The sequence below is a fragment of the Dermochelys coriacea genome, chromosome 7 (genome assembly GCF_009764565.3).
Source record: "Dermochelys coriacea isolate rDerCor1 chromosome 7, rDerCor1.pri.v4, whole genome shotgun sequence".
NCBI lineage: Eukaryota > Metazoa > Chordata > Testudines > Dermochelyidae > Dermochelys > Dermochelys coriacea.
In genome coordinates, this window is record NC_050074.1 from 24065008 (window position 1) to 24125955 (window position 60948).

The 60948-nt window shown below is 43.6% G+C and overlaps 2 protein-coding genes across 4 annotated transcripts in view; one reads left to right on the forward strand and one right to left on the reverse strand.

The window, feature by feature from the left end:
* Positions 1 to 2786, reverse strand: part of RPN1 (ribophorin I) — a 13907-nt gene extending 11121 nt beyond the window's left edge. Inside the window, exon 1 of the mRNA XM_038410273.2 lies at positions 2375 to 2786. Within this exon, the coding sequence (XP_038266201.2) occupies positions 2375 to 2731 (357 nt within the window). The 5' untranslated portion in view covers positions 2732 to 2786. The remainder of the gene's footprint in view (positions 1 to 2374) is intronic.
* Positions 2787 to 28388: 25602 nt separating this feature from the next.
* RAB7A (RAB7A, member RAS oncogene family) lies at positions 28389 to 60391 on the forward strand. 3 transcript variants are annotated; one of them, XM_043518518.1, is made up of 8 exons: positions 28524 to 28663; positions 39981 to 40060; positions 49220 to 49254; positions 52281 to 52341; positions 54079 to 54205; positions 57029 to 57247; positions 58585 to 58713; positions 59079 to 60391. In XM_043518518.1, the coding sequence occupies exons 4-8, from the start codon at positions 52289 to 52291 to the stop codon at positions 59172 to 59174; spliced, it is 624 nt and encodes a 207-aa protein (XP_043374453.1). In that variant the 5' UTR covers positions 28524 to 28663; positions 39981 to 40060; positions 49220 to 49254; positions 52281 to 52288; the 3' UTR covers positions 59175 to 60391. The 3 variants fall into 3 exon arrangements, with proteins under 3 accessions (XP_038267127.1, XP_043374452.1, XP_043374453.1); XM_043518517.1 differs by lacking the exon at positions 49220 to 49254 and having other exon boundaries at positions 28522 to 28663; XM_038411199.2 differs by lacking the exons at positions 39981 to 40060; positions 49220 to 49254 and having other exon boundaries at positions 28389 to 28663.
* Positions 60392 to 60948: the final 557 nt, after the last annotated feature.

Sequence of the window (60948 nt, forward strand, 5' to 3'; positions counted from 1 at the left end):
GAATAGAAACTGGAGGCTCCTGTTGAACTTTTTGAAGCTTCTTCCAGCGTCCTAGGCCAATTCCCAAGCTGTCAAAGGCATGGAATGGAGTCTGTCAATGGCTGACGCTCTTCCTCCAGCAGGTCCTTTTACAGAGCTTCTCTCACTGGAGCTCCTAGGGGAGTGGCCACCAAGTGAAAAAGCAAAGACTGGCACAACAGTCTCATTCTATTGTCATCAGAAAGCAGCACCTGCACAGCTACTCTCTCAAACCTCTTGAGGAAAAGAGTGCTGGATTGATAGCCCTAGAATTGGAGACTCAAGTCTTCTGAGCATCCATAGGACAAACACAGCCTGCAAGACAAAAACTTCCCCCATGCATCTCTGGGTCCTGCTCCAACATGTATCCAGACTGCTCTGGAAAGACCACATTTAGATGTGGTAAATGAGACACACAGATTAGCATCATTCTCCATATCTCATTCCCTTTTGAGACACTCTAAGCAAGGTTACCCAGCCTCCTTGTTTCACAGTCATAACAACAGCCTTTTAGTAGCCTAATTATTTGTAGAGCACCAGCAGCATGATAGAACTTTATAGACATCTGGTGGTGAAAACCCTCAGTTATTACCAAACTGAGCTGGCTTTGAACAGGGGACCTAGAAGTGAAAGTCTCTGTATCCTACCACCAAGCTACTTGAGTGCTATCAAAAGCAGCACACAGAATATGCATGCAAAAGCCTTTGTTTCAGTACATTAACACAATGTGGACCAAAGTCTGCTCTGTTACACAGCGTTAGCCTGGAGTAACCCTTCTGAAGTTGATCCAGATTTATGCTGGCATAGGATAATGATTTATTCTAGTACTGCAGTGGTGCCTAAAGTGTGTTAAGCTCTACTCACAGAAGCAGTCACTGTCCAAGTGTGTACAACTCAAGAACCTGAAAGCAAAATTTAGATCAAAGCAGAACTTGATCCTTTTGTGTTTCAGTGGAGTTCTACTGATAATCTCTACTATTACTTTAAATCCCAACTGTATTTTTAAAGCATTAGGCTATTACTCTAATGCTTTGCCCTTTTATAATATACACCAGGAAATTTCAAAGGCTTAAGACTTACATTACAAGCTCTGAGGTAGGGCAGTATTATTTATCCTTTATGGTAGGGGAAAATGAGGCAGAGTGGTGAAGTGACTTTGCAGGGGGTGATACAGTAAGTCAGTCACAGAGCTGGAATCAAAGCCCCAAAATCCTAGCTCCCAGCTCCTTGAACTAACAGCTGCTTTTCAGAATCACTCACCACTAAATACTGTAAGTGGTTCAAGTGCTTGAAGAAAATTATAAGTGGATGAAAGGGCTAGGCAGCCATCTGACAGTTGCCCATTCAGACTCAGGGCCCAGCTTGTATTTATATCTTTCACTCTCCCATTTAAATGGATCTCCTTCTAAACTTAAAGCCACACCAAGCTGAATCCAAAGAACGGCAAGGATATGAATGTTAACTGTCAAATCACTAACCAACCTACCCCGGGCATAACAAAACCACCCTCTGCCCACGCCAAAAATAAAAACTTAAATCTACGCTCTAAGAGCAGGCGGGGTCCCTACTACTAAAGGCATCCAGAAAGTGCAGAGAAATAATCAGGTTTAAGTAGCTGGATGAAAAGGAGGACTTGTGGCACCTTAGAGACTAACACATTTTATTAGAGCAGAAGCTTTCCTGAGCGACAGCCCACTTCATCGGATGCATTTGGTGTCGCTCACGAAAGCTTCTGCTCTAATAAATGGGTTAGTCTCTAAGGTGCCACAAGTCCTCCTGTTCTTTTTGCGAATACAGCCTAACCCGGCTGCTCCTCTGAAAGAAGCTGGAGGGATCTCATGCAGGTGGCCTGCAGCAGCTAGCATTCCGCCTCAGGGAACACTCCCGTGGAGGTTTCTCCTAAGACACCCCTCGGATTTCTCCGTCGCCCCCACGGTGTGGTTAGGGGTTGCATTGCAACGCCGGCGGCATTTTTGCTTACGTGTCAGTATCTGCCCGGCAGGGAAGCGGCTGCCGCTGCACCGTCCGCTCAGAGTCAAAAGCCGGAGAAAAATCCGCGGCCACCAGAGGGGAAAGAAAGAAGCGCGCGGCGGGGGCTGGCCGGGCGCTGCCCAGGCTTGGCAGGACGCCCCGCGAGGCCGCTTGCCCGCCCCGGAGGTTTCCAAGCCGGCCGTGAGCGAGCCAGCCCCGAACCGCTCACGCACGAGGGGGCCGCAGGGGCACCGGCGCGCGCAGCGCAGAGGCCGCGCCGCGGCACGGGCCAGGCCGAGGGTCGCTGGGGGGAGGGGGCCCCCGCGGAGGAGCGGGCGAGGCGCAGCCATGGCGCGCGGGGGCGGGGGCGGGGGCGCGCACTCACCTGCACCCCGAGGTAGGCCAGGTGGCTCTCCAGGCCGGGGTCCAGCGCCAGCAGGAAGGAGCTGGCGCCCCCGGAGCCCCCCACCGGGTTAGCCAGGCTCAGCTCGGCCGTCACCTTGGCCAGGTGGGTGCTGAGATCCACCGTCCGCTTCACCTCCTCATTGAGCAGCTCGGGGGCCGCCAGGGCGCAGCCCAGGCAGAGAAGCAGGCGGCAGGCGAGGCCCTCCATGGCCGGCCAGGCAGCGGATGAAACCGGACGGACGCGCGCAGTCAGCGGCGGGGGCGCCCATCCATCGGGGAGGGCACAAGATGGCGGCTCCCAGGCCGAGGGAGGGACAAGATGGCGGCGCCCACTCATGGACCAGGGCACAAGATGGCGGCGCGCACGACAGCCCGGACCCCGTCGGGCTTCGCGACCAAGGGGGCTACGCCGATGCCTAACTAAAAACGCTGTGACCAAAGGCAGCGCGGAGCATGGCCAGTTTTCCTGTAGGATCAGAACCCTACGTTAGTGAGAGCTCAGACCTCACTGCAGAGAGCAGAGATTGTCCATATATTGTGCAGGGGGTGGATACTGAGTCTGTTCTTCACCGCTCCCAGCTTCCTCCGGGAACCTGGACAGATCTGGGCAGAGCCTGGCCATGACGCTTCCAGTGGTGCCAACCCTGAGAAACCACAGAACAGGCGCCAGTATCATGAGAGTTCATTCAAACAATACATGTGGGTATTTCCCGATTTACCGTCTAGTTTCTGAGCCACCTTTAGGGTGCACTGGGGTCAAGCTTTTCAACCATGAGGGCTAGAGACTTTTTAAAAATTGAAAGATGTGCCTCTCATCATCATGACTCCAAGAGCTGGGGCTTTAAGAAAACCACCAAACATCATAAGAAGTATGCTAAAATCATAGGAACTGGCAACACTGATGTCAATATCACTAACCCGGAGCTGCAAATTAATTAGTTGGGCCCCAAAATAAGATTGGCTTAAAAATAATGAGATTTTTAAAATATCTTTTTGTTTTCCGGTTTCTGAGCTATTTTGGATGCCATTGGGTCATGTTTTCAAGCTCTTTGCTCTGTAATCATGGGAGCTAGAAACTTGGAAGGACAAGGAAAAGAGAGCTGAGATTCTCATGTAATGACAGGATTCCAGGAGCTGGGGCTTTATGAAAAGCACCAAATAATGCAGGCCTTGTAATAATATTGTGAAAGTTGACAAAAAGCTAAAATAGAGTACCTAATCACAGACTGATGAGCCCAGCTGGAGAGCTGAGACAACTCAAGGGCCTTTGCCAGATTTTGGCAGGAAACCGTCCACAGAGATTTGACCCTAAATCAGCCATGAAGCCGTAAGCATTGTGTTTTAGGGCTGAAGCGGGGAAATGGGCTGTTATGTTTTCCAGGAGTCAATGAAGATGTGTTTTGGGGCTGGTGCAGGAAATTGGGTGTTGTGTTCTGTGGCTATCAGGGAGGGCAGGGAATGGAGAGTAGTCTGGAAGGTGTTTTTTGAGGGCTCTGAGCACTGTTCCCTCTAAGCTGTGTGCAGGCACACAGATCCTAAACCCCGCACGCACGGCGAAACACAGCACGCACAAAAATTTGCACAGAAGCACAACAATTTGCACAGAAGAAATTTTTTGTGCACACAAAAAAATTAAATTATAAATCAAAAATTATAGGGAACATTGGCTCTGAGTAGGGGTTTTAGTTGTTGGGTGTGGATATGATTATGATGCTCTTTACTTGGGGTTCTGGTGCTTGTTTCATTGTGTCTTCCATTCTGAATTTATGAGCTGTACCTGTTGAGAATTGCCTTGTTTGTTTGGCATGTGACATTTTGTTTATCCAGGAGAAAGAGAATACCAAAGGAAAGTTTAAACTGAATCAAAATATGATGTTCTTTAAAGGGAGAAAAATCGCCTAGTGCTAGTGCTTAAAAAAGAAGCCAATAACTTAATCAATGGTGAAATAAAGCTGAAGTTTGAAAGATCCAACACAGTCAAAGACTTAGTAATCACAGCTAACCTAACCCAGGCAAAGAGAAGTTCTAACAGTAAAATTTTTACTGCTTTAACAGATGACAGTGCACTGGGGTGACTGGCACCTTATATAATAAGCACCTAAAATAGGTAATGGCAAGAGACTAGCATTTTTTTACTGTGATTGCAGGATTGGGGCCTTAGACTGCAATTTCTTTGGAGCAACAATCATCTTTTTGTTCTGTTGGTACAGCACTAACACAGTGGTGCCCCTACATGCTACCATAATACAAATAATAAATCCTAATTTCTCTGAGCTGAGACTGCAAAATATGAGAAGGGTGTTAGCTAAAGATAGTCCTAAACTGAAACGTTTAGATCTGGAGGCAACTCTCCCAAAGTTTGGGGGAGATTAGATCAGATTCAGGATTCCAGGTGAGGCCCTTTCTAGTACAGAATAGGAGGGTGAGCCATTTTTAATTCTCCGCCCCCTCCATGCTTTTGATCCCTTAACAATGTTTTTTCTTACCAAACATGCTACCTCAATATTTTTACTTTACTTTGATATTAATGCTGTTGAAACTTGTAAGATTGACAGCCTTGGATACTGAATACATTGAACACCAGAACAAGTATAGGATTGGCCAGCTTCCCTCACCCAGCCCAGCCAATGTGCCTCAGACATGCAGCACCTTTGTCACTGTGTCTCGTAACGTTTCTGGACAATACCAGCAACAAAAACGTGACATAATTTGGTTTGGTCTCATGTGCAGTCTCAGGCTCCCCTCTTGTGCTCTGGGGAGCAGGCAAGATAAGGAAATACACCAGGTTCCCTAAACAATTCAGATGAGTTTTGCTTACCATGCCCCTGTTTTCCAGAGCCATCCAAGAGCAGTAATTTTGTAAATGGGAACATCCTTCCTGCTTTGGGAAAGTGAGAACAGAGTAGGAGGATCATGGGGCGCAGAAATGTGATGTATGGGATACAAAACAAAGTTGCTGTTGGGTCTAATTTAAGGCCTGTCAGCCTGGCTGATGTTCTAGGGAGTTGCGGCTGATTTATGATGATATTATATGCATGCAGTTTATTTTCCTCTGAAAATTAATCTGCTCAAGATTCTCATTTCACCTCTCTGGCCCGCAGCCCGAATCTCTGTTTTTTGCCTCCATTTCAACTGAAATAAATCCGCTCTTTACTGTGGCTTCAGTGACGCCAGCTCCAGTCACTATCCCACCTGGCTTCCAAGGAACGATTCATCCTTCCAGCATAGGACCTTCACTGCTACAAAAGCAAATGAACATTTCTGTGTATACTAGAGATGGATGGGCCCAAAAAAACCCCATCTTTAATCTTTGGATCCAGAGCCAAAGTGATCTCTCTTGAATGGGCACAATCCAAACCCCAGATCTACTCTACTGAATTTGGAGATTCAAATTCTGAATCCAAATTTGAACTACCCCAAAGTCTGGTGTGTTCAGAATCAGATGTTACGTACTATAGCTTCAAGGTGCTACTCGGATCGGACTCCATTGTTCGGATCCAGGCCTTTGGCCCATCTCTAATTTAAATCCCTAAGTCACTCTTTAATATTAGTATTAATGCTGCCTCTGGTGCAAATTAAAAAGATTAAATCCTGCCGATATGGACCTAATTCATTCTTAGTGTGACTGTGTTGTTGTCAGAGTTCTTGCATCAAGGATCAGTTTGGCCCTGTTGGCCCAATTCACTATTGCCCTGCACTTTGTGTAGTCATTTACACCTTTGCAGCATGGACTTAAAATGACACTCTTCTGGCATTGAAACCTCTTGCACATATGTAAATTAATACACAAGATGCAGGGCATCAGAGAATGGGGTTTACTCACTGTGTCTGTAAGTAGTTTAAATACTGCACTTGCACAGGAAGGGAGAGGCTGTTTTTTTAAAAATAAAAAACATTAGAGGTCACTTGCCAAATAGTGCATCAGATAAGTTTTCCTTGCTAGAGCATGTTTGCATAATTGCAGATTTCTCAGCCTTACTATCCCTGACCAGACACTGCCCTGCTTCCTCCTCCTCCTTTCTTGTACTATGGGAGTCACCTTAAAATCATCTGTTTTGGGTTAAAATTTATTAAATAAAGCCAAGGAGCAAAGAAAAGAGTCCCAGCAGATATGCTGATAATATGCACTGAGTGGGAGGTTAGTTGCTTGTTAAAAGTGCTTTGAAAATCAGAGGGCTGGTGACAAAGCATTACAGAAAGGCCAAGCTCAGACCTGCATCGTCAGTGCTGCCCTCTCTCTGAGTGATGTTAGATTAATAAGGGGGTTTTGGCTGTACTTCTGAGTGACCCTAGGACCCAAGTCTCCCCCCAAGGGACTTGAATGGAAGCAGGATTAATCCCTGAGAATAAATCTCCTTCATGTTACCATAGCAAAAATTCTAATTTTATTCATGGACTAGAGACAGCAGCTGTACCCTGCTGTCACTAGGGAGCCTTTCAGAAGCCTGTGTACTACAAGTGGCCTGTGGCCAGAATTATAAATTCTGCATGCAGCCAGAAGAGTGCCAGAGTTTAGCAAACAACTTCAGAGTCCACATATCAGAATCGGGGTCAAGACGCTGTCTCATTTTGGATGTCACATCCTAATCCCCTTTGAGCCCCTGACTGGCCTTTCTTTGGCCAGAGAAATGCCCAGTGGCAAGGCATCACTACACTTTAAATGCTGAATATTGAGCACTCTGTCCTTCTCATCTCCAGGTGTGTGCGTAGCCTGGATCATTCTGGATTTTCCACCTGTCCTGGAATGATGTCAGTTCATTGTTTTTAAACTTTTGTTTCATTCAAAATAGGAGTTGGATTTTGTAAAAACAATGCAACGCATAAGAAGTGTCTTGTCCAAAAACCCCAACGCTGATGACAATGTAGTGATGATGCTAATACTCTGCCCTTCTCTGACACCTTTTAGCCAAGGGTCTCAAACTGCTTTGCAGTAACTATACTTGACTACAGCACAGAAGATCCAATAGGTCCACGTGCTATTGAAATAAAGGCAACCCTAGGGTAGAATAAGGCACTTGTTTAACAGTCACACAAGAGTGCTACAAAGGTATTGGACAGGAAGTGAAGAAGAATCCTGTATCCAGATGAAACTGCAGAGGGAATTTTGATCAGCCCATAGTAATTACCTGAGATGGAAAATGATTAGGATGCATAATAATACAGATACTCCTTAGCACTTCTAGATCAGTAACATTTTACAGCTGCACAAACAAATTCTCACAGTGCTCTTCTGCAGTAGGTAGGATCCCTTATTTTACAGAATCTGTTTTGAAGAGATGCAGCGACTTGCCCAAGGTGATGCAGGAAGTGAGTGACAGCCAGGATTAGACCCTTGGATACCCAGCGTTATAACAGTTAATGCTAACAAAGTAGCAGCAGGCAGATAAAGCCTCCTCTTTCAGGATTTCAGTCAGACTGTAAGGGATTAGGATGAGACCTTGTGGGGGTCAGAAACCCTTCATCTGCCTATGGTGGGATTTCTTGCAACTTCCTCTGAAGACTGATGCTACCCACTGTCAGAGACAGGTTACTGGATTAGATGGGCCATGGGTGTGATTGGGCATGGCAGTTCCTATATATTCATGTAGCTTCTCTATAGTTAACACCCATATTTTGGTGCAAAATGACATGAGAGCTTAGTGACCATCATAAGACTTGACATTTTTAAGCTTCAAAAGTCAGTACAAGCATTAGCTCATTGATCCTCCCAAAGCCCCTGAGAGAGAGAGAGAGTTTAGAGAATAAGTGGCCTGGCTTCTCTTTCATATCATATTTGCATAGATGATGACCAATCTAGCAACACAGTGGTCCCTCACACCAGGCTGGGGCATCAGTTCCTTACCAAGATGGAAGAGCACCACCTGCTGTGTTATCCATATTACTTCACAGTGCTCCTGGGCTATCCTTGGAAATCTCCCATCTAAGTGATAAAATTTCTTAGATTGTGGCATGTGATCAATAATCCTGGGTGCTGGGGCACAGGTGCTGTGATATACTGAGAAAAAAATGAATTGATGGACTTAGCATGATCATGAGTCTCATTTTATTCCTGTTGGCGACAAATAATCCTGCTGGTGATGAAATTGGACTAAGTACTACCCCATCCAGAATATTAAAGAACCAAAATCGTACTGTACCTCCAGTGTAACTGTGCCCTTTACCCTTTTAGGAGAGATGACTCAGAAACTGGAGGACTGTGTTAAAATCCACAAATATTAAACATACAGGACCAAATTTGTCCCTTGTGTAAGCCCACTGACTGCAGTGAAGTTACACAAGAAATACCTGTGGCTCATTGCATAATGTTTTGTTCTTTCAACAGTCTAGGTAAGGAGGACACAATAAATAGTAGCACAGTATACTGGATCAGTGGTGATCAACATTTTAAAACTGGACCCAATCCTACACCTAAGTAGTCATTGGGAGTGTTGCTATTGGTTTGCTACTTGTGAATGGCACTTTGAAATATTTTTTACTCTGTGATGTTGGCAATGCCAATAAGTGTGTTGCTCTCTGAGCTAATAATGTAGTCTGCTTTAGACTTTAGTTTACTGTATGTACAGTGTTATATTGCAAAGCAGCCTTTGGGATCTGTCAGTAGCAGTTAGCAATAAACACCTCCTTGCTTCTAGCCCATATTAAGGCCTTCTGAGGTTTTGAAATATCCACCAATGAGAATGTAGGTAAGACTTGGTCAACCAATGGCAAAGTTTGTTTGGTAACTTACTGAAAATCAACAGGAAGACAAGACCTTTGAAAAGCTGCTGAAAACCACAGTCTCTGAGTTTCAATATTTTCACAGCCCTAGTTTTCAGCCAGTCAGCAAATCCAGTTGTCAAGTCTTAGCCAATCAAAACATCATGTAGGTTTTTGGTTTGGCTTAGTCACTGATTTTCATGAGAAATGCACAGGAGTGGCAGGCGTGGAGTGTGATTGTTGAGGATTTCATTTACAGTGCTTTCTTCTGTATCCTGAAAATTCACGCTGAAATCACACAAGGATATTGTTAAAGGGACATCATCAACTTGAGCTGTAGTCAGTTTCAAAACAAAACAAAAAAGGTAAAGTTGATTCAGGTACCTATCCCCGAGTCTCCCTGACAATTTTTGTAGCTTTAAAAGCACATTTTCCTGGAGTGTTTAAAAATGTTTTTCCCTCCCCTGTTGCTATGTGAAAGATCCAAACTGAAGGGGGGAAAAATTATTTTTCTGTAATCTTTTTCTGGCACAGTATTAGGCACAAACAATATTTTACCATTTAACAATGGTAGGTAAAAACTTACAGCAAGAAGCGTGGGTTTTATGTTGACAATATCCTTTTAACTCACTGTATAGACTAGAGCTCAGGGAACTGCTATTTATGCAGTGGAAAGAGCTCTAGACAGACATTGCCTGGGATGCAAAAAGAAAAGGAGTACTTGTGGCACCTTAGAGACTAACAAATTTATTAGAGCATAAGCTTTCGTGAGCTACAGCTCACTTCATCGGATGCATCCGATGAAGTGAGCTGTAGCTCACGAAAGCTTATGCTCTAATAAATTTGTTAGTCTCTAAGGTGCCACAAGTACTCCTTTTCTTTTTGCGAATACAGACTAACACGGCTGCTACTCTGAAATTGCCTGGGATGTTGCTGTTGGAAGCATTAGGAGGGTGGTGAAGCACTGGAATGGGTTACCTGGGGAGGTGATGGAATCTCCATCTTTAGAAGTTTTTAAGGCCCGGCTTGACAAAGCCCTGGCTGGGATGATTTAATTGGTGTTGGTCCTGCTTTGAGCAGGGGATTTGACTAAATGACCTCCTGAGGTCTCTTCCAACCCTAATATTCTATGATTATGTATATAATACAGTTAAAACATTGGCACCAATCCTGCAATTTGATCTGCATAGCATTGTGCATGCAAGGAGCCCCACTTCAGTTAAAGCTAGGAGGGATCCAACTGTAGAATCAGGCCAAAGTTTATTTTTTCTGGGTAGAGGGGACCGAATAGAGTTCTGATTGTGTCAGGGGACTACAACAGGCTGCAGAGCTGAGGGGTGAAGAAGGGAGCATGGTGGGACCACTTTTTGGCTGGGCCAAACCAGAGTAGTGTGGCAAGACTGTGCACTAGGTTGCAACACCACTCACTCAGATTTGGAGGGGAAAGGTGTAGGGGCTCATGGGCTCTGTGTGTGTGTCAGACTGCTACTATGTGTGTGTTGAGGGGTCTGAGAGGGGAAGAGGAATGTCAGGTGTGTGGGGGTCAAATCTTTGGCCACCTCATTCTTTTGTAGTGTGAATAGCCTAGCTGCAGGAAGGAGGCTGTGATTATTACTGGCGCTTTCACACCTGAAAATACTCTGCAAACAATCACTGTCATATCACATTCCATTTTACAGAAGGGGAAACTGAAGCAGAGAGAGATGCAGAGCAGGGGCATAGCCACCTATATCCTAGCCAGAGGGTATGTCAGAGAGATACTCCTGCTAGCTCACTAAAAATAGAATGTGGCCCTGGCAGTGCCTGTGGCTAGCCACCCTGAATGCATGCCCAGCAAGGACACTAGGTACATGCTTCCGTGGCTACAATTCTGATTTTAGGCACCAGCTTGAGCAGAAGTAGCATGGGTATGTCTACACAAGCTGGGGATCACACCCTTGCAGCTCAAATGCAAACATACCCAAGTGCATGTCTACACTGCACCTGGGAGTGTGCTTCTCAAGCTTAGGGAGACAGACACATCCCTGAGCTAGCCTGCCTGAGAGTAGCATAGGCAGCAGTTCGAGGTAGCCACCTGACTACCTACCAGGGGGTCTGAGTGGGTTTGTACTCAGGAGGAGGTTGCCCAAGCTGCCATCTGGGCTACTCCAGGCTATACTGCACTGCTGTTTTTATAGCACTAGCTGGAGCAGAGCTAGTGTGTCTGTTTATTCCCACGGGGAAGCAGAAGCACACTTCCAGCTACAGTGTAGACTTACCCCAGGGCTCTGGTCCCGTCCGAGTGCCAGACTCCCCCCTTAGCAGATGTCCCTGCCCTGCTCTGGAGTATGGCTGGAGGGGAAGATGTGGAGCAAAGACAGGAAGGAGAGTCTGTCCAACTTCTGGGACTGAACGGATCCTACAACTAGCTCCTGAGTGAGTCCTGACCATGAGTTTGGGGGTGGGAGAAAAGGGCAACATCCGCTTAACCACAATGTGCAGGGTGCAGCCTGGCCAGGGTGTCAGTCTGCATGTCCCCAGACTTGCCCCGGGAACAGAGCAGGGATTTACCCTGGGACAGACGCTTCCCAGCCGTTTCCAGAAACAGTAATGCCACCCAGAACATGTCCCTTCCCCAGGTCCACCCCTTCTCCTCCCCACTTTCCACCAAGATGCACCACCTCCTGCAGGAGTTGTTCGATCTCCCCCACATCCACAGATAGGTCATTGCCCTTTCACCATACTTTGGGCCCACCCACATTTCCAACCCTCTCTGGCCCAGCTGCAGAGCCTTGCCCAAAACACACAAGACTCAGAGCATGCCTGGCTCCCGAGTGCTCAGCCTGCCCAGCACAGACCCATGTCCCCTGCCCATGGGGTCCACATGTGTCACTCACAGATCTCTCTGCCATGTGCCTCTGCCCCCTGGGCTGTAGGGCTGCTAGTTGCGGAGCGCCACCACCAGCGGCAGCAGGACTCCCTTGCAGTCAGGCCGGCAGCTGCTGCCTGGCTCAGCCCCTAGCCCAGGAGGGCAGAGAGAAGCTGTGACACCAGATAATGGACCCTGGCATATGCCAGCCTCTTGGGCCCCCTCCCTGCCAGGAATTCAGTGGCCCCAGGCTGGTTCCCCTGCCCTAGGCAAGGACACTTGGGCTGCCCATGGTGCTTCACACTCCCCCCCTCCCCCAGCTATGCTAAGCCGTGACTAACCCCTGCTCCTGTGGAATATCTAGCCCTGAGGGCCAGGGCACCAGCCCCATCTCCACTGGAGGCCAGGCTCCAATTTGCCAGGGGACCAAACTCAAACTCTGGGTCCAAGTTGGCCCGGCAAAGTCATCTCTGTGATGAGCCCAGCCTGAGAACCTCTGCACTCCAGGCTGGGGCTGGCTTTATAGCCAGTTCCTGTGATCTGAGTTCAGAGACAAGTTTCGGTTTGGGCTCCTCAGAAGCTCAAATCCTCACTCAAGCTGCAAGTGAAAATGTGTCAGGAATGCATTGCTAAATCACTACATGGGTAGCCCTGGACTGGGCTAGCTGAAGGGCTGCAGGTCAGGGTTGAGGGGCATCCACAGAACTGAATGCAAGACTGGCATAGCAGGGAGTGCTGCAGGTCTGCCTCAGGTGCATTGGCTAAGCTGGGGTCTAGGAGTGGAATAATCAGAGGTGATGCACATCAGGATTGTGCTGAAAGTTTGCTCAGTACCAGGCCAGTCCACTGCTATTTAGTCCTTCGCTTTTATAAATTCATGCAAAAAAGAGAAATTATTAATTATGGTTCACTTCTAATATCTGGCTTCAATCTTATCCTCTTTTTGTCAGATCTATAAATATCAGGTGCTGAAGATGGACAAGGTGGGTGTGGTAATATCTTCATAGAATCTTAGGACTGGAAGGGACTTGAGATGTCATCTAGTCCAGTCCCCTGCACATGTGGCAGGACTAATTATTAGACCATCCCTGGCAGGTGTTTGTCTAACCTACTCTTAAAAATCTCCAGTGATGGAGATTTCAAAACCTCCCTAGTCAATTTATTCCAGTGATTACTACCTTAACGGTTAGGAAGATTTTCCTAATGTCCAACTTAAACTACCCTTGCTGCAATTTAAGCCCAATGCTTCTTGTCCTATTAAGAAGAAAAATTTTTCTCCCTCCTCCTTGTAACAACCTTTTATGTACTTGAAAACCGTTATGTCCCCCCTTAGTCTTCTCTTCTCCAGACTAAAGAAACCCATTTTTTTCAATCTTCCCTCATAGGTCATGTTTTCTAGACCTTAACTCATTTTTGTTGCTCTTCTCTTTGTTGCTCTTTCTCCAGTTTTCCACATCTTTCCTGAAATGTGGTGCCCAGAACTAGATACAATATTCCAGTTGAAGCCTAATCAGCGCAGGGTAGAGTGGAAGAATTACTTCTCATGTCTTGCTTACTACACTCCTGCTAATACATCCCAGAATGATGTTCAGTTTTTTTCATCAGTGTTACACTGATGACTCATATTTAGCTTGTGATCCAATGTGACCCCCAGAATCCCTTTCCGCAGTACTCTTTCCTATGTGTGTATGTGTGCAACTGATTGTTCCTTCCTAAGTGGAGTATTTTTCATTTGTCCTTATTGAATGTCATCCTATTTACTTCTGACCATTTCTCCAGTTTGTCCAGATCGTTTTGAATTTTAATCCTGTACTCCAAACCACTTGTAACCCCTCCTAGCTTGGTATCGTCTGCAAACTTTATAAGTGTACTCTTTTTGCCATTATCTAAATCATTGATGCAGATATTGAACAGAACCGGATCCAGAACTGATCCCTGTGGGACCCCACTCGTTGTGCCCTTCCAGCATGATTGTGAACCACTGATAACTACTCTCTGGGAACGGTTTTCCAGTTAAACACCCATCTTATAGTAGCTCCATCTAGGTTGCATTTCCCTCGTTTGTTTATGAGAAGGTCATGTGAGACAGTATCAAAAGCCTTACTAAAGTCAAGATATACCACATCTACTGCTTCCCCCCCCCTCGTCCACAAGGCTTGTTATCCTGTCAAAGAAAGCTATTAAGTTGGTTTGATGTGATTTGTTCTTGACAAATCCATGGTGACTGTTACTTATCACCTTGAGGCACCTTAGAGACTAACAAATTTATTAGAGCATAAGCTTTCGTGAGCTACAGCTCACTTCATCGGATGCATTTGGTGGAAAAATTTTCCACCAAATGCATCCGATGAAGTGAGCTGTAGCTCACGAAAGCTTATGCTCTAATAAATTTGTTAGTCGCTAAGGTGCCACAAGTACTCCTTTTCTTTTTGCGAATACAGACTAACACGGCTGCTACTCTGAAACTTATCACCTTGTTATCTTCTAGATGTTTTCAAATTGATTGGTTAATTATTTGCTCCATTATCTTTTCAGGTACTGAAGTTAAGATGACTGGTCTGTAATTCCCAGGGTTGTCCTTATTTCCCTTTTTATAGATTGTCACTATATTTCCCCTTTTCCAGTCCTCTGAATCTCTCCTGTCTTCCATGATTTTTCGAAAATAATCACTAATGGCTCAGATATCTCCTCAGTCTGCTCCTTGAGTATTTTAGGATGTATTTCATCAGGCCCTGGTGACAAAGACATCTAACTTATGTAAGTAATTTTTAACTAGTTCTTTCCCTATTTTAGCCTCTGATTCTACCTCATTTCCACTCACATTCACTATGTTAGACGTCCAATTGCTAGTAAACTTTTTGTTGAAAAACTAAACAAAAAAGTCATTTAGTACTTCTGACATTTCCACATTTGTTTCCCCGCCTCATTGAGTAATGGGCCTACCCTGTCCTTGATTTTCCTCTTGCTTCTAATGTAGTTGTAGAATGTTTTCTTGTTACCCTTTATGTCTCTGGCTTGTTTAATCTAGTTTTGTGCTTGGCTTTTCTAATTTTGTCCCTACATGCTGTGTTATTTGTTTATATTTATCCTTTATAATTTGACCTAGTTTGCACTTTTTGTAGGACTCTTTTTTGAGTTTCAGATAATTGAAGATTTCCTGGTTAAGCCAGGCCATACTTCCTTTCTTTCCTACACAGTGGGATAGTTGCTCTTGTGCCCTTAATAATGTCTCTTTGAAAAACTGACAATTCTCTTGAACTGTTTTTCCCTTTAGACTTGCTTCCCATGGGATCTTACCTACCAACTCCCTGAGTTTGCTAAAGTCTGCCTTCTTGAAATCTATTAGCTTTATTGTGCTGTTTTCCCTTCTACTATTTCTTAGAATTATTAACTCTACCATTTCATGATCACTTTCACCTAAGCTGCCTTGCACTTTCAAATTCTCAACCAGTTACTCCCTATTTGTCAAAATCAAATCTAGAAAAGCCTCTCCCCTAGTCGCTTTCTCTACCTTCTGACATAAAAAATGGTCTCCAATACATTTCAAGAACTTGTTGGCATAGGCGCCAACTCCATGAGTGCTCCGAGGCTGGAGCACCCATGAAAAAAAAATAGTGGATGTTCAGAACCTACTATCCACAGCTGTTTGGCAGCACGTCTGATCAGCTAATCGGGGGCACTGCCAAACAGCCCTTCAGCGACACTGCCAAACAGCTGATCGGTGGCTTGGGAAGGAGTTTGAGGGAGGGCAGAGGGCATTGAGCAGACAGGGGCCTTGGGGAGGGGGTGGAGCGGAAGTGAGAAGAGGTGGAATGAGGGTGGGACTTCTGGGGTGGAGCAGGTGCAGGATTTGGTGGAGCAAGTACAGGGTCCTGGGGGAGGGGGTGGAGCACCCCCTGGGAAAACGAAAAGTTGGCACATAGGCTTGTTGGACCATCTGTGCCCTGCTGTATTATTTTCCCAACAGATGTCTGGGTACTTGAGGTCCCCCATCACCACCAAGTCCTTTTATTGGACCAACTTCTGTTGGTGAAAGAAACAAGCTTTTGAGCTACACAGAGCTCTTCTTCAGGTCTGGTGCTGAAGGGTAAGCTGTTCTAAGCCTTCTGTAATTAGAAATGAAAACTAAAGTCTTTTAAAGCCAACAAAAGTCACACTTAAACCGCTACAGTCACATAGTTGCATTGCTGCAGCACTGTAGTGCTTCAGTGTAGACACTACCTGTGCCGAAGGGAGGGGTGCTCCCATTGGCGTAAGTAATCCACCTTCCCAAGAGTCAGTAGGTAGGCTGATGGAATAATTTTTCTGTCGACTTAGCGCTGTCTACACCAGGGGGATGTAAGTTTTCAGTGTAGACCAGCCCTTAGTCTGATAAGATTGATTCTCCGCCTTTCGCTCCTCTCATCCTTATGGTTTACAAATCTCAATACAATCTAACTCTCAATTGCCCACTTCATTTTTAAGTGGTTTTCTACAGCATGTTTGAACTTTTTATGCTTAACAATGTGTCCCAATTTGTAGTTAGCTTAGACACTCTGGCTCGTAGTTACTTACCCTCCCCAGACCAGAAGAAGAGCTCTGTGAAGCTTGAAAGCTTGTCCTTTCCACCAACAAAAGTTGGTCCAAAAAAATAGTGTTACCTCACCTACTTCGTCTTTCTCATATCCTGTGGCCAACTGGCTACAACAACACTGCAAACACTAATTACTATTGTGCTTTTGAAAAGTTGAGGTGAACTGCATGTATTTTGTTCTAAACAAGTAGTATGTGAATTACCAGTTTTCAGTGCATTCACGCATAAATTATAATATGTATATACACATAGACAATCTGGCTCTAAACATACACAACTTCCCACTACACATGCAAAACAGGAGCAGGAAATTGGGCTGGGCAGGGGAACTATTTACTTCCTAAATACACATTCCTTGCTCATTAAATGGTTCAAATTTTGGGTCCAAGTACACCATTCTGAAGTTTGCAGAGCAGTACTGATTTCACAGGTCTTCAGAACAGCCAGACTTTCAGGATGTTTGGCAAAATCAATGGGATTTCAGGTTAGATTCAACGTTGTTGTGTTACAGCCTTGCAAGGGAAAGATTTTGGCTCAGATCCTCAGAGATATTAGGCTCCTAACTTCCACTGAAATCTATCAAGTTAGATGGCCAAATATATTTTGAGGATTTGGGCCCTTGTTCCTTAGAGAAAGGGCAGAGCAAAAATGCCTCTATCAAGGGGAGAAGTAACGATGGTTGCCACTTTTCCCTGCTTGACAAGACAAACTCCTGTATAACATGACAATTAATATAAGAATGTGGTGCGACAAACATTGCTGTGTTTATTTTGCTTGATGGCTCAAACTGGTTATTTTCTGATCCTTTAACATCCTGCAAATTAGGATGCCAGATCACAGTTCACAGCTGGTGCAGTCCCAGAAATGCAACCCTTCCTTGTTAGTAAAGCCTGTGGAACAATTGCTACACGATTCTGTTTTTCTGTGGAATATGTGAGTTTCTATTTTCTAATGGAATCTTTTTCCTTGAGAGAACAACTCTCATCTGTCATAGTTTTATATTTGTTGAAGGATAAGAGGTTGTTGTTGTATTTACCTTGGAACACAGCATATGCATATAAAGCAGTGATTTTCAAAGTTTTGTACGGGTGACCACTTTCACACAGCAAGCCTCTGAGTGCAACTCCCCCTGATAAATTAAAAACACTTTTTTATATATTTAACACCATTATAAATACTGGAGGCAAAGCAAGATTTGGAGTGGAGGCTGACAGCACGTGACCCCCCATGTAATAACCTCGCGACCGCCTGAGGGGTCCCAATCCCCAGTTTGAGAACCCCTGATATAAAGAGAGTGGCAAACCTGTGCTGTTAATGCATTACAGTAGGCTATAGTTGTTGGCAAGGACTGATCCTAACCAGAATGTTGTAAGGGATGCTCAAGCTTGCAAAACCTACTCTGGACTGCATGGAAAGTTGTGGGTTTCTTTACAGCAGGAAAGAGAGGGTGTAGTTAACTCCCTTACAGTTATTGACTTGCTTTGGGTCTCATTAAGGAAAATTGTGGCTGTACTGTTTTAAGTCTGACTGAGATAATGTGAAATTCATGCCAGATTATTAAGTAGTGTGTTGTTCGTTATTTGGAAGCAACAAACAGTGGATTTGATTAGTACCATTCAAATTATTTATTTTTCGCTAGGAAAGGGAGACCTAGTTCCTATGAAGGTATACAGTTAAAACCTCTGGAGTGAGCCTGGCTATTTGCCAAGAAAACCTCTTCATGGTCCTATCAATATGTTTGTCCTTCGTGATCTGCAGTAACCCTTCTCAGTCTCTAAGGTGCCACAAGTACTCCTTTTTTTTTTGCGAATACAGACTAGCACGGCTGCTACTCTGAAACCTTCTCCTGGGGGAGACTTGGCTGAGTCATGCCAAATGTCTGATAAGGATTCCATAGAGACTATCAAACAGGAGAGTGTTAACTCTCTGTGTACACAAGCCACCCTTCAGTGTTGTCTGGCACTGGCAGAGCGTCGTATACCATTTCCTGATCATAGAAACTGTTGATTGGCTGTGAAAATCAAAACTGGGTGCCAGAAAAAGGTCTTCTTCTTTTTTCTTTCCAGGTGTGGAGATCATCATGGACAACTCACCTATACCACTGCCACATTGATAACAGATGTATTTCATGAAGTTTGTGTTGTCCTTTTGTGAAGCATTTGGTATTGGTCAATGGACTGATCCAAGGTAGCAGAAGGGCTGTTAAAATAATCCCATTGTTTGCAACAATGTGACAATAGGCAGGACTCCACAGAAGAGGCTCCCATGTGGCATGTTCCCCATATTCTGCATTCTTTGGGCTGTCCTTTGGGCTGATGTGGGCTGGATGTGGCACTTTTCAGAGCCTAATTGCTCTTGGATTGACAGCAGGAAAGGAAAGGAAAACAAGAAGAAAATCCCAGGGAATATCTTTCCACCCAAGCAAACAGGGAGAACAAAGAAGTATAATTCTCAATGTATTTTATTGATTTTGTCAGCAATTTGGAACCATAAACTACAGTTTTGACATGTAGTAACTGAAGTTTTACAGATTACCTTTAACAGATATTTTTAATAAGTCAGCAGCTTTTCAAAGAGCATCACTTCAACTTGGTAGATCAGTGTTTCTGAAGCAGTTGGTCATGACCTCAAGGGGGGATAGAAAAGGCAATCAGGGAGCAATAAGGCACTGAAAAATGTATTACAAACTAAAGCAAAGAAAATCTCATCCACACCCCCACAGTCCCCGCACACTCTTGAGTTATCTTCAATACTGAGTTACCTTCAAGACCAAGTAATCTCTTTCAACCTTTCGAAACACACACACGAATAAATGACACAAGCTTATCACTATTACCACTGACTCCTTATTTGTTCTGACTTTTATAGCAAATGTGAGAGAGTTGTGAACATTTTTGACTTTGTATAAGTGGTCAACAACCTGAAAAGGTTGAGAAACACTGCAGTATAGCAATGGCAGATAGGTATTGGGCACGTATGCTTGGCCAATGGCATGTAATTGCAGCCTCTCTCTCCTTGCTGAACCTGTCGGGAAGGTATTTTAAGTATGGGAGGTTAAATTGTGCCTTCAGATTTGCTAGCAATTCCCACTGACTTCAACAGGACTTGCATGTGTGTATCTAAGGATAGAGTTTGTTCCATATAGTGAACCTCTGGGAATCTCCAAGGTAGTTTTTTTCAGCTAGTAGTCTCTGAAAGGATGCCTTTCAGCACTGAGACTGTGATCTCACATGACAAAATCAATACTGTTATAAAGGAATAGCAACATGACAAATAGACCTGTCCCATGAAAGATTCAATTTACAGTGGTCACATAGCACAATGCACCTGTCACATGAAGCATTCTGGGTATAACAGTAACATGACACAATCCACCTGGTTCAGGAAACATTCCAATTAAGAGTGGTGATGCGACTATTCCACCTGCCACACAAAACATTTTGGGTGCAATAGCAACATGACACAATCCACCCATCACACAAAGCATTCCAGTTACAATGGCCACATGCTTTTCTTATTTTCCAGTATGTACTATCTGACCATATTACCTTGGGCTGTCTTATACCCATTTGAGCTGTTGGACTGTAAGTTATTTGGGGCAAGGACTTGGTACATTATCTCTGTGTTATCTATCTATTTATCTGGCCCCCATCATGTAGAATTTGAACAAATATGTACACCCCTACCTTGTAAATATCATGTCTGCTTACAGTGCTATATAACAATAACAGGCAGAATCTACTACATAGGTTACCTGTGGCAATAGCAAACACTTTACTGAAAAAGAATGCCTTTTACTATGTTTATAAAAGCATCTCCTACTTACATGTTTATTGCATACACATTTGGTAATAATCTCTACAAATACACCAAATCAAATACCTCCCTGTGTACTTATCTGGATGACTTCCTGTATTCATATACAAGTTTTTCAAAGTGTCTATATTTAGATAGATGTGGCCTAGGAACTCCAAGGTTCTAATTCTGACTTTGCCACTGACTCACTGTGTGACCTCAGGCAAGTTACTTCACCTCTCTGTGACTCTGTTTCCCCATTTGTAAAGTAGCTCCTAGGCACTTGTAAAGATTAATTATCCAATATTCAGCATGGGGTGTAAAGGAAGGATGTAATTCTTTCACCCTAATTTGCTGTATTACTAAAACCTCTGGCACACAAGAGAGTGTAAGACATGAAATCATCACAGAATGTGTTGCACTGGGAAATCTAAACCTCATAAAAAGAAAAGGCGTACTTGTGGCACCTTAGAGACTAACAAATTTATTAGAGCATAAGCTTTCGTGAGCTACAGCTCACTTCATCGGATGCATTTGGTGGAAAAAACAGAGGAGAGATTTATATACACACATACAGAGAACATGAAACAATGGGTTTATCATACACACTGTAAGGAGAGTGATCACTTAAGATAAGCCATCACCAACAGCAGGGGGGGGAAGGAGGAAAACCTTTCATGGTGACAAGCAGGTAGGCTAATTCCAGCAGTTAACAAGAATATCAGAGGAACAGTGGGGGGTGGGGTGGGAGGGAGAAATACCACGGGGAAATAGTTTTACTTTGTGTAATGACTCATCCATTCCCAGTCTCTATTCAAGCCTAAGTTAATTGTATCCAGTTTGCAAATTAATTCCAATTCAGCAGTCTCTCGTTGGAGTCTGTTTTTGAAGCTTTTTTGTTGAAGGATAGCCACTCTTAGGTCTGTGATCGAGTGACCAGAGAGATTGAAGTGTTCTCCAACTGGTTTTTGAATGTTATAATTCTTGACGTCTGATTTGTGTCCATTCATTCTTTTACGTAGAGACTGTCCAGTTTGGCCAATGTACATGGCAGAGGGGCATTGCTGGCACATGATGGCATATATCACATTGGTAGATGCGCAGGTGAATGAGCCTCTGATAGTGTGGCTGATGTGATTAGGCCCTATGATGGTATCCCCTGAATAGATATGTGGACAGAGTTGGCAACGGGCTTTGTTGCAAGGATAGGTTCCTGGGTTAGTGGTTCTGTTGTGTGGTGTGTGGTTGCTTATTTCCCCATGGTATTTCTCCCTCCCACCCCACCCCCCACTGTTCCTCTGATATTCTTGTTAACTGCTGGAATTAGCCTACCTGCTTGTCACCATGAAAGGTTTTCCTCCTTCCCCCCCCTGCTGTTGGTGATGGCTTATCTTAAGTGATCACTCTCCTTACAGTGTGTATGATAAACCCATTGTTTCATGTTCTCTGTGTGTGTGTATATAAATCTCTCCTCTGTTTTTTCCACCAAATGCATCCGATGAAGTGAGCTGTAGCTCACGAAAGCTTATGCTCTAATAAATTTGTTAGTCTCTAAGGTGCCACAAGTACTCCTTTTCTTTTTGGGAATACAGACTAACACGGCTGCTACTCTGAAACCTAAACCTCATAATTTCACTATATGCTGATGATAGACTCTTACATGTTAAATGCTCTCTTTTAGATACTACACATACTCCTAAAAATCATTTACTCCAGTCAGTTGTGACTCTTCTATGTAAATGTGTCTTAAAAACCTTTGGAGAGACTTCTACTGAGATGAATGTCAGGTAAGTATAAATGTTTGGGTATTTGGTTTGCTCAGAGAAATGTAGAGTTGACAGGCAAGATCTTCAAAAGAAGGAGCCTAAATTTATGTTTCTAAGTCCATATTTAGGGTCCTGAATAAGTGGCCTGATTTTGATACACTGAGCAGCCAGCAGCTCCCCTTAGGAAAGTATGCTCTTTCCCCTTTCTATCAGCTAATAATCGCTTCCTCACCCTATCACGCTCTCATTACATTAACAGAAACATGAATAAAAGATCTGACATGAGATAAGGTGATTAGAACCGCTGTCAATATTTGGTGTCAAGTGCTCAAGCATTATACATTATTAATAATATAATACAATTTTCTCAAATTTTCCAGGGAAATTTTTTTAGACAGTGGAAAGATTTTAGGATTCAAATTTTGTCAATGTAATGTTATTGGAGAACAATTTAATATCCCCAAAACTCACTTCTTTAAGTTCTTACTGTTAGGACATTTCCTAGAAGAAGAAACTAAACTGAGAATGTCTGATGTGCCAAATTTACAAGTAGATTTTGGAGTAGATACTCTCCAGAGTAACCATCACCCAGCAGTAATTCATTTCTGATAGGGAAACATTAAGGGTTAGGATGAAAAAATATTAAGTGAGTGAGGGATTTAAGAACAGTATATACTTATGACAAGTGGTCAGATACTGTGAACAAGTCCAGAGAGCTTCCATGAATAAAGGATACGTGTATTAACAGAACATATGACACAAGCAATAAAGGTCGCAATGAGAAATGTAACAAGCATTGGAAGGGAGGATATTCTGTTATTATTAGTATCCATACAGCAGGATAGATGGTCATGACTTTTACGGACAAATCAGGAAGACAGGAACTGAGGTGTACAGGGTTGTAAGGAGCCCCTATGAGGTACTCAGAACTCTCACTGCTATAGAAGTCAATTGGAATTGAGGGCACTGTATACCTTGCAATAAGTACTGAACACCACACTAGCCCAGACCCTAAAACCTTATGTCCACAGGCATTTCACTTAAATCTGCCATTGTTGTAGCCCAGTGTAGATCCATTGATGGTAGCCACACTGAAAGCACTAGTGCAGACCACTAGCTCTGCATTCATACAGCAAGCAGGGATTAGACAATACGGTGGTGAAAAGGCAGGTGATGAACCTACAGTAGGTTCCACCAGTGGAATTGCATAAGTGGTAACGCAACACTGGAAGATTTTTAAGAAATATGCTAGTGAGGTCACAGCTTCCATTAGCCAAAATGAATCAAAGGATGACAAATAAAGGATTGCATCGGGAGAAAACTAGACGACTCCAGAGTTACAAACATAAGAGATCTTGTGTTCATATCTTGTTGGTTCCTCCTTTTTTTTTTTTTTTTTAGAAAGTTAAAATATTATAATGTTAGTTTGAGGAAGTCAGTCAGAGGGTAGAGGTGGTGGAATTGAGATTAGCACTGGAAAGCTAGTCAAGAGAAGTGAGTCGTGAGGGAGGAATTTGGAGGAGAGGAGTGTGGTTTCATTGAGAAGAGTTAAATCTTTTTATAGCTGGTGCTGAATATTCCTAATATTCACAATCCACAAGCTTGTCTCCTCCTTCTCGGTGGGTTAGGCTAAACATCCAGGGAAGTTCTTGAGAAGCTATTCAGTGATGTATTGAAGCAAAGGATTGCAGCCATCTGAAGGAAGGTGGATTAGTGTGTTCTGGAGGAAAAAAAATGAAAATGAGCAGAATTAGTCCAGTCTTTGGATAAAATATTTAGCATGTGCCCAGACATGGGCTAACTGTCGGCCAACATCTTTGTAATCCTCAGAATTTTGTAGATTCAGACTGTGTTATAGAACTAGGGTCCAGAATTGGACCCTTAACCTGCACTCCCTGTTTAAGGCCAGATCTTAACTGTGGAATGCCCCTAAACTGTAGCTTCATGCTATCTAGCATTGCCTGAGTATCTAGTTGTAGTTTTTTGTAGAGATCTATTTTAAAGTTAATAAACAATGTATACAAACAATAATTATTTAGTATTTGTAAAGTGAATATTATAATGAGAAGTGCATTATAAATGCAGGCACCATTGAGAATTTAAGAGATTTACAGCCAAAAGCACCAACTGAAGGTCCAATACCATGTCATGAATTGGAATTCAAGATACAACAGGAACTGGTCCATTATATTGAGATAAGATTAGATTTAGATGGACTTTTCTGCTGATTCTTCTATTAAAACATTGAATATGTTCTAATATGCTATGACATTCCAGGGTGCAATCCAGACCAGTGGGAGGCTGTCACCATCTGCCCTGTAACCTGTGGTGCCTCACAATGCTTTACTGCAGTAGATCCCACCTGGGTAGCTCATAAACAGCCTGCCAGCATGCAGGTAATACCCTGAGTGTCTATCTATAGTGCAGCCTGTCAATACATGGCTCGTCACACTCTGGCTTTCACCAGTCTTGGTTACCACCTGCAGGATGACCCCAACACGTTCCCAGTCCTGGATTTTCCCCAAAAAACATATGTTCTGCACTGTCCAGACTTGCGGTGGACAGAGCATATATATTCTGTCTCTTGCCCCTCTACAGGGATCAAGATACAACTTGCTCTTTTAAATGAACTTACCTACACAGTTCACAACACTGGAATTGTTTTGATTAAAGAATAAAATAAGTTTATTTAACAAAAGAAGATAAGATTTTAAGTGAGTACAAGTAATGAGGCTTTGAGGTCAGAAACAGTTACAAGAAAAGTAAAGATAAAATACTTCCTATTACTAAACTTAACAAACTAGACTTGAGTCAGGGTGGAATTCTTACCACAAGTTTTTCAGTAGCACTGATGACCAAATTTTAGGTCTGGATCTATTCCCAAGATCCAACAGTTGTTTCTTTTGTCTTCTTAGTAGCAAAAAGAGAAATGGACAGGGAGAGATAACTCAGGGTGTTTTTGCCCCTCACTTTTATAGTTCAGTCACCCTTTGAAATGCATTTTCCTGAGCGTGACCCCTAGATAAAATTTTTTTCAGCTGAGAGCAAGGAGATATGGAGTCTGGTGGGAGAAGAGGTGTCATGCAGTTGTTGTTCACCTCTGTTTGCTAAGCTGCAGATCTGTTTGTCTCTTGCCTTATCCCCCTTCAATGCCAAAGAATGGCCACTTGATAGGTGACGGCCCATAAGCTGTGACAACATCCGACTAGACAAACTTGTCCTTTGTCTTTGAGAAACAGGTGTACATACTTCCCAGACTTGTCTGGTAAACATACTTCAGTCGTGATTTCATCTTATGTTCATAACTTTATATGTAATGTTGTTACATACATTTTGCCATATTATTGACCAACAAGTTATCAGTTTTCAAATTATACTTTACAAGGCATATTTTGTACAAAGATTAGTGTGCAGGGTGTGAATACAGGGTGCATTCCATCACACATGCAGTCCTCCAAGAAAAAATAGCACATTGTCTGGTTTACATAAATTGGATTGTATTGATACATTTACTCTTATTTGCATTGCTAAAATGGAGAGAATGAACTATCTTGTATAGCATGACAAAGGAGAAGCCATACTGAAACAAAAGGCATGGAAGGAGGCATAATAAGGGATCTCACGTACTATTATATTTAGTTGGAGTAGGCAGGTTGGATTGTTTGTCACATGAGGAACAGGACAAAGGTGGGGGAATTCTTATTTCCTAATGTGGAGGGATTAGTGTATGGAGTGTGTTGATGTGTGAAATTGACAACCAGATGTCAGGCAATTATTAAAAGGGACACAAATCCACTAACCCCTGTGAGACCACTGATTTCCCCAGTAACATTTTTACCTGGAAACAACTGAAATTTGGTTTCAAAATGATTCACTTTTTAAGGTTTTGATTTTGTTCAACCAAACTGGTCTGTCAAGAAACACTGACTTCCTAATAGGCTATGAAAACTATTTGTGCTGGCCAGTCACCTTATCAGGATTTCCACTGCATTGCACTTTTTATTTTAGCCTACACTTGTTTTCATTTTCATTGATAAGTGTGTCAATATGATGCACATAGAATAATCATGAGGCTTCAATCCATACCTGCATCTGACTTCATAGTTGCATCTTCTTTGATTTTTCTATCTTTCAATTTAACTATGATGTTTGCAACAAGCTGTGGCCCTTACATATACAGCTCCATATCTTGCTCAATGACAAAATTCCCATTCACTTCAATGGGAGCAGGATTGGGCCATGTTAGTCTGATGAGAGACAGCATTACCTGCAGGGATTAGCAAAATACGATATGAGAATATTGCATGGCACAGCTGCTGATCGTGCAAAGGAAGAAATAAAGCAACATCCCAGCCTTGTGTTAGGTTTTCTCTAACTAACGATGCATAAGAAAAAATCCCATTTAAAATAAACGTGTTGCACTTTTGCCAGAACCCTTGTGCTCCACAGAAGGCAGAATTTTCAGACACTGAATCTGGTTCCTCTGAGTACTGTACAAAAAAAAAGGAACCTTTAGAACTGGACAGAGCAGCACCTTATAGCCTGTCAGTAATGTCTGTTCTTTGCACACCCAGCATTTTATGGTCTTTTTTCAGGAAACATACAGGTGGAGAAGTTGAATGCTGTGCCCCAGTTTAATGTTGTAGCTACTGCATGTCTGGACTCTCTGGTAATTCGGCTGCACAGAGAGGATGATACGAGTACCACGGCCAAAGCAATGATGCACCTTCATGCTTTCTGTCCTTGAGCTTTTTCCGAAGTCTTTCTTGTTTTGTTCAATGAAGCATCATCATAATAAACAACACATTGTCCAGCACTTTCCATCCAATAATCTCAACGCAGTTTATGAGCATTAATAAATTAAACAACACAATCCCCCTGTGTGAAGGGTCAGTATAATTAATACCATTCAATAGATGGAGAAATTGAGGCACAGAGGAGGTGAAGATCTTGCACAATTTCACACGTTAGGGATAGAACCTAGTGTCTTGACTCCCCATCCTCTGCTCTAAAAAGCTGATCCAGCTCCTATTGCAGTCAACATTAAGACTTGCATAAACTGCAGTGGGCTAAATCAGGCTCTGAGATCCCATTCTCACATAAACCTAGATCTGAGCCTATATAGAGAACTACATACAAATGATGAGAGATGGGATGTAATGAAAAGCAAGTGATCACAGTGACATTTTGCACATATCTTGTTAGTTGTATGATTTTTGTTTGGATGAGATTTTGAGGGGGATAATTCTCAATTACCCAACTTGTTCACACTTCCCTGAAGGGAGAACTAGGATTTATAGACCTTTTGAAAAAAGGGAGATTTGAGGGGACTGAATGTGGTTGCATGCAGGCTTGGAGGAGTTTCAGTAGTTGGGGGCCCCAGTGGAGGAAAACCCAGAGCTGAGGAGGGTGGGAGATAAGCATAATGATGAGAGATGGTCATGTGGCTTGGGTGGAATGGAAGGGGTAAAAAGGGAGCAAAAAGAGCAAGTGATAGAATGAGGGGCATGCAGTGTATTATCGCAGAATATAACTGTATTGCTGATGCATACGTGAGACTTTCAAAGAACTGTATAAACATTAGCTAATTAACAGTGTGGATTTATCTATTTTATCCATCGTATCTGTCCTTATCCATCTTTTCTATCCCACTTATCTGCCTGGTCACTCATCTATCCAGGTAGGATGACCAGACAGCAAGGGTAAAAAATCGGGACAGGGTGGGGGGTAATAGGAGCCTAAACCATGATATTTCTAGTGTGCCCTTAACCACAATGACTAAAAGCTTGGTTACATGGGGAAATTCACCAGTGCACTGGTACTGCCCTAGTTACGCAGTGTAACTCCCCCTGGGCAGACACATTTCGGGGTGCAGCCACGTGAGCAGGGATACCACTATAGCTATGTTTCAGAGTAGCAGCCGTGTTAGTCTATATTCGCAAAAAGAAAAGGAGTACTTGTGGCACCTTAGAGACTAACAAATTTATTAGAGCATAAGCTTTCGTGAGCTACAGCTCACTTCATCGGATGGTGGTGTGACTGCACCCCTCTAGCTGTGCGCTCAGTTTCCCCCAGGCCCTTGCAAAAGTTGCAGTGGTTTCTCTTCCCGGAGGGCCAAACCCCCCCACCGCCCTAAAACGGACGAGGAACCCCGTGCCGGGCAGGGCTGCCACAGCAGGCTGAGCCGTGCGGGTCACTGGGCCAGGAACGTGCCCTCGGGCGGGCTGCTCCTGGGCACCGCGGGAACCCACGTGCCACCCGCCGAGGGCCCAGGCCCCAGGATGTGCACGTGACACGGCGAGGGCGGGGCTGACTCCGACGCTCCGCTCAAGGGCCTGGAATCCAAGATGGCCACCCAGGTGACGCCAAGACGACCGTGCTTGGACATGTGACGCGGGTCCAGGAGGCGACTGCCCCACGGCCTATCCCGAGCGTGCTGACGTCGCAGCGCTGGATGGTCCCGTGACCGGAAGCTGGCCAGGGAGAGGCGGAAGTGAAAGCGGAGAGGCTGTTGGCCCCATTAAAGCGGAGCCGAAGGGAGCAGAGGGGGAAGCGAGGCTTGGAGCAGGTGTCGTGAGGATATTGAGTGCGGTGAGTTGGCGGGGCCTAGGATCGTGGCCTACTGTCGGCTTCCCCCCTCGCTCCCAGTGGGGCTTTGTGCGGGGGGGCCTCTTGGGAGGGGCTGGCGGGGAGGCAGCGACCTCTCGCCGGGGTTTGTGTTGGGGGCAGTGTGTTGCTGGCGCCGGGAACGTAGGCCCGGCGCTGCGAGCGAAGGAGGTAGCGGAGCTCGCTTTCCCGAATCGGGGAGGGGGGCAGCTGCTCTCTTCTTTTCTCCCCCCCCCCCCCGGTCTTCTGAGCCTCGGGGAAGGCAGCCGGCTCCACCCTACCCTCTCTGAGAAGGGAGAGGCAGTAGGTCCCAGTATCTAGGGCTAAAGCGAGAGTAGGGGCTCTGGGAGGCGGTGGCAGCGGGGCTCCTCCCTTGTTGGAGTAGGAGGGGGAGCGGGCCTGTGAGGGGGGCTTTCTCTTCCCAGCTGCGGGGACTAAATGGGTGGGAGCTGATGGACTCGGAAGCTCATTCCTTTGTGTCTCATGCTGTGCTAGAGGAAGGGGCTCTTTCCTGATAGTGGGATTTGCGTGATTGAGAACTCATTGAGCTCGGCGTTGTGGGGCTGACAGAAGTGGTGTGTGTATAAGGACTGAGACGGGCTTAGGAATTTCTTTCTTTTTTCCCTCAGTCCTCCTGTATAACAATGAAGCTTTCTTAATGCTTCAGAATCACTAATAAGAAAACTGATGTTTTGGATACAAACCTTTCCTGATCAATGTGGAAGCTGTAGCTAAGTTTAGCTCTTCTTTTTTGGGGAAGAGGCTATCTCTCCAGCCTTTCTAGCTGTCTGTATTCATATGTATTGTGGTCTACATGAAAATCAGTGAGCTCAATTAGGATTGAGGATGAAATTTATGATAGGAAAGGTGTGTTCTTTCCTTTTTTACCTCTTTGGTCACAAATAGCTACCATATCTTGTGGTCAGATTCCTGCCAAGACTCTGGAGAGAGAAAGGGGACAGCTAGAGGCTAAGAATATGTGATCTTTATTTTCATAAAGAAATGCTATAATTTGCTTGGAATATTACTCAGTGGACATTCTTACTAGCAGACTGCCCTTGTTATAATTAACAGGACAACACAGCCAGCTGAATAGGCTGGCAGTTATTGTGCAAGTAACTCCTTTGCATGTGTAAGGACTGAGTCAATGATGGAAAGAATTAAACTAGATGCTAAAGTGCTGTAGGCTGTAATAGTATCTTATGGGGGTAAATTAAGCATGATGCAATGTTTAACTTTTTTTAAATATATAGAAGCTAAGTTAATGAGGGACTTGGGTAGTTATTCATAACTAACTACTAGCCTAATGTATTGGTTTAGCTGTATCTTAAAACAAGCTCTGATCATACTGAGGTGTTACTAGCTTTTTAGCTCTAAGCTAGTTGGAGAGGTGGGGGTGTGTGCGCACACACGTCTCAAACTCTTTAAGACAAAGTGCCTTGGTAGGACGTAAAAACTTGAGTCAAACAAAGGCCAGCATGTTTAACTTTCTCCCTTGCGTAACTTTTTGAAAACTTTTCCTGGGGGAACAAAGCTGCTATAACATAAGGGACTGTGTGTGCAAACATGTAAACTGAAAACACAAGGTGTCACAAATTGCTCCCAAACAAGAAGGAAGTTTACTTTTGTACAAGAGTTATAAGGGTTAAAGACTTAAGTAAGACTAAAATATCAGTTTTTTTCGTGTCACTAACAACTCTACTGCAATAACATGTCTAGTAGTGAACTGCTACCAAACACTAACTCCTCTTCTGTGCTATGCAAATGGCAAGTCAAAATCTTACCTGATAAAGAAACATAACCCAGCCCATTCTAGTAGAATATCTGAATTCATTTGTCAGGTTATGACTGAGTAAGTTTTTAGAACTAGGAGTCTTGGTGTTTTTGTGGATACAGACTAACACGGCTACCCCCGATACTTAACATAGAACTCTTGTTTACAGCCAAGAAAGCTAGTATTTGATTAAATACTTTACATTTCAGCTTGGCCTCTGCACTTTAAGCATGGCTGTCTGGAGTGTACTAACTCTTGTTTATAATCTGTTGGAGTGAAGTTTGGTTGAAGTAGGTAGACTACTGTGTATTCACCATTTAAATCAGTAGTTCTGTCATGCCCTCATAGGAAGAACGCATATTCTGTCTTTCCCTTGTGACTTCAGCAGCTGACTAAACACATGACTTGCTATCAACAAACTAATAATACTTTGTCTAGATTTGGTGGATAAAGTTCAGAATGCAAAGTAATAAAGTATAATGCTTAGGCACTTAAAATGTAATCCCAAACTTCTCTTCCACATGCACTGTTATAGTCTAATGCCATTCCAGATTTCTAGTGCAGATAGGTACAAGATTGGATTAAGTTGTAAAGCCATGCGATCTTTTGCTTTGTCAACAAGTAATCTACAGCAACTGCAGAATCTAATATATGAAGATCTTCAGAAACTGTAATCAATTAGGATGATCAAGAAACGCTTGTTGCTCTTAAAGTACAATATAACAAATTGTTCCTTCTAGCGTACTAATCTACAAAGATGCTTAAGGCAGAACACTAGATATTGTGAAGCAGGGCTTAAAACACACACTCGAATGTAATTGGTCACACTGGAACAGCTCTGAAATAAAAATCTAACTAGATTTGCCATAGCTGAGTTTTTTGGGTTTTTTTTTCTTTGGTAAGTCAAAGTGGGTTCTGTAGCTCAATGCCTATTTGCCTTTGGACCATACTCAAATGTCCAAGGACAAAAGTGCTATTGGACTCTGAACTTCCGTAGCAATTTTTATTACAAGTTTTATGCTGAAGATTACATCTTCTGTGTGGACATCTCATGTGACTTACCTGTCAGGAACAAATTTATGGGCAAAACTTCTTTGGGGAGAGCTCATAGCTTCAGTTTCTAACTTGTATTAGACTATCTTTGCCTCTTCCTAGAAAATTAACAGTTGTTGCAGAATATTTGCAAATGTTCTTACTGTCATGCTGTGAAACTTTACCTGTCCAAAGGTAAGACACTATAAAATGCAATTATGTGTGGTGTACACAAGACTGCCTACTTAACTGCTGTTGGAGGTGGTTCTGATAGACGCAAATTATTTTGATTAGGTAGCAGACAAAGCCTAGCCTAAAACTAAAGATTAAGGAATAAGGATAGGGTGTCACCATACTACTAAGATGCATGGGGGGCGGGGGGGGAACTACTGATCCTCTAGAATGGTGGTGGATTGCTGCGTAGCAGGATGCCAAGAAAATTTAGCCTATAGTCAGAAAGCCCAATCTATACAAAAGTGCACCAGTTTAATTTAAACTATTTTGACAGGTTTCAGAGTAGCAGCCGTGTTAGTCTGTATTCGCAAAAAGAAAAGGAGTACTTGTGGCACCTTAGAGACTAACAAATTTATTAGAGCATAAGCTTTTGTGAGCTACAGCTCACTTCATCAGATGCATCCGATGAAGTGAGCTGTAGCTCACGAAAGCTTATGCTCTAATAAATTTGTTAGTCTCTAAGGTGCCTCAAGTACTCCTTTTCTTTGAACTATATTTTGAAATCTGCTAAAAGGTGCAGGTTTTTGTAGAGGAAAACAGAACTAGTCTACACTTAATTTTAAAGTCCAACATAGCTATGCTGGTTATATTCTCCACCCTCCTCCCCACCCCCCCATCATACCCCAGGCTGATAGAGCTATGGTGATCCTACCTCCAGGGTAGACACAGATGATGATGCCTCCACTAACCTAACTACTTTTGCTCAAGGATGGTGTTTTTACACCAACTGGAAAAACCCCCTTTCAGTCAGCATAGATAGCTATGCTGCCGTAATATAGACAGTCTATGCTGGCATAGTTTCTGTAGAACAGACATATCTTTACTCTCTAACCTACAGTATAGACTCTGGTCTAGCTCTGGCTTTTTTGCCCAAACTTGGTGTTTATCACTGGGTCCCATTACCAGTGGTAGAATTCTTTCCTAGTGTCAAAAATCTCTGGGCTGTGACTGGCAGAAAGTAACACTCTTCCACCTCTCCCTAAAAAGCTTGCTTTCATTATGCAGCCAAAGTTCAGTATTCTGTACCAAGGAAAGCATGGTGCAGACAAACACTGGAGCAGTTGCAGTTCAGGTACAAGACTCTGAATTGGCATGACTGGCAGAAGCCATAGAGCATTAATGGCTGTGCACAATAGACAACCTAGCATGCATTTCAGTGGTGATGTTAGTCTTCAGGCGCTGGCTTTACAGTTAAAAACTGCCCTAATCTAGCTGTCCAAAGGCAAAACTTCATGAGGAACAGGCATTTCACATATGAAGAATATGCTACTTGTAAAAACATTCTGACTTCTATTCCAACACAACAATATATTGGCAATCACTACTGTCAACTGTTTTGTTAGTGCTTGCTTTCTATCTGTGATCTTCTAAAACAATGATCTTAGTCACCCGCCTCTGTCAAGGCTAAACTTAATTTTTTCCCTCTTTAGAGAATAGGGCTCACTAACCATTTTCAATTAGCTTGGTCAACTTAAAGACCTTGTCTCTGTCTGGTTCTGGTAATTGCATAGTTAAAACTGACACAGTTGATAAAATACTATTTCTTGCAGCTAAATGCTGGAATAGGGCATCTTTAAACCGTTGGAAGCATGGCTTATTGGAAGCATAGAGGAACTACATTTCTAACCTCTGGCTAAGAAAACCTAGTCAAGACAACATACAAGCACAGGAACCAATATCTTTCTAAGAAACAGACAGCGTGTTTTTGTCACATGTTGGATTTTCTTCCCTGATGTTCCCTAATTCAGACATCCTTGCTGATCTTGTGCTCCTTTCTTGAGCAAGCGGCTCTTAAGGTTCACTTTGCTGCTACATTTTCGGCTTAGCACAGATCTGCCTCAGTGATGTCATTGTTGCTGTAGGCTTAGTGTTCCTGTGAGACTGCTCTATTGCTTCTACAGCCAGGAATGAAAAGTTCCATGCAAGAGACAAGCTGTTTCTCAAACGGTGCTTTTCCTAATGCATACTTGCAGTGATGGTAAGGAAAGCAAGACTTTGTCAAGGCTACAGAAATGTCAGTTTATAGCTAATCTCATAACCTTGGGTTTTGTCACTGGGGAAACTTTTCTTAGAGAGCACTAGCTCTATACTCAGTGTAATCAACTTCATAAATGCAGCTTTTGGTGAGACAAGATTAAAGTAAATCTTATACAAAATTACAAAAATCCCTCCTACAAACTATTTGGGGATGGTAAATAAGTCTTTTGCCTGTACATTTTTTTATAAGGGATGTTTTTACATCAATTAACTCTTTATGACAACAGTTTGCCTCAAAGACAATGATGTAGGGATCAAAGCAGTTGCGTTACTGTTTCAGTGCAGCATTTTGAGTAGCTAAATAGTCCAATTTTCAAGTAACGGGCCTCACCACAGATAATGGAGCCACAGGGCCAGAAGATGAGACTGGCACGCTACTAGTACTTCACTTTGTGTGTACACACTACCTGTCTTCAGCCTCTTAGACTGCCTGATGGAGTGCAGCCCTCCATGTAGCCTGTTAGTGGCATCTGCCCATTATGGTATTGCTGCTTGAAAGTTTTCAAATCCTTCTTGCAAATGTGTTTGAACCAGAGCTTAGTCAGCCCAGTGGTCTTGGAGCATCCACAAGTCTCCATGCAAAAGTGTGTTACTTTGGAGTGACTAATACATTTTATGCAGCTACACTTCTGGCTTTCTCTAAGATTTGGGTTATATGACCCATACTTAATTTGGTATGAATACTAATAGCTGAAATATTCATCTTCTGATTTGAGATGGGCATGTTTTTTGGGGGTTTTCTTTTTTAACATTACTGACAAATGGTGGCCATGTTCCACTAGGAAAACATCACAAATTCCTTGTGGTACCAGACTTGAGTGAATAAACTTGAGGCGGGGCTAATTTGGGCCAGTAAATATAAGCAGTAAGAAACTGAACTGACCAACACTGAGGTTTAAATTGGCTAATTAAAATAGCATTCCTGGTAGTCTGTTGTATAGCAGGAAATGTTTAATGAAGGTTCTGTTACAGAATAGCTTATGATTTTAAAGCAGTCCATTTTATACTTGTGTACTAGGCTTTAGACAGGTTGGTTTATTTGGCTTTGAAGGGAACCAGATAACAATATTTCCATTCTTATTAATAGTCTACAAGTTCTTAGACACAGTTAATAAATAAGATCTTAGTACTGTTTTTAGAGTTTGACTTGTAAGGAAAAAATCAAATATGAAGAAATGGGTAGCTGCTCATTATCTAAGAACAAGTTGCCTTCTGTTATGGCTGGGTCTCAATCATTGTCTCATTTAGCTAAACTGAATGCTTGGTTTAGACTTTTTGCCACTGTCTTGCATTGGAGCACACTTCTACTGCACCTGAGCTAGTGGGGTGAGATTAGTAAAGCTGCATAGAATTAAACTCGTATACAAAGTAAATGACTCTGAAGCTAAAGATGTCTCTTCAGTAAGAAGTTACAATTGTCCTTGTTCTGATCTGTTAATCTTGTGTCACTGGACCATTTCACATTAAGTTGCCTTGGCTTGCTCCAAATCTGAAAACATTCAGGAAAAATAAAGTAGGACAAATAACCTTAACTGTCAACATAGTAACTCTTCTGGTGCAGCTGCAGGTTCAGTTTTGTATAGCTGGCCTCCAGATCCCTTGAAGGATACAAGATTACTCTTCTGGAATAAAGAGTGTCCTAGTCTTCCTCTGTGGCTTCATACTGCAGTAACTCCCCTGGTTCAAGTGACCCAGAGCAGGACTTCTCTAGAATATACACATAATGCAGCAAGGGTAGACCACTTAATATCAGGGTGTGGTATCTACCTCTCATTCTACTAGTCTGTAGAGTAAGACACCAAAGGAAGAGAGCCACTACTGCTTAATTATACACTCGTTTCCCAAACAAACTCCTTCCTCCTGTAATTAAGAAGGGTTAGAGGGAGGGGAGAACAGTGAGTAACTTCAAGGTGATGTGAAGAGGAGGAGTCAGTGCCCTCACTTCTGTCTAGGTGCATCATGCTCATCACTGTGGATCCGAGCACCTTATTTGCTTTGGAAACTATCAGATCATCTTGATGTCTCTTCTACTTCTAGTTTCTTACCATTAGAAACCTCAGCGTGTTTTGTAATGCATCTTTGAGGCTTTCTTGGAATACTCAGATATGTATTTGCAGCCATCTCTTCCCTTGAAGACTCATTGGATATGCCTTTGCTAACAATAGCTCGCTTAACTCAAGGGCCTGAGTCATGAATAGAAAGAATCACTTCTCTCTCCCTCCCTCTCTCTCCTCAGTCAGGTTTCACTTACTTAGTTGGATTCTAGTCTTTAAGATAGAGGTAGACAACTCATGCATGTCATTAGTAGGCAGGCCAGCACAGTTTTAGGACCCTCTAGGGCCTCCTTTGTAGCATAAAGTTGAATAGAAATTTCTTCTGTCATACTTCCACTCTTAAGGTACTATACAGTGTTGGAAATCTAGAGGGTAAACTGGAAAGTAATCCAATTCCTTGGCAATAGATAAACACCTGTTAAACATCTCAGCAACTTTAATTCTCTGTAGCATCCGCCTTCAACTCAAAACTTTCCCACTGTTACCAGTTAATCTCTTCTAGTGAAGAAACTAGTGTTGACATGGCAGGTGGTGGTGAACACTCTATTGTCTAACCCTACCTAAACAGACATGAGGGTTAAAACCTAGTGCACTCCTGCAGCCTTGCCTAATCTAGAAAGGGATATCCTATTTTCCATGGTAGTAATACCAACTGGTATAGGCAAGACTCTAGTGATGCTCTGAGGACAACTCTAATCCAGACTTAAGGATGGATAGGGGCTCAGTCTTAGTCATTTTAGTGTTTGGCCTGATTTCAGCCTTCCTTAGGGCTTGTCCATCTGGGCAAATGATACTAGAATAAGCTAAGGTGTGAATTTAAACCAATATAGCTTTACCTGCATAATTATTCCAGTATGACTTCTTTGTCTCTGGGGAAGGGGCTTAAGCTGAACCAAAAAAGGCCACTCTGGCACTAAAATAAGTGCCCATATGGGAGTTATGCTGGTAAATCTTCCTGCATAGAGAACACCATTAGCAGTAAACTTGACTCACTGCTTGGTCTCCTAAGATCCAGAAATGCATTCAAGAAACACTTTTTTTTTTTTCCCTTCCGCATCTTGTAAGACTTGTGGGAAGCTGAGTCACCTCAGGTACTAGGGTGAGGGGTTTTGTAGAATACCCATTGAAGCAAAAAGCAGGTATTGGGTGCATGGTGAATGGAAGATTCCACTGGTACCTGATCTCTTTAAGCATTCTGCATGAGGAAGAGAAATGCCACCACCTGGTGGCATGGCAATGTACTGAGCAAGAACACTGAACCTAAAACTTCCTAGCAGTTTATTTTGGGGAACAAGGATAGGGATGGGGACTTATTTTAAATTAGCTTCCCCACTAGTTCAAGGATCTGGAGAATGGGGAAGATAACTCCTTCTCACAGCAGGAGTATTTAGGACTTCCTCTCATTAGAGGTTATCCAGGAGAAGGAGCTATTGAGGGTTAGGAATAACATTAGAGGAGTGGGGTGGAATCCCAGCACCTTTTTCTTCCAAGCAGCTGGGGCTAGGCTTCTCATTGAGTGTTCCTCGTAGGAGGAGGCATGGGTGGGGATGGGGTATGGCAACCCTTATCTAATATCTGTGTGTGTGTGGCCTTGCTAAAATTGCTCATTCTGTGTACCCATCCTAAAATTGCAAGGACTCTCCCTCACTCTTGTAAGATTCTTCTTTCTCTCCCCCCTCCCCCCCCGTGGGGTCTCAGTCTGGGCTCCAGACCAAGTCCAAACCTCTACACTGCAATGTTTATCCCTGGAAGTCTGTCAGCTGACCTGGGCAATGGGTCTCTTACTGCAGTGTAGAAGTACTCTCTTTTTGCCTCTGGCATATTCCATCTCATTGACTCAAAGACCTTTGAAATCTTGTTTGAAAACCCCCTGTAAAAGTTGTGCTTATCTGATGGACATCCCCTTGCTGAAGAAATTCTTATATGGTGGCTTTATTCAAAAGGAGTAGCTTTTATTGGTATTAAAAACCTAAGGATAGCAGTTGTACATATTTTGGATATCAGGCAAGGCTGACTTAGAGCATTTGCTTTCACAGGGAGGGAGTTTCAGGTGATTAAACATGTTGAGCCCACACATGATGCTGTAATCTCAGGCTGTGCAACAGCCCGAGACAAGTACTGCTTCTATGGACACCAAAGGGAGGGAGCAATGGCAGTAGGGGAAAACACAAGGCCAGGAGGAAATGTACGGACACCAATTTACATTATCCTGTAAACCAGCAAATGTCCCTGTCTAACTCAGTTTTGTGTAATTTAGTTTTTTGGGGTTGGACAAGTCTGTCTAGTCAAAAAGGAAAGGAATACTTGTGGCATCTTAGACTAACAAATTTATTTAAGCATAAGCTTTCGTGAGCTACAGCTCACTTCATCGGATGCATCATGAAGTGAGCTGTAGCTCACAAAAGCTTATGCTCAAATTTGTTAGTCTGTATTTGCAAAAAGGAAAGGAATACTTGTGGCACCTTAGACTAACACGGCTGCTACTCTGAAATCTGGCTAGTCAGTTTCACTTCCAGGTTCAATGTTGCAATGTTTACAGTATCTCCAGTTGGTTTTTTTTTTCTCCCCTGTCCCTTTTGGATTGCAAACACTCTTATTGGACTTGAATCTTTAGGCTCATTTTGGATTTAATGTCCCTAAAACTGCCAAATGCTTCATTCAAGCTTTCACTTTTACACTTAACCTTATGGATTATGGACATGATTTTCTTAAGTAAAAGTTGCAGGCAATAACCAAAGGCTCACAAGCCAATGATCTGACCTTTACTAAAAATAATGGGAGGAGGGGGCACAGCTGACTTTTTTGGGGGGAGTGATTAAAGCCCAAGCAGAAGCTGGGGCAGTTCCCAGCACCTACTGCCCACAGTGGCTGGGCACAGAAAATGTCATGGAGGTCTAAAGACACAATTCATGACCTCAGACATAATCTTATCCTTAATCCACAGTTTTCACAACTTGCTCTATGGTGCAGTTTATTTGACTCTAAAATAACTTAGACTTTTGTGCACAGCTAATGTTGACCCCCCCACCCACGCTGTATTTGGAGGGCAGCAGAAGGTATAATTGAGCCATAGTATAGTTTTGTTTCTTTCTCAACTTTGAGACTAATCACAGGTGCTGTGTCCTCAATTCTGTGAACTTCAAATCCTGGATGTCAGTTACAGGGTTAACTGCACCTCTGATTCTCTTCTGGTTTCTTAAAGTACATCCCCCTGGGGCCTCGCACTGAAGTCTCTCATATGCAGTCACCTGATTTCCACACCAGGCTGCAGCTGCAGTCTCCTGTGCATCAATGATTTTTATCTTGGCAGGTCTGACTTGTGTCCAGGACCTAGGATTGTAGTCCCCCTGTGACAGTGGTGTAATGACAGTAGTAATGAAACAGACTTCTTAAAGCATAGTATTTAGAAGCAAAGCATTTTGGAAAAAGTGGATCTTAAGTCAGCCTGTAGGCAGGGCTACTCTATCTGCTTACCATCTCCTTGATGGTCGCCTGATAGGCCAATGGCCTAAAGCGGGGTTGGACAAACTTTTTGGGCTGAGGGCCACATCTGGGTGGGGAAATTGTATGCAGGGCCAGGGCAGGGGAGTGTGGGAGGGGGTGCAGCAGGGGGCTCAGGAGGTTGGGATGCAGACTGCAGGAGGAAGCTCAGGGCAGGGAGTTGGGGGGGGTGCAGGAGGGGTTCAGGCTCCAGCCTGTTGCCACTTACCTAAAGCAGCTTGAGGGTGGCAGCAGCAGCACTGCTCTAGAAAGTGGCCAGCACCATGTCCCTGCGCAGCCCCTGGGGGAGGAGGGGGCACAGGGCTCCATGCCTCCAAGTACCTCCCCTAAAGCTCCCACTGGCCATGGTTTCCCATTCCTGGCCAATGGGAGCTGCAGGGGAAGTGCCTGGAGGCAAGGGCAATGCACTAAGCCCTCTGGTTCTCTTCTCCCCCCCCCAATCCCAGACATGGCACTGGCTACTTCTAAGAGCAGCAGGAGGCCTGTGGCACCATGGTGGTGGTGGGGGCAATCACATGAGGCAGATCCAAAGCTCTGAGGGGCCAGATCTGGACTGCAGGCCATAGTTTGCCCTCCCCAGTCTAAAGTCGGGTGTCTCTCTCTCAACAACCTATGCCATCTGTGTCCTCCTGAGATGGCTTTTTGACTGCTTTGTCCTCTTGATCTCTAGTCTCCTAGCCTGGCAAAGAAGCCTTGCAGCTTCTGACTGGAGCCTGGAAGCTAAGCCATTGTCCTGTAGCTCCCCCCAGTGTAAGTTGATTTTCTATCACTATTGTCATGCGTGCCTTTTCCTCAGTCCCCTGTCCCACCCCCTTCCCCCATTAAGTTTAATGTTTGTACAGGAAAGTCTAAATGTAATTTTATGAATACTATTTGTATATTGATATTAGATGGAACTGCTATGTGTCTAACTTTGTACACAAACATCAGTACTTGATATTTGGTATATGGCAAATAACTATCAAAACAGAATAGTGAATAAAGTCTCTTCCTAGTAAAGCAGGAAATTAAAGTTAAATGTCTTGAGTACTAGATAAGACACCCTGCCTCAAGGAACTTGCAAGTAATTCTCTTGGGATCCTTGAAAACTAGGTTTCAGAGTAGCAGCCGTGTTAGTCTGTATTGGCAAAAAAGAAAAGGAGTACTTGTGGCACCTTAGTCTAACATTTATGAGCATAAGCTTTCATGAGCTACAGATCACTTCATCAGATGAATGAAAACTAGTCTTTAGCATGCCTTACCCATGATGTACAGACAGACTGAGACAAAGTAGTTCTCAAAAGTGAAAATCCTAGTCCTGGCTCCCATCCAGTCCTCTAACTACTGGACTCCATGACCTTTTCAGGATATAATGTACTGAGAAATAACATCTTAAAGTAATGTTGTAGCCATAATGAAAACTTGTCCCTTCCACCCACAGAAGTATCAGCTCATCCACATTGGCTAAGATGACATTCCTTTAAATGTCCACAAGAAACTGGCCACTAAATTGACCTAAGACAGTGTGGCTGAATCATAAGTTACAATGGCTGCATTTCTGCATCTTTTCTGAGTATTGGCTTCTGAAACCTGGTTGGTGGAACCCTGAAGGATGTAGTACCCTCTGTAAAACAAAGCACTCCGGCAGCATGTCTTGCTATCAGCATTTCAAAAGCTGATAGGAAACTGAGGCTCTAGACTAAATGAAAATTGCAGTAATTAGTTTTAACCTTCTCCCAAAATAAGTCCACTGATCACTTCTTGACCTATGAGGAGCTGACTGGTCACATGGTGCTAGCTGCTCACTTTCAGGTGTCTAATTTCCAAAGAGCATGGAAACAAGGAGCAGCCAGCCTATTTCTTTTTGGGACTGGAGCTGCCAGCTACCAATGGAGGGTGGGGTGGAGGGGAGAAGAGCACGCTAAAGGGAACACTACAGGTGGGTAGCAATATTTGAGAGGGGAGGTAGTCTATGAAACACCAAATCTTAAACCCAATTTGGTGAAGCTTCTCAAATTATCAACTTTCTCAAAACATGCTTGATTCATATTTTTGTGCTCCTGCTCATCAAGAGGTCCATCTTTGAAGTCCTAATTGGCAAAAGGACACTAAATTCTACAGAAACACACAGTCCACTTAAAATGCCATCAACACTTCCTGTAACTTGGGAGACTTTTAGTTAGTTTCTCATACATCTGTCAGGAAGGTGCCATCTGTTACTGCTACTATACAGATGCATCTGAATGCATAGGCACCATCTGAGGTGCTGTACAAGCATAGTGAGTTCCTCAAGGATGGTACTAAATACTGAAGTGTTTGAAGAAAAGCTTAGTGAGGTAGTTTTTTTTTTTTTTTTTTTTGTGGTAACCATGACAGTGTACACACTTTGCTTGTTGTTTGAGTTTAAGGAGCACTTCAGCATCCAAACAGTAGCTGTTAACTGACTTAAATGTAAACTCAGGAGCTCCAAAAGAAATCTCCATCTTTTGACTTTAGTTACATGTGTAATTGTAATGGCATAACTTGTTCCATAAGGGAAACTAAGTCTAACTGTTGTAAATGATGCCTGAAGGGTACTTGCAGATGAACAGAAGGCATTTCCTTAACATGCCAGCAAGAAGTGTTTTGCTCTGTGGACCTCTGGACAATGTTCTCAAGGTAGCTTATCAGTTTAAAAGTACTCTATATGCATAGTGACTCAATACGGTCAAGGAATATTTGCCTGGCCAGAGATCTCTAATGTCTGAGTCATAACAGAATAAGCAAGGCTGTACCTAATGCTTAACTGTGACATGCCATTCTGGGCTGCCAATTAACTGCATCCCTTACTACATCAAATCATGTCACGTGGATCTCCTCCATTCAGTTAATTTCTTTTATTGGGCTCTCCACTTAATGCAATCAAAACTGGATTGGTCATAATGGATATCGCATCCTGCCCAAAACCTCTAAATGCATCGGTCAGACTAGCTGCTTGGTTTTTTTAATAAGCAACCAGTTAATTAGTTCAATCACTAAATTTGCTTCATCTCTAAACCATGTCTGGTTTAGGTCACACTAACCACCTAACATGGCTGAATTCTGCTGTAACAATGTGTGGTGGTCAAGATTGTCCTTTTGACTGAACAGCTACCATAAAGTCTAGTTCTGATATCCAGTGTCAAATGAGCATTTGAACTTCAGATGTAATTCTTATTCACCAAAAGTCACAATTTGCATTGGTGGTATATATTGAACCCATGATGGACTTTACTTCTGACAGCACAAGTCAGAATAGAAAAAGGCACTTCAGTTAACCCATCAAGTTGAAGTATTGAATTCCTGAGAAATTTCTCAGCTGCCCAGTTAGCAGCAAAAGTTATGCTATTCTCTTGAGAAGTATTGTAAATAGACTTCTCATGGGAGGTGACCAGGCCTCTGGGTATTTTGCCACTTCTAGGATGGAGTAGTGGGAAATTCAGTCACTGCAAGCTGAAAGAATGCTTCAGGACCATGGGTGTCTACTTAGCTTTTTTTTTATTCACAAAATCCATACATACTTTCCACTTTAATTTCTCTTAAACTACTTTCCTTCATGCAGAATGTCATGACTGGTGAGTAGTAGAAATCTCTTGAAATGGACACCATCCTCTGAATGTCTAGCTCAACTTATGAGAGGGAAAACAAGGACATTTCCCTACACTAGTCCTGGAGTGGAAGAGTTTCAGTATAAGCCTTGACTGCAAGCATTTGCTTGTGAGGTTTTGTTGGATCACTTACTGAAATACTAACTTCAACTAACCTGGCATAATTCCCAATTACTCTACCAGGACATCTGCTGGGTCAAAGATCCCATGGTATTCCTCTACAAGAGCAGAGGTGTTTGCTATACTGTCCTGGCCACATCAGCCAGGATGAATACTTGTACAACTGCTTCCAACATCTCTTTTTAAAAGACCTAACAGAGCACTGATTAAATAGGTAGTGTCTATTACATTAGTTTCCTCTTAACTCTGTCCATCCTCTTACTCACATGGAGGCATCAAAGAGAACACTTGTACTGTTCCATCTACCCCATACATTGTGATGGTCCTTTTTTTCTTCTGCTGTTTAACACTTGCTCGCTCACTATTTTGTGCATCCTAGCCACTCACCTAGAACTTAAAATTTACCAGAAGATTCATAGTCAGATGGCTTAAATGATCTTTGCCACCACTGAAGATATAGTTGGGAAGCAACTGCCTTCCCTCTTTCTGTTGGCTGGCAAGGGGAGGAGGTAAGGGTTCAAACTGCTCTGCCTCTAACCCTTGTATGAGCATCTCTACTTGTAATGCCCAAGGCTACCTTTTCCACACTCTGCAGAAGGGACAAGCACTGTTCCACTTTCAATCTCAGAGCTTCCTAGCTATTGTCATCAATGTCTCTGTGACTCTGCCCTCCATTTTTGGGCTGTTCTTGGCAGTATTTTCAGTTTCTCCACACTTCCTCTGCTTGGAGTGGAAAACTGACAAAGTGGTAACTCTGCAGCTTGGCAACACTGCAAGCAACAAAATCACTGGGACTCTTTTCAGACCTTAAGACAACAGCAATGCATTACTTACACCGGTCCCAGTTGAAAGCTTAGGCTGGCTGGAGCTGATGGCTTCCCCAGGAGAATGCTTATTCCTTGCCCTGAAGATGAACTTTTCAAGCCCCCTCATATTCTAGGGCTGAGGCTCTCAACCATTCCAGATTACTGTACCCCTTTCAGAAGTCTGTCTTGCATACCCCAAGTTTCACCTCACTTAAACTAGTTGCTTACAAAAATGAGTGTTGCAGCACACTATTACTGAAATTGCTTTTTCATTTTTATCATAGAATCAACTTAATATAAATATTGTGTGGAGCAGAATCAACAAAGTGATTATATGAAATTTTAGTTTGTACTGATTTCACTAGTGTTTTTTTAAGTAGCCTTGTGCTCTAAGACTAGACAAATACCTACATGAGTTGATGTACCACCTGGAAGACTTCTGCTACCCCCAAGGGTGTGCATACCTCTGGGTGAGAACCCCTGTTCTAAGGGCAACCAGCCTCCTCACAGTAGTACAAGGCAGACTCATCAAACATCAGTGTGCACTACACCTGTTAGACAGCAGACTACTGTAAAGGTAACTGATATGGAATGTTTTTTTGGGCACTGCCCTGTCTCGGCTTGCGCATCCATTCAGTTGATTATCAAGTAACTTAACCTCTCAAAATAACTTTCACTTAACACTCTTATGTGAGCATCTCTAGGGCATCTTTTAATTTGATGTAGAGATGCATGTTCCTGTCCCCGAGGACTGGAAACAAAAGACCATAGTGTCAATGGTATCATCTCATGCTGCCTCTTGACAATTACAGAGGAATTTCTAATAAGTTGCACTTTAAATAAGTACTTATTTCCTCTAATGACCATTACTACAGAATGGTCTATACTGAGTGGATTTGGAGGAACACAACTTCCTAGGTAACTTCCGACTCTTCTTGGGGAACTATCCACCAGTTTTTAGCTATAAAGCTCATCTGGCTTTTCTGAAATCGGAACTGGTAAAGTCACAGCTTTGCTCCTTGCCTGGCTAGTAGATTTGAGCTATGGGGTTTAGTTTTTTGAGGGAGCACTGGGAGACTGAGAATGTAGATATCTGGATTATACACATTTCAATATGGTTTTTTTTTTTTTTTTAGATTTAGCCTCCAAGGCTGTTGGATCAACCTGTGCTTTTGGGAGGAGGGAGAACATGAAGTCATGAATAAGGCAAAGGCCTCTTTCTTGTTGAGTACCTAGTTTCCCTAGCAATGATTAAGCCACTAGAAAGGAATGCTGCTGACTGGTTTAGTGACTGACAGGAGTTCTCAGATGGTCTCCAAGAATGGCTGGCTGGAGCCAGTAGTGCAAGAAATGTGAATATGCTCTCCTACGAGATAGTAACACTATTAGCTCTAATTCCTCACTAGGAGGGTCTACGCATTTTGGTATAAAACAAAATTGGTATTCAACTTTTCACAACTATCAGACTAGAAACGTTATCTAGACTGGATAAATAGTAGTCCAATTGCCCAATGTAAATCTGTTTTTTGGCCTGCATAGCTATTCTGAAACTAACTTGCTTATCCAGGCCAGTAGTTGTCTTGTAGAACAAGACTTGCAGACACAGTTTTTTCAGGAAGCTGCTTTAGAATAACAATTGATAGTTCTTCCATTTCTCCTATAAACATACAGCAAACTGTCTTGTATGCTCTAGTTCTCTAAAAGTAGTAGGTTCCTGGAACCTACTACCACTGACTTGTTTTACCAGTCTTACATAGTGGTAAACTTAAACCAGTTCAGATTAGGTGTAACAAGTTTACGTCAGTAAAAGGACCAGTTCATACAGTGCTTACCTTTGCTTTGACTAAACTAACACCAATTCATCTGATTTAAGTAACTGGCTGACAAACATGGAGCACAGGCTGCAATATTCTGGAGAGGAAGAGAATCCCTAAGGATTTGCCACTATAGCTGAACTGGCACTCTCTCCTTGCACAGATGCAGTTTATGCTGGCTTCTAGTGGTGTAGATTATACCAGTTCCCCAAGCAACAAAAGCTTATACCAGCAAGAGTGCTTGTGCTAGTATAACTGAGTCTCCATCAGGGCTCTTCCCAACATAGTTGGGGGGGGGGGGGTGTGGCGGCAGCAGCTCTTCACTAGTATGTGCACTCCCTCCTTCTCTCCCCCCCCCACCACACATGCTAGACGAGCAAAACTAAGCCTCGACCAGGCCTAAACTAGAGCAAATTTGCAAAACTATTCTCCAAATGGACATGCTCTCGACAATACCCTCAACAACTTTCCTGCATTTTTGAATACAAAAAACCTACCTGTCTTTGAGACTCTCTACACCGGCAATTGAACAACACCATTCTTGTCTTTAAGAGGTGGTAAACCTCCCCTCCCTTTCTTCTTTCCCCACCCCAAAAGACAACATTTTGATAAGCGCCAACGTGAATGGCACATTATCAGGAGCACACTCCTACTGATGAAACACCCTGGCAAACAGCAGCTACACTGCCTGACTTTTTAAGCAGCACAGCCATGTTGCTAAAAGCTTTGTACTGTAGACATATCCAGTGGGAGAGATACTACACTGTTCTTTGGGTTTTGGTCTTCCTGGGGTAGAGGGGCACTTTGCTGTTTGAAGTGCTTTAACAAAGCTTTGGTTCTGAAGCTCTCCATAGCTTTGAGTAGACTCATGATTGGTGATGAAAGTCTCTTTGAATGCATGATTCACTAAAGTGAAGGTAGTTTAAGAAGCTGCACCTTCACACAATCATCTGCCACTGATTTTAAAAAACACAAATAACCAAAATCCAATGTTAATTTCTAAAGGCACTATCAAATTTAGCTTGGAGTAGCCTTTGTAAAATCTCTCAAACCTATTGGAAGAATGTCCCATAGGAGGCTTCCATAATATACACTACAGCACATGTATGAGAACCTGTTGAAGCATGTTTCAGAGTAGCAGCTGTGTTAGTCTGTATTCACAAAAAGAAAAGGAGTACTTGTGGCACCTTAGACCAACAAATTTATTAGAGCATAAGCTTTCGTGAGCTACAGCTCACTTCATCAGATGCAGCTCCTTCCATATGAGGATGTCTTGCCATGGGACAAACTCAGTAAATTTGTGAAACCACAACTGGAAAAGAAAATTGGGGTAAATTGCCCAGTGTTGTACAAGAAGTCTGTAGCAGAGCCAGTAAATAGAACTTGGTCCTATGCATTAATTCCACAACACTCCCTTGTAATAAAACAAACTAGCCCATACTTACCCAACATCACAGGATATAACGGAGCATCACTCATAGACTATGGGCAGGTCAGCAGAGACCCTTGAACTGCTTAAGGCAGGGTGGCCAGCCTGAGAAGGAGCCAGAATTTACCAATGTACATTGCCAAAGAGCCACAGTAATACATCGGCAGCCCTGCTGATCAGCATCTCCCTGCTCCCTCCCCACACTTCCCAATCAGCTGTTGCATGGTGTGCAGGAGGCTCTTGGGGGAGGGAGGGAAGGAACATCAGGCTCATGAGAAGGGGGGTAGGGCCTGTAGCAGAGCCAGGGGTTGAGCAGTGAGCACCCCCAGCACATTGGAAAGTTGGTGCCTGTAGCTCCAGCCCCAGAGATGGTGCCTATACAAGGACCTGCATATCGACTTCTGAACTATATGTGGATCTGGAGCCACAGGTTGGCCACCTCCTGGCTTGAGGCTTCACAAACTAGATTCGATCAACCAGATGGCTTGTGAAAGGCAGCATGAGCAAGCTTGTTTAGCCTACTGAAAAAAGGCTTTTGTAATTCCCTTGGAAATAGGGATAGTAGTGCTGGATCAATGGACACAGGTCTGGAAACACAGGGAGCTGATAAGAGATCAGGGAAGCAGCAAAAAGTTGACAGCAGGCTGTCTAACATGAGGGCCTTGCTTTCAAGAGATCTAAGCTAGTCACTTCCTCTGCTAAGCCAGAAGTCTTCTCAAGTTTGGCTTAAGTTTAAATTCAGATGTTTAAAGTGGAACTAAAAACAAGGATTATTGAATTGTCTCACAGGTATCCCCAGAGACAAGAGAACCTTTTAAGGTGCAAAAGGGTGAAGCTTCTAGAAGCTGTCACTTCAGTCTTGGGCATAGACGGGTGCTTGTTCCAAGTGAATTGTATTCCCATTAGGCTGTGGCCCAAGCAAGGGGAGAAACAGACTAAGGAGGACAGCACAGTTGGGAGGGGCTGTCAAGATCATCTATACCCTTGTTTAAAATTTTGTACACCATGACAGCTCCACCAATCATTCTGTAGAAACTGCAAAGCAAATCTGATGTAACCCAAACAAGTAACAGGTGGCTCTACTTGCCATGAACAATAAATGGAGCACAGGAATTTTGATCAAGACAATAAAGCCACACTTATACCCTCTTCATGCTCTCCTGGCCTGCTTGTAGCAATGGCAGTAATGCACTGATCAAATACCAAACCTGACCAAAGGCTTCAGTGCACCAATCACTGACTACATCCGAGTTCAGATGGGTTCTGTATGGCTTAGCTATAGCTTTCTAAAGCTATTGGTTCATGTTTATGAATAAGGGACCCAGCTGTTCAGGCACAAGTAGCAATGATGAGTGCAGTCTTCAAAGAATGGATACTGGCTTAATGTCCTGATCAGAATGTAGCAGGACTGTATCCATGCACAGGGTGCTCAGTAAATGACAGTTCTTAGAAAGATGAAGCACATCTATTTTTTTTCCAAGCAAGAAGGATCCATCTGAGCTTCAAAACTCAGTGCTACAGATCTCTAACACTCACTGTTCCATATAGCTTGCTACCTTCCTGTGCACCAGAGCCATAATACTCGGCAGTTACTTCAGACTGGTGTAGATGGAGTTTGAATGGAAACATTCTAGAATATGCAACTAAACTTGGTACCCTGTTTAGTCTAGCATTCTATATGGGTCAGTCCCTTAAAATACCATAATTTCAGTTTGGCAGTTGATATTAAAATACTTTGCATCACAACTTCACATTGCCACTTTGAGCAGGACAGACAGCCAGCCTCCTGATTAGTACTTAATTTTTGAAGGTAAGTTGTCAGCCTAGCAGTTCCCATGTTGTCTGAAGCGATTCATAACATCTTAATTTCCCTCTTAATCCTCAATAGCAGAACTGGAGGGCTCCCAATGGAGCAGTAAGTAAAGTCACTCTACAGCTAGAGTGTATACATAACTTTCTAAGTTACTGGGAGCTCTACAAACACACCAGGACATCTGAAGTGGCAAAAGCTGCCTCTAAATGCCAGGAAAAAGTGTATTGGCAGTAATGCTGAACTTCCAAGTAGGCGTAAAACTGTATAAACTTGTTTACTTGTAGAATTTACTTTCAATTTTTTTGAAAACTACTCTTCCTAGAGAAGTGAGACTCGGCAGTAACTGAGAGCACACCAGTAAGACTACTCTGTACTTTAATCTTTTTACAGAGATTAAAGTGGCTTTAGAAACCAAAGTTGGCTTTAGTCTAAACTTTGCCATGCAATTGATTCTCTGCAAGCTGGTACTTCAGGGTACTGTCACCCTTCTGAGGTGAAGAAAGTTGGGTGGACTGTAAGGCTTGAAAAATCAAATTTAAAAATCAGTATCATGAGTGAAAGTTCAGATTTCACATGGCTGCCAACTTCTGCAGTTTTCCAATGCAGGTGGTAGAAGCCAGCATCCCAGCTTCCACCTCCCTGCTGTGGCTGCTTGGGGGAGGGGGGGGGCACAGCAGTCAGCCCTATCCTAGGGGTGGAGCAATGATGTTTCGTCTCATGGCTCTGACTTGTCTGACCTGGTTTGGGGAAGGGATCAAGTCCTAGATCACTCAATGTTCAGCTCCAGCCCAGCAGCTGCTGTCAAGCCAGCAGGGGTTGGGGGGTGGGCTGGGAATAGTGCCGCACAGCAGCACCCATCAGACCCAAAGACACCACAGGAGCTGAGCCTGAGTGCCATTGTTACTAGTCAGCGCAATAGCAAGTACCACTGCCATTGTAACATAAGTAGGTGTCATGGAGGGTCCTTGTTGCTGTGAAGGGATCAAGGTCAGGGGGGATGGCTCCTGGTCTTAGCTACATGCCAGCTGTTGTAGCAGTGTCTTCCTGGGTGTGACCAGGGGTGGGGGCAGCAACTCAAGTCACATTGTCAGGGCTGCTGGACAGTTGCTGTATGGTGAGGTACCCCCGGGCCTGCAGCCCCTTTCTTCCCCAGGATTGGACCAACAAACTCCATGACTGGCCTACTCCTTTCTCTCACCTGCTCCCCATACCCCACAAGTAGCTGGGGCCTTGTGGGGAGGTGGAAGTAGGGATGCCTGCTTGTCTCCTTGCTAGGGGGGGCAGAGGATGACAGTATTGGGCTAACATCATTTTCTTGCAGTCAATGAAATTGTGCCTTACACAGGGCCTTGATTGTAAGGCATACAAGTCTGTTTGCATAGTGCTGCTGAGTGGTGTCAAATGAGAGTAAACCTCTGTGTACCCTTCTCTTGCTAAGAGTATTAAGCAGTTGACTGTGATGGGCAATGGCAATTGGTATTAGTGAATGCTCTTCAAACTTTTCTTCCAAATAGGAAACTCTAAATATCACTCCCAACACACTCCTGTCACTTGTGAGGAGTTCAAATCTCAGGTCCATCCCACATCTGTCTGTCGCCAATGAATTATACCATGACCTGTTCCCTACATTGAGAACTGTCTGATTTAAGATTGGATCAGAATCTGCTGTGACACTTGCTAGAATGATCGATTCAATGCAAGCAGTTGACCCCAACCAAGCATCCTTGCCCTGAAAAGAGCATAATTGGATGTGGGGGAGGGGGGAAGGAGCTCTAAAACTGGATGAAACATGAAGATGAGTAACTTTAAAGCTTAGCTTAAAATACTCTTCTCAACAGGTTTTCTAGAGAGAAAAATGTATAGGCCTTGGCAGAATGCTGAACTGGTGAATTATGGGGTGCCCTCTGGCTTTGTGGGACCAATAAACATGTGATTGTTCTGCAGCAGTTAGACTTTGTGTTTATACAAAGCAGTACTGAATCCACTTAAACTGGTTTAAGTGTTCCTAAAGGGCTTTACATTGGTTTAACCCAGACTTATTTATATTGTGCTTGTGTCTATGGCTCCTAGATGAGGGCTGGTGCTCCTTTTGTGCTAGGCCCTACTAAGCCTATTATCTAGACAAGATAACAGGTGAATGTAGACAGATGGGGAGCACAAAGAACTATGGTATATAGACAAGCTCAAAATGGTAACAGTGAGCATTCCCCCATCTATGCTGTGCTGAGAGCAACATTAAAAATGCCATTAAGGGCCCTAAGCTAAATATATAGTATAATCCCATCAATGCTGGCCAACCAATGAAAGCAGTGGAGCTAGAGCAGTATCTAAACTTGGGTCCTCAAACTTCTAGCCTAGCAAAGAGGCCCTCACAAGCAGAAATTCTATCAACTGTTCAGCTCAACAGTCAATTACTCCAAGTACACTATATAGTGTATTCAGAACATGATGCCACAGCTGACTCTTCTAAGAAGCTTACAGTGGGGGAAGTCCCTTTCAGAAAACTGACAGACCCTTAGCAACCATTTTTGCTAAACCTTTTTTAAACATTTTAAACTAAATTGAAACATTCTTGCATGCTAGGGTTTTGGTTTTTCATTTCATTGGATTCTCATTGTGGGTGAGGGGATGGGTGTTTTTTTGTTTTGTTTTTGTTTTTTTTGCAGAGCAGTCCATAACCATTTTTTCTAGCCTTAGCATAGGATGCTCCTGTTGAGTTCTATTGCTCAGTGCCCTGCACATATCTGTGATCTAGACTCCAGTTGAACATCCTGATAGAAATGGTACTAGTAAAGTTCCCCATCTTGGTTCTCTTGCTATTGCATGTGTCTTCTAACCTTACTCTAGAACACCTAATACTTCCTTCTTTGCACGACTTTTCTAGAAATAGAACTCTAATCTGTACTGTCTGTGGTCTCTCAAGGAGACTTGACAGGGACAAGAAGCCCTCCTCTAACTGGTACCATTAGGCTACACTTGCTAAGCTCAGCACTACCAGGTGAGTCAGTTGGGGCCAACATGTCCAAAAGAAGCCAGACTGGTCAGTCTTACAAAACTTAGTGGGGGCTATAGCTCAGTCTACAGTAGCGGAGGTGGGCAGATAGTCTATGCATCACTATTTATACAAAGTTTATGGCAATCAAAGAGGCCTAAACCAATGAGCAACCACAATTAGTAACTTAGTGGCCAAGTACTAATAGTACTCTAAAGCTCCAGAAGTCGCTGGTTGCATTTAAAACTTTCAGGGATATAGGATGTTTAAGCTTAGAGCATTGCAGGATTTCTGTGAGCTGTTTCAGTTCCAGGATAACTACTTGATTTAGTTTATAACAATGTGCAGTCATTTCCTCATCAGAATGATGAACTCTTCTCTTTCCTTTTAGTTTGAAAGATGACTTCTAGGAAGAAAGTGTTACTGAAAGTCATCATCCTTGGAGACTCTGGGTAAGTGGAGCCTTTATTTACTTGTGTCCAGCTGAAGTGTCCCATAATGTGGCTTGCAAATTCTTGTGTCCTTCCCTAGGTAGGACCAGTGAAGTATTGGCATGAGATGGATATTTGAGTTGTGGAAAGCAGCTGACTACTATGCTGCCCTTATGGCTTTAAGGACACTTGACTGCCCCTTGTTCCCAGTGTTTGTCCCCAATTCCGTATTTAGAAATACTGGCAATCTACAGTATTGCCAAAGCTTCTATGGTAACTCAATTTGGGGAAAAATCTTCTAAATCTGCATTTAGAAATCTGAAGTCTTATTCCTGGGAGTCTCCTAAAAGCTTTTTCCATCTCATTGGACAATGAGGAATTGGGTCCTAAAACAATTAACACTAAATATACTGTTAGCCACTCACTTAGTTTGGCTTAAATATTGTGATCTGGGAGTACTGAACAATACACTCAAGTGAAACCTTAAGCAAAGATGTTAAAACTTCAGCTTCCTGTTAATCAGAGAAGCAGATGCTGCTTTGTTCTTGGATTTACTACACAAACAGTAATTAGACCCTGAGTCTCATTAGATAAACAAATCTTTCATACCACCACATCCAGCAAGCTGCAGAACAGAAAACACTTGGTAGCCTTGAGGGAGTGGTTATAACCTCTAAGCTGGTATATCTGGGAGAATCTCCACTCCCTAGGCTACTTCACTAAACAAAGTATGTTAAGGTCTTATGTCTCCACTGAACATGATGGAGTTATTTGGCTACTGTAGCAATACCATTCAAACTGCCTTGTTCGTTGTGTTAAATTCCATTAACTGTTTTCACTTCATAACCTGAAGGGACTTGAGGTGTGAACAGTATAGCTAACTTCTGTTGGAAGCCAATCCCTGCCCCTTGTCTGAAGGCCTAAAATCATTTCTGGGGGCCCCTTTGTGCTGGGTACTATCTCAACATCCAGTGCACTCCTTTCTGAAGACTAGAATCTTCAAACTGGCACATCTTCCCAGGGCAGGGGAGAGGTACAACAAGCCTATAGGAAGTGGTGGTAGCATGGGGCTGTCTGGGCCAGGGCAGCAGAGTCCACAGGAGTCGCCAGTGCTCAGGGATGGGGGAGAGCCACCCTACTCCAGTTGCAGTCTGCTAGATTTCATTCATGCATACATTCCCTGCTGCTGCCCTCACTTAGACACCTGAGGGGCCACAGATCTGAACATTTCCCTCCAGAGCTTGCAGAAGCAACTGCCCGCCCTCCCTCCTGCATAGGGCCAAAGAGCCCTGGTCTGCACCAAGTGGTTCTTTGGGGATGGGCACCAGCCAAGCCCTGCTGCTGCTCCAGGCATGAGCTACCTACTTCCCAGTGTATCTCTGTCCCTAGGAAAGCCTTCCCTGTGGAGGGAGGGGATGATGCAGCAAAAGTTTAGCAGTGTCTGTCCTAAAGTAACACTTCCAAAAGTGCTTGCAGTTGTTCCCTTTCCTCATCAGAACCAAATGGGCTGGTTGAGCTTACACAGCCTGAACACCTCTCTAGCTCAAGGAGCTTCATAGTCACTTCTCCCATCCACAATCATGCAAGTGTCTTCTAAATGTCCCACTCACTGTGATAAGGCATTTGGTCAACACACTTCAGAGTGAAGGTCCTGGTGCCTTAATCCTGATACTAAATAAAGCAAAAACGCTTGGACTGAATTGGTTATGGGTATCAAAATGCTGTCTGCAGAAACTACTTTTTTGTCTTTTCCTACAGGGTGGGGAAAACCTCGCTAATGAACCAGTATGTGAACAAGAAATTCAGTAACCAATACAAAGCTACAATAGGAGCGGACTTCCTGACAAAGGAGGTGATGGTGGATGATAGATTAGTCACAATGCAGGTAAAGATGGCAACTGAGCTGCTAGCGCCTCATCTCTTGTTTACTTGCCTATTTTCTGAGGCTTTCACAGCTCAGATGTAAAGTGCTCAGAAGTGTGCAGAAGTACACATTCATGCCAAATATAAGCAGCTGAGGTCCAGCATTTCTGTGCTCAACATCATATAATTCCCTGCATGTTGGCTGGAATTAACTGCAGGTGACCCTTAGCCATAATCCTACAAATATCTATTCTGGCTCCTTTGCATTTCTTAGCTACTCTTCTCCACCTGGCCATCAGTTTCTAACCACCTCAGATATTAAATGCTACTCTGAGGAGCTGCATTTAAGGGAAGGAGGAAGAAGCCTTTCTCTACATTTTGCCCCTTGAGAAAGTAAAGATCAGAAGAAGGCCTCAAGCTGAGGCCATCACATGGTGGGGAGTTCTGAAGGCTGGCTACAGCAAGCCAAAACAGAAGGCCTAGTGGCCAAGCAGAGTACAAGGGTGGCATGAAGACCCTATCCTGGGCTAAGATCCAAGAACTTTAGTTCAAGATACAGTTAGCTTTCTTAAATGGGAGGTATCCTCAACTTATTCAGTTATCAACTGAATAAATCTTCCTCATGGGAGGGAGGGAAAGGCCCTTTGCAGGAATTGCTCCTTTCTCTAGCAGACAGTCACAAGTCTAACCTTCTGCTTGTAAGGCCCTGTCTTCAGTGGCCTAGAAAGGAAGTTGAGGAGACTTATTTACCAGCAGTTCCAGCCAAAATAGCTTCCCATCCTATGTGCAGGAGCAGAGTAAACAGGACTATCTATGCAGCCTAATAACACCAGTGCTTAGTTGCTTTGGGTATTCAAACACTGCTTTATTTGAGTATGGGATACCCCAACAACTCTATTTATTTAAAAAAAAAAAGTGTAGTATTACCATCAGGTCCTGGGCTGGAACACTATTGACTTGGTTCCTTAAACACACTAATGCAAGGATGCCCCAAGAGTAGCATAGCACGTCTAGGCTTTTAGTGTATGCAGACCCTTAATGTTCTAGGCTAGAACACTACTGTGGTCAGAGTGGCTGGCCATGACATGTTTGCTTTTTTCATACACACAACCTAGGCTAGTGATGCACAAACTTTTCCAGTAGTAATCTTCCATCTCCCCCTCCCCCTGCACCACCACTGTTAACAGAATCTCTGTACCCCTCCTCCACTACTGCACAGCAATAGAGCTGGGGATGTGGGAGGAGCGAGACTGGAGGTGAAGCAGGACTAGAAGCCTGGCACTCCCTCTCCACTCCCTGTGGAGGTTGGCCCAAGCCCTGCTTCCTGCCTTCCCTAAGGAGGCCTACCCCCACAGTTTAAGGATCACTGACCTGGGCCCCTGGCAGGGGGTGGGGGCTAAGAGGGAGTATGCAGTAGATTTTGAACCAATCGGGGTGATGGATGGACTGTCTTCTAGAATAGAACACAACTGGCTTAACTCTTCATACCCACTGATCAGGAATATTGATATCTGGTACCAGAATTGCCAGGTCACTAGTCCAGTCTCTAACACTGGTAACTAAACTGGATCCTCCATGGGAAGATTCAGTAAATCCCCCATTGCTGAGAGAAGCCCTTCCCTAGTGTCAGCTAGTGATTGGCTTACACTCTCTGAAGCATGAAGACTTGTATCCCTCAACTTCCTATTCTGATGATCTTACTGACTTTGTGTAAACTTCTCAAATCCTAATCTTTTCTTTAGATCTAAAGAGCTATCAAAGGGAAATATCTACTGGAAACTAGTGTTCTGTTGAAATACTCCAGGGGGTAGCCCTCTAGTATGGCTGCTCTGCTGTGAACAACCTGGCCACCCAACTTCAAATGGGCTAAAGCACAGAACTGCCATCATGCTTGACTCTTCCCAACTTTGCTGCAGATTTTGCCCTTTCACAAAAGGGAGTGAGGCAGGGAAGAGACTTCCCAGGACTCGCTTTAACAGAAGCTGCTCTTGATCTTCCAGCTTGCAATTGAACTCAAACCCGCTGCAGACAGGAATTCTAAATGATCAGAACTTCTAGCTGTCTTGGGGGAAAAAAGAAATGGATTGAGTCTGACTGGAAATCACTCTAAGAGCAGGGGGAAGGAATTACTGCACAGAATTCCCGACCACATCATGTTGGCTTGTAGGGAAACTACTAGCTTGTAGAGTTGTCTTAGCTTGCGTTTGCTGGTTGCTTCCCTATTGGTAGGGTTGAGGTACATGATGAAACTTGTAAAAGATATATACATGAACATATGAAAACACTACTGAATTCTCAAACCTAACACATCTGTCTGAAAAGCCCCAGGGGAAGCTTGCCTTCCAAATACAACTCAATGTTGCTCAGATCTAGGCTCACTGGGGCTGTTTACTCCTGTATCTCTTGTAACAGTGTGATACAGATTGCTTTTGAAAACGAGGATGTGTATAATCTCAACTATCCAATCCCAAAATGTCACTTTTAAACTTTCTTTATGCACTAGTCTAAATTTGAGACAGGATTCAGAAATTTGATACAATTCTGAAACTACAGTAGTCTTGCCTCCTACAAGGAACCAGGGGCCTTTAGGAAAGGCCCTTTTTGCTCAGCTTGTAGTCGCTTCTTGGACACACAATCTATGTGCAGGAGATGTAGGAGGGGAAAAATCCTTAACTTCTCTCAACACTGCCATGAGGATGGCTGAGGACTGCAGAATTCCAAGGAGTATTGAATGAACAAATATACTAGATTCCTCAATTTAAACAGCACTAGAGCTGCCCCCAAGACCCATGTCTAGGCCAGTAAGTAACTTCTGTACTAACTTGTCCCTCTGCTTTTTCTATAGATATGGGATACAGCAGGACAGGAACGGTTTCAGTCTCTGGGTGTGGCCTTCTACAGAGGAGCAGACTGCTGCGTGCTGGTATTCGATGTGACGGCTCCAAATACATTTAAAACCCTAGACAGCTGGAGGGACGAGTTTCTCATTCAGGCCAGTCCAAGAGATCCTGAGAACTTCCCTTTTGTTGTGTTGGGAAACAAGATTGACCTAGAAAACAGACAAGTAAGTCAGTGGCCTTTCTTGAAAGCTATTGAATTGGAGATCTTGTCAGGATAATTCTAAGAGGCAGCTTAGTCTTGCTCAAAGCATCAGGGCAACTTGTAGAGAGTCACAGCTAACACTATTTAACCTGGGCCCTTGTGAAGAGGGCTACCCATCTGTCCTCTACAGAGGAATGCATACATTCCCTTGGAGAGAAGGGGCATAACATTAGAGGAAACATGAGGCAGTGGTTCAGGAAGTACAGCACAGATGCTAGCTGAGTATTATTTAGCTGCTCCAAGCCATCTAAAAGACTTACTCCATGCAGTTCCTGGTCACCTCTAGCTTGGAGAAAATGTTGCTGGTCTCTCTCTTGCATGCTGTGTGGAGGAAAGGGGTGTCCATTGTGACAGTAGGATTGATAACATACATAAAGGGGAGGCTTCCTCTCAGGAATTAGGGGCAGGAGGGGATGGGTAAACATCCTTTAGAATACCCTCAAGCAAAAGCCCAGTCATTCTCAAACTGACTGGGTTTTCTAAAGCAGTTCTTGCACATTGCCCCTGCAGTGAAAGTTAGGAAGTACAGTGTAACATCCAGCATATACCTAACCCTTGAGTCCCCCAAGGGTTGGGGGGAGCTCATAGTTCTTGGAGAACTGATACCAAAGTGCTAGACAGTGGAGTTAATCTAGCTGCATTCTAGACAAAATATCTGTCACTTGCTACAGCTGTAGCAAAATCTTACTGCAATTAGGATTCAAACTGTACCATGTTTGCCTTCCACCTAAGGCAGCAACTTTGGCTGATCAAACTGGATGCTAGCTTTCTGTCCATACATGTGGTAGGTGTTTTCTTAATTTAAAAAAAAAATTCTCCACTTGATGACCAACACTGGCACTGAGTGCTCTTTGCATAGATCAGGGATGGCCAGCCTGAGAAGGAGCCAGAATTTCTCAATGGACATTGCCAGAGACACAATAAAAATGTCATCAGCCCCCACATCAGCTCTCTCCCCGCCCCACTACTCCCAACACTTCCCACCCACCAGCAGCCCTGCCAATCAGTGTTTTGCACCTCCCTGAGCAGCTGTTCCTTGGTGTGCAGGAGGCTCTGGGGAGGGAGCAAGGGCATGGCAGCTCAGGGGAGGGAAGGGGTGGACTGGGGGGCAGGGCCTTTGGCAGAGCTGAGGGTTGAGCAATGAGCACCCCCTTGGCACGTTGGAAAATTGGCACCTGTGGCTCCAGCCCCAGAGTCAGTGCCTATAAACTTCCAAAGAGCCACATGTGGCCCTGGAGCCACAGGTTGGCCACTCCTCCCATAGATGAAGGTGGTGATTGTTCCCTGTTCCTCATACAGGTTACCACAAAACGAGCACAGGCCTGGTGCTACAGCAAAAATAACATCCCTTACTTCGAAACCAGCGCCAAGGAGGCCATTAATGTGGAACAAGCTTTCCAGACAATTGCACGAAATGCACTTAAACAGGTATGATATGAAGAGATCTAGCGCCCTCTAGTGGCGCTTCAGTCAACTTTGCAACCAGAATCTAAGCTGTTCATGTTGCCTTTAAGCTAATGACACTTGCAGGAGATGTGCTGAATTTGACTTCTCTGCATCAGTATCTGCCCCTTCCCAAAGGAGTGTACCAAGTCAGCACTTGACACCAAGTCTGGAAGATGCCAAAGATGGCATTTCCCTACTCCCTCTTCAGGCAATCCTCTTCCCAGCAGAAAGCCTCCTTCCCCAACAGCCATCTGTAACGCTCCACAGTACCTGCTTCCCTTCAGTGGTGCAGACCTAGCTGAGAACAAGGAGTAAAATCTATAACTGGTGACTCTCTTCTCTCTTAGGAAACAGAGGTGGAGCTTTACAACGAATTCCCTGAACCCATCAAACTAGACAAGAATGACCGAGCAAAGGCCACTGCAGAGTCCTGCAGCTGCTGAGATGGAGGGGTTGAGCACAGTCCTTCACAAACGGATCACACTTAGGCCTTCAAACACACAGCCCCTCTTCTGTGTAAAAATGAAACTCCCATCTCCAGCTGCCAAAATCCTCCCCATCTACCATGAGCAACTGTAAGCCCATTCCCCTACACAGAACTCAACCATGTCCCAATATCCTTCCACATCACTTCATGGTAACAGGCCTTTCTCTTAGTTTAAAATGGAAATTCTTATGTAAGTTTGGAACGTAAGCTAATTCAGGTGTCCAATGGAAAGAGACTGTTTACAGGTAATCTGTGTAACAATTGACATACATTTTTAACTGTCTTGTGTTCCCCTGTGAAGGCTGCAACTGGAAAGGCTGATTACCCATAGTTCATCGCAAGCTCAGCACTCAGTCTAATTAGGTTGAGTTTTGTATGTATCTGTTAATGCTTGTTACTTTTAACTAATCAGATCTTTTTACAGTATCCATGTATTATGTAATGCTTCTTTAGGAAAAATCTTATAGTACATGTTAATATATGCAACCAATTAAAAATGTATAAATTAGTGTAAAATTCTTGAATTACATGTTTAAGTACTGAAACACAGATTCACTAGAAAGTGAGGACTCTGAAATGCAGTGTGCTAGCAACAAAGTCCAGATAGAGGCAGTATTCTGTACAGTAGAAGCAAGAATTATGTAAACCTTTTTATTGACTTTGAGAGCAGAAAAAAAGCTTCTTCTCCTGGAAAATCTCTGGCTTCCTTGTAGCTAAATTTTCAGAGGATGATGTGCATACTGGATTATTGGATGCAAAAAATTAAATACAGCTATCAAATGTTCATCTTGTTTGTTCACCTTCCCTGTGCACTTAACTTTTTTGCGTTCTTTGCAGAACATTAAAGTCTGAGGTGTTCCAGCGACTCCCACCTTTGTGGAAGGAGCTCATCTTTCCCTTTCCTGGGTTGAGGTAGCAGTCCCTTGACAAATGACCAGGAATATAAATCTTTCCTCCCCTTGTGCCAACCACTAATCTGGAATTTTTGGTATGGGGAAAACTTGGTTGTCCCCTCTCTCCTCCTTTTTTTTTCCCCCTAGTCTTTGTTCTTGCATTTGTAGCTTGCTTCAATGGAACACTTCTACCCATTTTCCAGAGGCCTACATACTAGAATGTAGGCCTAGTGGTTGTGTAAAGACAAACATGATGCCAATAAACTTAACAAGAACAAAACTTATTGGTGGTTTTTCTCCCTGTTTCTGATTATCTTCCCTATTAAACTGTCTCCTGCCCTCTGTAATGGGAACTCATGGAACTAAATTAAAGTGAGCCCTTCCTAAATGAAGGGCCTTGTCTTCCACCCTTTTATATTTGATTTTCTTTTTCTCTATAGAAAACAGCAGTGATCTGTGTAGCTTTAAACTCTTTGAATAATGGAAATGAGCAGGCCTTTGAACTGCTTGATAAAACTCCTAGAAAAGGCTTGAGGGGCTGTCTTCTAGAGACTTCAGCAAATGGTGCAACAGGTTATGGGGAAGCTCTGGCTCTAATTGTCCCCTTGCTGTACAGCAGATGAGGCAGAGCCCACTTCATTGTACCCCTGGTCCTCTTGGAGCCCTAGGCAGTTTGCATTAACAGAACATGATTGGCTGATGTGCAATCTCTGAATGGTGGTAGTGCTCTGCAGAACAAGTGGTGTCTAACTGCTACCCCCAGGCACTCTCCTGTCTGCAGGAAGAAGTGTTGCACTACACTTCAGTGCTGTGGAATCTCCTTGACACTCCCCTCAT

Coding starts and splice junctions, on each gene's coding strand:
- RAB7A (XM_038411199.2), top strand. CDS start 52,289: ATGACTTCTAGGAAGAAAGTGTTACTGAAAGTCATCATCCTTGGAGAC. Junction 52,342..54,078: donor ATCATCCTTGGAGACTCTGG/GTAAGTGGAGCC, acceptor CTTTTCCTACAG/GGTGGGGAAAACCTCGCTAA. Junction 54,206..57,028: donor ATAGATTAGTCACAATGCAG/GTAAAGATGGCA, acceptor CTTTTTCTATAG/ATATGGGATACAGCAGGACA.